The 72089-nt window shown below is 37.2% G+C and overlaps 2 protein-coding genes, 1 long non-coding RNA gene and 1 pseudogene across 4 annotated transcripts; 2 read left to right on the plus strand and 2 right to left on the minus strand.

The window, feature by feature from the left end:
- The first annotated feature begins 8493 nt into the window (after positions 1–8493).
- On the plus strand, positions 8494–15731 carry LOC113362135 (annotated as a pseudogene).
- Positions 15732–25615: 9884 nt separating this feature from the next.
- Positions 25616–28277, minus strand: LOC113358708. The gene is made up of 2 exons (XR_003364712.1): positions 26455–28277; positions 25616–26184 (listed from the first exon to the last, which is right to left on the minus strand). It is a non-coding gene; the product is annotated as an uncharacterized LOC113358708 (long non-coding RNA).
- Positions 28278–40858: 12581 nt separating this feature from the next.
- LOC113358709 (CCA tRNA nucleotidyltransferase, mitochondrial-like) lies at positions 40859–46364 on the plus strand. Its single transcript, XM_026602355.1, has 15 exons — positions 40859–41263; positions 41348–41478; positions 41588–41705; positions 41937–41989; positions 42191–42240; positions 42332–42430; positions 42945–43054; positions 43163–43290; positions 43452–43518; positions 44016–44099; positions 44419–44481; positions 44667–44811; positions 45069–45236; positions 45703–45800; positions 45870–46364. The coding sequence occupies exons 1-15, from the start codon at positions 40943–40945 to the stop codon at positions 45963–45965; spliced, it is 1731 nt and encodes a 576-aa protein (XP_026458140.1). The 5' UTR covers positions 40859–40942; the 3' UTR covers positions 45966–46364.
- Positions 46365–46784: 420 nt separating this feature from the next.
- On the minus strand, positions 46785–53138 carry LOC113358710 (pathogenesis-related homeodomain protein-like). Of its 2 annotated transcripts, none has more exons than XM_026602356.1 (11): positions 52889–53138; positions 51478–52058; positions 50993–51158; positions 50729–50852; positions 50404–50516; positions 49839–50249; positions 49167–49400; positions 48669–48758; positions 48084–48134; positions 47484–47708; positions 46785–47196 (listed from the first exon to the last, which is right to left on the minus strand). In XM_026602356.1, the coding sequence occupies exons 2-11, from the start codon at positions 51984–51986 to the stop codon at positions 46897–46899; spliced, it is 2223 nt and encodes a 740-aa protein (XP_026458141.1). In that variant the 5' UTR covers positions 51987–52058; positions 52889–53138; the 3' UTR covers positions 46785–46896. The 2 variants fall into 2 exon arrangements, with proteins under 2 accessions (XP_026458141.1, XP_026458142.1); XM_026602357.1 differs by having other exon boundaries at positions 52884–53138.
- Positions 53139–72089: the final 18951 nt, after the last annotated feature.

Genomic DNA, 72089 nt, shown 5'->3' on the forward strand with positions numbered 1-72089 from the left:
CTATCGAATCAAAGTACTCCCTTGCAGTACAATGTTTAGGATTTAGACTCGTTTCTCACCCACACGCCCGAAATTACCGAAATCAGCAGAAACCGTTTTCACCCTCAAACAATTGGCGACCACAGTGGGAGATTGATCTTTCGGCTACAATGTCAATTTTCGACCGTCGATCTCATGCTTCGACCAAGACATCAAGGCGGTAGAAGCAGGAGATCCGCTCAGGGATCGACGACTCAGTTACCAGATGACCCGATTATCAGTCTTGACACAACGAGGGATGACTGGGGACTGCCTAGAGGTTAAAAGCGAACTATCCAACCAGGGATTGACGACTCGATTATCAGATTAGACGACTGGGGACTTTCCACAATCACGGCGATGCCTCCCGTAAAACTCGGTCTTACACCCGGAAGATTCCCTTTTCATCAGGAGACCTGAAAAACCGAGTAAGTCTTACCTAGACAAAATACATAGTTTGCTACTTCAAGTTTTCACGGGAATGATAAAACCGATAGCCATGTTATGTTTCACCCCATGTCATCTGCCGGCACGCAACGCTCACGGTTCCATGGTTTTCCTGGGATGTTTGCGTCACTTGCAATCGTAACCAAGACAACATCATTCCCAAAACAATCCATTCCAAAAAAATTCATTCCAAAAGAATAATCCAAAACCCTCAAGGTAACATTTGTCTATCAACCCAAAAATCCAGGAAATCAAAACCATAAACTAGGCGTTTCATTTGCCTTTCAAAAAAAAAAACCTAAAAATAAGAAGTTTAGAAGACAGAAATACATTCAAGTAAAGTTTTTCAACAATGGCTTTCTCTTCTTAGCAAGAGAATCCTTCGTGCTTTGGAGAGCCGCCCTCTTCAACTTCAGCTTCCTGGTCAATTTTTCGACTTCCGCTTCCTGCTTCTTTACCATTTCCGCAAAAGGACCTTCGACCGTTTCAACCAACAACTTTTCAACCTCAGAGAAACCGTCAACGAACCAAGGAACATTGAAATCGAAGTTTACACACATGTCATGATGGAACCTCCAGCTCGAGATTACATCCTCAGAAACAGTATTACCGGTCACGTTGCACATGTCGTCAATCAAAGACAAAGCTTCCTCCACACGCTTAACCAACAAAAATCGACTAGTAACCTTCTTGGTCGTGGCGATATGTACGTAGCTTTCCTATATCTTGGTGTATAGTGCCGCATGTTTGGCTGGCACGCTAAATCCCCTGATCAACACATGATCCGGATAAGGAACCAGGTATGGAGGGTTGAAAGTGGCTCTCGCGTCTACATCAACAACCGGCAAGGGATTCCTAATGACAATTGCACCTGCGGCCACTGGAGTACTCTCCATTGTCTGAGTCACAACGACGTTGTCATCTCGATCAACATCTATTTCAAGGTCGCCCAGTACGGCTGCCACAATTGGAGACAAAGTTGTATCACCACCAGTCTCCGTCTCAGGGCCATCTTCAGAAACGATTTCCCCCTATGACATCACGGATTCGATATTTTTCAAAGAGAAAAAAAAAAACATGCGGGAGACTCACTGATTCTCTTTCAGACTGTCTAGAGGAAGATTCAGCACTGCTGTCGGAAGAACTACTCTCGCCATCACTGAACTCTGAGCTTTCATCCTTATCGGGTTTCCCGTCGCCACAGATAGGCTCAGCACCACCACCCTCCGTCTCGAGAAGCGATTTTTTCTGACTACTTGCAAGTTTGGTAAAGGCGTTCACGCTGCTGAGACCCTAGGCAAGATACAAAGACGGATACTCAGGAAAGAAACAAGGATATACACGATCCAACTAAAGTCAAGAGGAAAATCACACATACCCGCGTATTGGACGAACTGAAAGTCGGTAGGGATGTCGAAACTGACTGGGAACCATCTGCACGGCTTTTAGATCTCCGCTCCTTCACTTGGGGACTATCTGCATTCGGGCTAACGGATTTTCGCTTGAGCGAAGAAGGATCGCTCAGCAGTGGATGCTCCGCTAAAACCGCAGGAGAAGGCTTACCGCGACGGTTTTTTACCACATCATTCACGAATCCATGGAAAATGAGAAACTCATCCTGCCAAAATATGTTATATTTGGAGGTTGTTGATGGATTTCGTTCCGCAAGCAGGAAAGGGAGACTTTTACCCGACACAAGAACAGTAGCATCGAGAACAGTTGGCAACGAGACTTCTGGAACAACCGGCTGACGAACAAGTGGGACCCCTTGGTCAAAACCCATATGCCGAGCCTCCCTATCGATATTGTAAGAGACTTCTTTGCAAGATCCTCGAAAGAAAGACGGCACATAACGGCGTGCAGCTTCACATGAACACCATCTCTCCAACACTCATATCCTCTTTATTAGAAGACAAAGACATGCTCGGAGCAGGAGCAAAGGTACTGATCTGAGTTATGGACGCATGCACCGGATCCCATAGAGGAAAATTGACCGTGTGCGAGTTGTCAAGGAATCCAACCAGGTTCGAACCAATCTTTGGGCGCCTATTCGACCAGCGTAGTATCCTAGAGCCACCCCAAGACTCGGGAAGTACGTCCAACGGTTTTGGAGCATACCTTTCGAAGTGCTCCCATATCCATGCTTGGATAAAGGCGGCATGAATATACGAATCCATTTTCATGTAACCATTTGAAGCACACATGTCCGCGACTAGATGATCCAAGTGTGTGTACAGAGAACCAAGAAACAAGCCGAAAATAGGGAGAACGACACCTTTTGCCAATTTTATGGCAAATTTGATAAGTTCCTGTCTTATCTATTTCTTACCCGAGCCTTCATCGAAAATATCTCTGGATAACCAAAGAGCCAAGAACGCTGCGACATGAAGCGTACTATTCTTCTGATTCGGCTCCAACCCATCGGGAAACCACTGAGACACCCACCATCCATAGAATCACCTCGTCTCGTTTTCTTTCCGAACGAATCCTTTTGATTTCGCAACCAGAGCGGCACACATTTCTTCTTCATCTGCAGACAATTTGACATCGAGGTTCCCTATTATAGGAAGGTTCAGCAACACGGCCACACTCTCTAAGGTGATAGTCATTTCACCCCACCTGCATATGGCCGTGTGAGTGTTTGGACACCATATGGAAATAAAAGCAACCAAGCCTGGAATATCTTTCCTAATTTGAAGCACTGCGGAAGCCGCGAAAGCATCAATGATCTGCGCCTTGGTCAAACTGGCTTTTACACATTCCTGGCTCATAATGAATCTCATCCATTTCTCAAAAGGATGCAATGGACTCACAGAGATTTTAAATTCAATAGGAGAAGCATGATACTCTTTCCTCTGAAGACAAAACCTTATTACACCTCCTGGCCGAACCGACCAGGCCTCTCCTCCACTTTCCGGACCAGTCAGAAGAATCGACACATACTTGGGATGATTTCTCCTAATCGTGTCCGATGTTGTAAAGAACTCATCATCTATGTTTGGCTTGGAATCGCCAACATCTTTCGGTACGTCAGAACTTTTCTCAAATGACATCCTAATGAAAATTCTCTCACGCTACTTCCACCTTCGAAATAACTACAATGGAACAATACGAAGAGAAATTATTACGGAAAGTGCATGGAAATTATTTTATCAGACACAGGAGATCCATCCTGGACGCAAGCCAATTTGTTTCAAAGTCATAATGCGCATAGGCAAAGAAATGGGGACTGACAGACCCTGCATCACCTCCTCATGCCAAGACCGTAACCTGCAGCGGGAAATTTGCGCCCGGCGAGGAGGCGCGCCCCACCACGGGAACCATACACACTGTCATACCAGGAAAAAGGAGTAAACCCTAGAAGCTAGGTTTTCGCTGGAAGGGAATGACAATTACCAGCTCATGCATGCCTACTTTGCACTGTAATTGAGGCGACCAACATCACTACGGTATTCACGCCTAAATGTTACTACAAGTTCTTGCAAAGCATACCTACGGCTAAGATTCATACCAACGCAGAAGGACAACATTTCTACAAGTTCACGAAAAGGTACGCCTACAACTAGGGTTTGCACTAACACAAAAAAAACAAAACAAGAAAATCAAGTTAAAGAGGAAGTGTTGGAAGACATACCTGGGATTCGCTCGTCCGCTTTACTGTTACCACACGACCACAAAAAAATAATAAATAGGTGTGAAGTAAAAGGAGAGGCCGTCCCTCCTTTTATAGGCGTGATACTTGGGGGTTTGAATAAGGAAATGACTTCCTATTTGAGTCAAGTAAGGAAAAGAGGCAATCGGGCCCGAGAAGACCAATCACCATGCCAAGATCATCTGCGTCATTGCCTTGGCCCTACCACGCCAAGACGTCCACCATGCTTGCCTCACCAGGACCGCGCCATGCCTTGGCCCCACATGCCAAGCCGTCTGCGCATGCTTTGCCTCACCAAACTGCGCCATTGCCTTGGCCCCACCACACCAAGCCGTCCGCCATGCTTTCCTCGCTAGTACCACGCCATTCCTTGGCCCCACATGCCAAGCCGTTCGCGCATGCTTTCCCTCACCAAACTGCGCCATTGCCTTGGCCCCACCACGCCAAGGCGTCCGCCATGACTTACCGCACAAACACTGACAACTCGCCAAGCCAGCGTCATGATGTTCCATAACCCATCCAAGGTGATGCATAGCCAGACTAAGCCGACGATCTTCATCTCACTACTTCACGGTCTACACCACGAATAGAATCTATGCAAGGCCGCAAAACACGAGGATCATGGACTCTCCTTACCTCTCGAAAAAGGTTATCCGGACCTTCCTGACCATCTTTCCACGACTTCTCGTTTCGATTTGTCCTTGCCCGTCACCATCTTATGCTTACCTCGCAACAATGCTCATGTTCCGAGCTAAGCAGGGGACTTAATTTTGATGGTGGTTTTCAGCTTAGGGTTAAAATCGTAAAACCGTACAACTGACATGACGTCACTATGACCATTAGCACATTTATTGAATTGATCAGCATGCCTACGTAAGAATTACCAGGGTACCTTTTTTTTTATGTGTCATGTTCCACAACAGAACCCTTAACATTGACCGACATCATCTATGCCAAACCTTAATTCTCATGCTACCACGCCAAGGCATGCCAGCCGCACCATTGTGCCAATGGCAAACCATGCCAGCCACATCTCCGCGCAAAGGCATGCCAACCATGCCAGCCGCACCACTGTGCCAATGGCAAACCATGCCAGTCACACCACTGTGCCAATGGCAAACCATGCCAGCCACATCTCCGCGCCAAGGCATGCCAACCGTGCCAGCCGCATCACTGTGCCAATGGCAAACCATGCCAGCCACATCTCCGTGCCAAGGCATGCCAACCATGCCAGCCACATCTCCGCGCCACGGCATGCCAACCATGCCAGCCTCACCACTGTGCCAATGGGAAACCATGCCAGCCACATCTCCACGCCAAGGCATGCCAACCATCTCAGACGCACCACTGTGCCAATGGGAAACCATGCCAGCTACATCTCCACGCCAAGGCATGCCAACAATGCCAGCCGCGCCACTGTGCCAATGGCAAACCATGCCAGCCACATCTCCGCGCCAAGGCATGCCAACCATGATATCCGCACCATGCGCCAATGGCATGCCAAACCCTTGGCCCCACCATGCCAAGACAACCGCACCTTTCCTTGGCCCCAACCATGCTAGACGCACCATGCGCCAATGGAATGCCAAACCCTTGGCCCCACCATGCCTAGCCAACCGCGCCTTGCCTTGGCCCCAACCATGCTAGCCGCACCATGCGCCAATGGCATGCCAAACCCTTGGCCCCGTCATGCCAAGCCAACCGCACCTTGCATTGGCCCCACCATGCCAAGTCGTTCGTACCAAACCCTTGGCCCCACTATGCCAAGCCATCCACGCCATTGGCATTGGCCCCACCATGCCGTCCTTCCCCATGCGGCTACCAAAACGAAGGCGTGAGACGATCAACGACCACCCATCCATCCTGGATGCAAATCCTAGCCGTCTAAGGTCTCAAAACAATGCATGGTAACATTTGGCCCAAAACCCTAGTTTTGGCAACGCCAAACCGCGCCAAGGCATGCCATGCCACATGTGCCAATGGCATGCCAACCACCTTGCCGCGCAACACCGTGCCGTACTTCCCTATGCGTCTACCAAAACGAAGGCGTGCGACGATCAACGGACACCCTTCCATCCTAGATGCAAATCCTAGCCGTCCAAGGTCGCCAAACAACGCATGATAACCTTTGGCCAAAAACCCTAGTTTTGGCCACGCCAAACCGCGCCAAGGCATGCCATGCCACATGTTCCATTGGCATGCCAACCACCTTGTTGCACCATACCATGCCGGCCTTCCCTATGCGGCTACCAAAACGAAGGCGTGCGACAATCAACGACCACCCTTCCATCCTCGATGCAAATCCTATCCGTCCAAGGTCGCCAAACAACGCATGGTAACCTTTGGCCCCAAACCCTAGTTTTATCCAAGCCAAACCGCGCCAAGGCATGTCATGCCACATGTGCCAATGGCATGCCAACCACCTTGCCGCGCCATACCATGCGGTCCTTCCCCATGCGGCTACCAAAACGAAGGCGTGCGACGATCAACGACCACCCTTCCATCCTAGATGCAAATCCTAGCCGTCCAAGGTCGCCAAACAACGCATGGTAACCTTTGGTCCAAAACCCTAGTTTTTTCCATGCCAAACCGCGCCAAGGCGTGCCATGCCACATGTGCCAAATGGCATGCCAATTACCTTGCCGCGCCATACCATGCCGGCCTTCCCTATGCGTCTACCAAAACGAAGGCCTGCAATAATCAACGACCACTTTTTCATCTAAGATGCAGATCTTAGCCGTCCAAGGTTACCAGCTAACGCATGGAAACCTTTGTCCCTAGTTTGGTCGCGCCTAAACAAAGCCAAAACCCTAACTTTTGTCCGCGCCTAAACTGGGCCACATTAAAGCCATACTTTAATGCCACTGGCTACCTAACGAAAGATTGCAATAATCAACGGCTACCTTCCTCTTAAGATGCAATATCTCGACCGTTGAAGGTCACCACCGAGCCGGCAAGTCTCCCAAGCTCAACTTGCCAGAGAACAACAACATGCTACATGTTTTCCACGAAAACACTCGAGACATCAACAAATGTCACAAACTGGGGGATGCTCATTGGGTATTGGTTTGGCGGTTTACAGCGTGCGGCGTACACTACGCTCGTTATAAGAAAGTGTCATAAGGATGAGGCGGTTAGTAAATACAGGGAGTAATGATGAAACGCTTTCTTTTATGGAACATCAATTCCAAGCGTTACCGGTTACCACCTCCTCCCATTTACTCACCCGTTTTCCATTTCTTAATGAGACCAGAGTACGTTTCACTTCGACTATTCTGGCCAGGAGCATACAACAATCAGAAAACGTTTGCTAGCTTTCCCATCTGTTAGCTTCCCACTTTCTGATACAAGTCACAAAACAACTACTCTTCCAGAATCAACTATTCTGGTCTCAACACTCTCTTCGCTTCCCTCCCCAAAAACAACCCTTCTCCTCCTCTTTGTGACCGAAGCAAGTCTGGAACGACCATTTCTTGGTTTAGGCCGGATTTGTACAGATTGATCTCTCGAATCTAAAGTACTCCCTTGCAGTACATTGTTTAGGGTTTAGACTCGTTTCTCACCCACACGCCCGAAATTACCGAAATCAGCAGAAACCGTTTTCACCCTCAAACAGGGTTTTTGTGTTACTTTTGTTTTGATGAGTTTTTTGTGGATGGATAATGACACCTTTGGGATTATAACCCACGACCTGTAATTTAATTTTGACAATTGTCTACACAGATAAGCGAAATTCTTAACATGAACAAGTCAAATTAACACTCTCTTTTTGTGGGTTTGGATATAGAATTTTGAAGGTGGAATTTATGGGATTAGAGGATTTGGTGGAATTACGTTTCCTACGGTACGTTTGGTTGCCCAAATCCTTGGAATCATATTTCCTACGGGAACCAGTTTTCCAGCAAATCCTTCAGATAGAGTCCGACCCCTCCCTCTTAAGATTTGCTGGGAAACTTATCAAGAAATTTATTGACCTACTTTTTTTAACTCTAAATCTTATAGATATGCAATTTTAAGATTTGAGGGTAATGCCAAATAGTACAAAAATTTTAAAACAAGAAAACTCTATAAATCCTAGGAATTCTAACCGAACTACCAAACACATAAGAGATTTTTACGAATCCGAAAATTTTTAATCCCATGAAATTATAAATTCCTGGAAACGGTGAATTATGCAGCCAAACCCTTTAAACAAAGTAAACGGAATGAGTCGAATCGAATGACTAAAACAGAAGACAGCCCGTCGAATCGCTAATTCTCCAGGTGTCCGCGCGAAGAACCACGCCCGCAACACGCCGGTAATTACGAGGCGCGAGTCTCCCACCTCAACCAAAGGCCAAAACACATTTCCCACTCTCTAGAGCGGGAAACGAAATTAAAACCCTAATAAGATCTTCTCCCTGCGTTTTCCACTTTTCGTCCTCTTTACTTCTACTCCTCCTCCTATTTTTTTTTCACTTTTCAGTGAATCTTTATCCCCAAAATCTAAATCAAATGGAGATCTTGTCCATTCAAAACCCTCATTCTGTTTTGATGTCTTAGTTGATAGAAGTGAAAGTGAGAAAATCTTCAAATCATGGAATCAATAACTCTGAATGCTAAGAAGTTGAATTCTGAGAGTGATAACGATGATGATGATACTCCATTACAACAACGAATCGATACTCTTCTTCTGCCAAACGGATGCGGTAGAAAGAATAAAAGACACAAAATGTAAGTTTTCAGTTCCCTGTTTTTGGTACCTATTTGAAGTTCAATTCGACAGAAGTGTGAATAATTCTTTTGTTCTCGTAGATCACAGGGTCCGATTGATGTGGCCATTAATACTGTGGAAGCTCAATCTCATGCGCTGGTATAGTTACATTTTTTTTCTGAAGAAAATAGCTGAATTAGGTTTAAATATTGTCGTTGTTATGTTATTCAGATTGCAAGGTTAGAATCAAGTGTTTTGAGTTAGTGATGAGTGTAGTTACTGATTTTTTTCAAGTGTAACTTCATTGTTCTGTATCCATATTAATTTCCCCTCCCCCGCCAAACCTCTACTATTCCACTCTATTATGTGTTTCATTATCTTTTCTGAGAGGTTAGGAATTGTATGTAGGAGATGATCTTGGCACTAGCTAGTGTTCAAGTGAAGGTTGAACGTTCTGGTAACAGCTTGATGAGTTCGGGCAGTCATTGCACGGATGTGGCTCTAAATAAGGTCAAGACCGAAATCGACATTGACATTGGAACAGATGAGCTTGACCATATCCCATTAGCAGAACGCCGGAGGATGCTGTTATCAAGGTAGGATTACTTCAGTTTTTGTGAATTTTGTAGCTAAAATTTATTGGTTATGTTCAACCCTTTCTTGATACTTGATTTGAGATGGTCCTACCCTAATTAGAAACCGAGACCGCGTCATGTGGTTTATAAACAGTGTTATTATCTACATACCCACTTTTAGGATTAACAGGAAGTATTAGCTATAACCTTTTCCCATTGGATATCAGTTCACCTTTCCATTAAAGAGCTAAACCATATACAGTATCTTTTTTCAGGCAATCAATGGATACTGTGTCCCAGCAGCATGATACTGGCGATATGGAGGTAATACACATACACCAGATTCATTTTATTCTCTATTGGTACTAATCTAGGTTTGAAACATAAGAGTAAACTTGGGTGTTCTCATGAAGGAAGGGGTAATATCTTCTTAACTATTCCCCAAACTTAGGCAGTTGGGTGTCAGGTTAGGTAACATTTGTTCGGTTTAAGTTTTTAACTTAGAGCATCTTCAATGCTTGGGGTCAAGGTCATCCTATGTGAAGGTCTTATTAAGACCTTTTGATTGTGGGTCTTTCACTACATGACAAAAAATAATAAAGGTAAAATTTTCTACCTAAATTCCTTCTCCAATCCCCAAGGTCTTCAAAAGATGATGAGGACTTAAGATCCAGGGTCATGAAGAAAGTCTAAATAAGACTTTCTCCTTTACCCCCACTTGGTCCCCACATGCACATGTCATCTTCTTTTATGACCTCCACCCTAGTGTTGGAGATGAAAAGTTGGTAGAAAAAGTCTTAAATCCTATGTGTCATATCAATTTAAGACCTTGACCCCTAGCATTGGAGATGCTCTTAGGGCCAACTTCAATGTAACCTATGACTTGTAAGAGTATTACAAATTTTTGAACCTAGATATTCATATTATCTTTGGCAGTGTCTTGTCGTCTCGAGTGCATCACCATCTTCGGTGTGGAACTAGGTTATCTGCACTTGATTATGGAAAATTCTGACAGCATCATTACATCAGTAGATGAAGAAATAACTGGTAGGTCGGTTTCTTAGTTGGTGATGCTTGTTTAGTATCAAATTCCATAATTCATAGTTCAACGAAATCGACCTAAACTCACCAGGTAGAGCAGAGGACCAATCCTCTAGGTTGCTGGTTCGAATCCAGCAGGTCGAATTATCTGGTTGTGAATTATTGTTATTTTCTATTTAAGATATTCATGGGCTTATTCTAAGCTTTGTTCTTCTCCAGACACACAAGAAACTGGCTAATCGAGCTAAATATTTCGTACACATGTCTGATCAAAGTTATCTAATAAACTTTAGTTGTCTGTATTATTGCTTCTGTAACTTATTTCTACTTACAGCTTCACATTTAAAAGTCTGTTTTAAAAGAATGCTGGTGGAAATGTCTGAAACAACAACAAGGTGGGTATTATTTACAACTTTCTCAAGTTGTACACGTACTCATGTAACATGTTATGTGTACACCAGATACACTGCCAATGATGAAAATTGCATGCTCATCAATGTGACAGTGTCTTTATTATGATTCTTGGTAGAACTAGAAAGCTCTTGTTTAGTGTAACAAAAGTATAGTTGTCTTAGATAAAAGACTTTTCTCAAGTTATTTGGATGTGATTATCACAAATTGTCTTTTTTAAAGCGAGTGGGATAGTTTTGTGGGAGTCTGGAAGACAGTTGCTCAATTTGAAGTAAACAAATGTAGGTGTCTCAGTGACTGCTTTAGATCTCCACAGGATTTTAGTCCCTCGTTGCGTTTCAGATCTCTTTGCTTGCTTGATTCAGAACATGTTTGAGATCTTTCATTTTGTTTGTTTTGCCAAAATTTCATTTTTCTACTTGCTGCTAGGTTTTGTAAACAATTTCCAGTCTCGCATCACGGCACACTTAATTTACATACTGTAGAAACCTAGGGAGCAATTTCCAACTGCTTGTTTTCTATCCTACCGTAAATACTCATAGATCCAGCTTTGTCATTGTGGGTGAAAGACTTGAGCATGCATCAGAAGTTTTACCACAAAGATTTGGATGTCAAATAAGCAATGGAGGTAAGGATTTCTTAATCTGTAACTTGTACTACAAAGTAACAAGACAATTGGTAATTGCTGAATTAGAAATCCTGTTCTTGTGATTGCTTCAACTCAGCAAGATGGGTATTTAAGAATTCTTGCTAATCTTGTATTTAACCAATTTAGTGCATGAATTTCTTGAATTATCCACTTCTGAATTTCTATCAACCATAGTGTTGATGGTGGTATTAAATCTTAATTTTTTAATAATCCACGAACTTCTTATGTATTGATCTTGTGTTCTAGATGTATGCTATATTTTTAGGTGGATTCATAAAAGTTGAAAATGAAATGCTTTGATTTTACAGGAATGAAATTCCGAATTGTTATTGAGATCGTGATCCATTTTATGTTTGCTAAAATGTTTCAAGGAACTTTTACTTGAATCATGTTTGTCGTTTCCTTATATGCTCCTTTAGAGCCGTCAAACATCTGAGATAGCCTCAAGATAGAACTAGAAAGTTGTAGGAAAATATCTGAAGTTTTTCGAATGCTATTACTTGTCGAATTCGGACAAATGGGTTGAAGGATAGACATGCTTCAGTGTGAGCCGTGAAATCTGAGAATAACATTATCTATGAACAACTGCGCCAACATCCATTTTGGTTCCAATTTATGTGCGTATTGGTAAGGATTTAGCCTAAGTTTTCTTCACAAGAAGTGCTTCCCAAAGTGTCTTTTATAACCTTTTAAAAGGGCATGGCACTTAGACTCGTAGTTTGGAGGTTATATCTTGGAATGCACAGGCACTCAGACGTGAAATTTTTGAGGCAGGTCTCGTCTTGGTTTTATCGTGTGATTTTGGGCACTTTAGACTCTGATTTGGTTCTTGGTGTCTTTTAAAAGGTTATACAAGTTTGTATGACCTTTTTAGAATGGTAAGATGTGCTCGATCTGGTCGTTTACTTTAGAAGTTATTGCGTTGCGAACACAGCATGTTAAAGCTGAAATTCCTGAAAGGCAGGTCATGTCATGATTTTGTCGCGTGATTTTACACTGAATTAATTCTTAGTTTCTTCTAAGTTATAGAGGTTTGTTGTATGTGGCTGGTTTGGTCCTTTACGCATATTTTATCTTCGTTATTTTTGTTTGTAATTTTTGTAGACCTGAATCTAGTTTCTAATGTGATTCTGCATGCTTTATTCGGACTTCTAACGGGGTCTATAGAAATTGTTGAATAGGGATAGTTGGAAACGTGAATTCTTACCACAAACTTAAGAGTGACGAACTACAGTATGCTTTTTGGGCTTAAGAAATATCAAATTTGAGTCTTGAGACTTTTAGATACCCTAACCCAGAAGAAAAAAGAAGTAACAAGGATAAAGAGGCAGGAAGAGAGGCGGCAGACTTTATTTAATTTGGAGTGTCAGTGAATAATTATACCTAGGCTAAGGGTGACCAGGTAATTTAACTTGGATGAGATAAAATTCCTCTTTAACGATAAATGTGTATATATATATATATTAGTAATAATGTTTAAACATTACCCTCGAGTCCTGCCTTGAGTCAGCACTCCGTCTTGCCAAAAGCAAACCAATTGTGCCTCTTCAATGTTCTCTAAAACCATGCTGTTGGATGTGTTATTTACTGTTTTCTTTATTTATTTCATTAGAATGATTAGATAATCAGTTAGATTTTACTACAGGTGAAGGTCGAGATATTGGAGAATGGTCTAGCGAGTCCAAGCAGGAATGAGCCTGGTATCTCATTAGTTGACAAGATACTAGGGATCAAGAGTGAATTGGGAGTTTCTTGGATATCTAATGAAGATGAACTGGAGCATATGTCACTTAGAGAAAGGTTGAGGTTGCTAACTGCGAAGAAGGTTTCTGATTCAGAAAACTTCAGGCCTTCAGAAAGCTTGCAGAAATCTGGGCCTCCTGTGCAAAAGTGTAAACCTACAGCCTCGGAGAATGCTAAACCTGGAGTCAGCAATCGCCAGCGAAAGCGAAAAAAGACTGCAACGTAACTTTCCGATTGTGCTATTTTATTCTCATACTGTCCTTTTATTATCTTATAAATTACGTTCGACCAACTCTTTCATGAAATCAATTGCAGGGATTGTGCAGAAACAGCTCTGGAAGAGGATGCTCCTGGACTTCTAAAGGTGCCACATTTGTGTTCCATGATGTTTAATTGATGCACTAGTATTATGAGCCATAGCTAATTTACAGTTCATCTCACAGGTTCTTGTTGAGAAAGGGATAGTTTTAAATGATATTAAGTTATATGGTATGGAAAGTGAAGATGTGGACAGCTCATTGGATGAAAATAGCTTTGAGGATCTTCAGGGTGTAATTTCAAATGGTTTGCATGTGTTTTTACAAGGCATCATATTTGTCCCCTCTGCTCTTTCTATATGTTTTTACATATTCCTGCCTCTTTAGTGATAGTTTTATTTATTTGTAATAAAGAGAATTAGGATAAGGTTGCATGCTGTTTCCTATTCCCAAGGTCCCCAAACTAGTCCTTGATTTCTGCCATAATGTATTTGAATTTCTATTCATTTCCTTTTAATTTGGACCTTTTCAGCTTTTTGCTCAGCGTGAAACTCTATTTAAAGTCGCCCCGCTAAGAGGTGGAAAGAGATTAAAAGCTGCTAATTACTGCGTATCTTGTCTAATTTCATTAGTTGAGCAGGTAAGATACTCGTTTAAAGATCTTACTTCTCCAGTTAGGAAACATCAACATTTGACTGTTATCCAATCTTTCAGCTTTTAATTTTTAACTAATGTTTCTTTTGTTTCCTGAATATCAAATTTGCTTGTATGTTACAGTCGCGCCTTCTTCAGTCCGAGAAATGGCCTGTTGAATGGGGATGGTGTCGAGACCTTCAGTCATTTATATTTGTTTTTGAAAGACATAACAGGTGTAGTGCTTTGAACAACTGTCTGACTTACCTCATGTTTCTATCGTCATTTGCAGCATACCTTTAGTTTTTATTTTGATAAATTTAAAACATCTTCCTCTTTTCTTTTTTTTGCAAATGAGAATAATCGATGACAGTTTGCTGTTATACTATTTATAAAGAAGAGTCGGAGTACTAAGAAAACCTATTTCCAAATCCTGATGTACTAATTCCGACTGTACTTGATTTTGTTTACCAAAATGACTTTATAATGTTAACTAAAATGCAGAATTGTTCTGGAGCGTCCAGAATATGGCTATGCAACATACTTCTTTGATCTGGTAAACGTGAAAGATTTATCTGTTGAATGGCAGATAAAATGCCTGGTGACGACAATAAGCTTACTCACTGTAGCAGAGCCACCATCACCGAAAACAAATTATTGTTGGTAATATATCTTAGGCAATCTTTCTGCATGTTTGGCTGGATCACTTATGTACTAGTTTTTTCTTCGTGAGATGATTATTTGGACCAGTTTATAAATATACTTTTCATCTAGATGGACCAGTCAATGTGCTAGTCAAGCAGTCCAAGACTGATGTTGATGCTCCCGAATGCATGTGGCTGGCATCCTTTGACTGTTCTATTTTTGTCGTAGCTCTTTTGTTCATATGCTTCTTTTGCTCGGCAAATTGTCTAATCTTAAAATCTGGTATCTGTGTGTTTACAGTCTGAAGTTTACCATATATGTTCATATATCATGACCATGTTGGTTGGTATGTAGGTTGGCGAAGACTTATCAGAGGGAGAAGCACGGGTACTTGAGGAATATGGTTGGATACCAAATAGTGGGTTGGGATCAATGCTCAATTATTGCGACAGGGTTATTCATGACAAGAGGAATGAGAAGGATGGTTCAGAATGGAGAAAGAAGATTGGGAAGTTGCTCAGAGATGGTCTTAACGGAGGAACCATTGTATTCAGTAATCTTCCGAAAAAGCTCATGGGGGACAAGGGCACTACATCTAGCTCGCAGATCAAGCTGGAGCTTTGAAATGAGGTTGAGCTCCATCCTCTTAGGTAATTAAATGATAAGTCCCTTGTCAGTAGTGTAAATTTCAGTTTTTACTTGCCATGTCTTAGTGCCTGTGTTAGGGTGTCCATGGGTATCATGTTACGCAGAGAAGGTTGCTGTATATGCATATATAGGATATGTTCTCTAGTTGTTGGTGATGCGTTAAGAATATGTGGGTTTGATATGTATTAGGATATTTTCCGATACATTGGCAAGAGTTTGTAAGTATCAGGATACATTCCGGCATATTTAGTGATTATTAGCATGTACATACTCGGGTACATTGTTTGGGGGTGAGTACGAAAAGTGTTTTACTTTATGCGTTTCTCTTTTGTCCTGTTTATTTATTTATATTGTTGCAAGTATTTGGTCTCAATATACAAATGATCAGTTTTGTTTTATGCCCAACATAGTCAGCACTCAGGAGATCATAAGTAGATCCCTACTCAACTTTTGTAATTGTTGTTTGATGTCCAAAATCATTGTTTCTGCTTGTGCTTGATAATCTGAAATTGTATATTGGACTAAGCTACTTACATTTACATAATCATCTGAAGATCAATGTGATTAGTAGTATATTTTTTCCGAGTGATTTTACATTTGCGAGCTCACTACTCGCATAGGATTGGTAAAACTTCATCAATTGTATCCACTCCTAGCTCAAACCTATGGTTGAGATGTGAGCTTAAAATGCTTTTGCAAGTGTCATCTTTCTCTTAAATGATGCTCTCTATATCGTATTTGTAATTTGTGTCACTGAAGCTTATTTAGCCTCGTTTAATTGGGCCCCCCAAGAAACAATTAGGGCACTGTATTAGAAGACAAAAAAGGTTACCAAAACTTAATTCAAAGGCACCCCTTAACCAAATCATTTTTAAATGGCTAAAACACCCCTGGATGATTAGTGTTAATAGTTAATTGATTAGATTAATTTATTAGATTAGATTAAAATCAGGTTTTAGAGTTAGAATTGAAAAAAAAAATGGGTTTTTGTAAGTTGAGAAGAGGAAGAGTAGGTTTTAGAGGGAAAACTAAGGTTTGTAGAAATGAGTGATTCAAGTTGGGAAAATGAACAACCCGAAGCTTAAAATAACCAGGTAAACTTCATATACTCTTCTAATGGTCTATATGTTGCTCAAAGTGTTCGAATCACAGCTACCTGGTAACCACCCAGTGAAAGGGTTGTCAATATCGGGGGTCTAAACCCAAACGACTCCTAAAAGTCGTTATTGGGTTGGCCTTAGCATTGACGACTCAAACCTGTAACTTTTCCAGGTTATGAAAAGTCGTCAATGTTTATTTTATAACATAACGACCCTAAGGAAGAGTCGTTATAGGGTTCTCTATATATATAGACGACTTTCCAACCCAAAGACTCTGTATAAATATACCCTTTAGAGTCGTCATTTGGTTATGTATAAACCCAAACGACTCTAACCTATGCCATTAAATCTTAAAACCCAGAATTAGGGTCGTTATCTCCTACATCTTACACGATGACGATTTTTCATAAAAAAACAAAAACAAATGAAAAGTCGTTAGGGTATAAACCTATCGATATGACGACCCTAGAACTGTAACTGCAATTTTTCAGTTGGAATACCTAATTTCGGAAGTAACCCACCAAATTAAACGCAAACATGAATTAAATTTGGGGTTTTTAATTTTGAATCGACGATTACAACGATGAAATCGATTGAAGAAATTATTTTTCTTCAGGTGTCGTTAATGGCGAGAGACAGAGAGATGGGAGGGGAAGGGAGGGTTTTGGTTTTCTGAGTCGTTAGGCTTTTAGATGTAGGGTTATTAGGTTTAAGTTTTTATTATTAGGGAAAGTGTAAAATAGTACTCTCATCTATTTTTGGAATTCCCCCATGATTTTTGGTATGGGTATAAATTGGTAAGGGCCCCTAATTGTTTTTTGGGGCCCCCAATTAAACGAGGTTATTTAGAACTGAGAAATTGGATCAGTAGAGCACTTTGGTATCTGTTTTTATTTTGAAACCTGTTTTGAGGCATACTAAATAATGCCAAAATAGGGTCACTAAATAAAAACAACATCACCCCTTATCCATCCTTTTCGATAATGGCATAACTACCCTTACATAATTAGTGCTAATGATTATGATTAGATTTATTAATTAGAAACTTTAAGGATTGATTAAAAATTAAATTATTAGTGTTAAATTAGTAGAGAAATCAAATTTATGTGAGAGAGTTGAATTTTTGAGAGGAAGAAGAAGAAGTGAAAAAAAAACTTGGGTTTTGAGATTTTAATGATTATAAGTGACCAAAATGTGTGATTCAAATCAGAGGTAGACTTATATACGAGGTTTAATGTCCTTTTTATAAGTTGAATCTATCAAAAAATTGAATTTTTAAAACCCAGATCTACTGACCAGGTGAACAATTCGGCTGATAACTTGTCATCCGAATCTATAAGTTTCGAAAATATACATAGGTTCGGCTAACAACTTGTCAGCCGAACCTAGGTATATTTTCGAAACTCAGAGGTTCGGCGGACAAGTTATTAGCCGAACTTTACTCTGTAACTCACGAATTTAGGTCCGGCTGATTTGAACAAAATCGTTGTTAGCCGAACCCAGGTGTATCAAAAAACAGAGGTTCGGCTGACAAGTTATCAGTCGAACTTCACTCTGTAACTGAATATTTGTTCGATATGAATAAATAGTCCAAAACCGGGAGCCTGAGTATGCATACCCGTACGCGTACTGGTGGTTGCTGATGTCTGGGAAAGTATGCGTACCCGTACGCATACTGGTCGAAAGTTCACCTCTGTGAATTTCTCCTGGAGTTTGGAAGTGTAAGTATTATGCGCACCCGTCCGCGTACTGGCGTTACCCAAACTTGGACCGGCTACTTAAGTATGCGTACCCGTTTGCATACTTGAGTGGGTTACTTTCTAAAATCGGTTGTGTACATGAACTTAAACATTTATATTATAAGGAATGCAATATTTGCAAACCGTGGGTATAATGTTCATGAATTGATTCGAGTGAATCAAACCGATTTTGCTTCAATTGTGTTATTGTATACTTCTATGAGAATATAGCAATTTAGTGACTCTTATTTAGTTTCATTTGAGTCATTTGAACTAGTTATGGTTAAGATGAATATGGTTGATATGAGAGTTAATCATATGGCTAACTTCGATTAACTATTGTGAGTGGTGTACACGTTTAAGTATGGTTCATAAACCTAAATGAGGGTACATTTCATTTGTGTGTAACAAGCTAAGTTCGATTTAACGGTTGAAAGATATTAGCTTGGTTAAATCAGGTTTTTCATCTAACGACGAATAATGAATGCTTTGTTACCAGGGTAACTTAGATTGCAAACCCTGATTTGAAAACTATATAAAGGAGAACTCTAGCAACTGGGAAAACCTAATGCCCACACCTCATGTGTGTTACTAGTTGCATAAGCTAGAGTCGATTCTCCTTTAACTTTAGGTTTTCCTAAACTTGTAGTTTTACGACTTAAAATACTTAATTGAGATTGTGAATCCAGACCCAACTATTTCTCTTGTACTTGCGTGTTTTGATCTTGCTCGATTCTATCGTTTAAGTACTATCTTCTCTAAGATTTGCTCGAGATTAATTTCTCCGGTAGGCAAGATGAAACATGATCACAAACATCTTCGTCTCATCGTTTGTGATTCCACAATATCTAGTTTCTCCATCATACGATTTAGATTATTGTGAGGTGATTGATAATACTAGGCTGTTCTTCGAGAACATAAGTCCGGTTTATCAATTGGTTCCTGTTCACCTTGATTTATCAAAAGATGGAACAAAAAATCTTGGGTATTTCTGTGGGAGATAAATTTATTCAATTTATAGACTTTTTTGTATGAGACAGATTTGTTTATCAAGTCTTCGACTTTGGATCGTAGCAACTCTTAGTTGTGGGTGATATCAGCTAAGGAAATCAAGTGCGTAGTATCCTGCTGGGATCAGAGACGTAAGGAGCGCAACTGTACCTTGAATCAGTGTGAGATTGATTAGGGTTCAACGACAGTCCAGTACGAAGTTCATTGGTAGTAGGATAGTGTCTGTAGCGGCTTAATACAATATGGTGTTCAAACTGGACTAGGGGGTTTTTCTGTATTTGCGGTTTCCTCGTTAACAAAATTCTGGTGTCTATGTTTTTTCTTTTCCGCATTATATTTTGTTATATAATTGAAATATCACAGGTTGTGCATTGTATCGATCAATTAGGAAATCCAACCTTTGGTTGTTGATTGAGATTGATTGACCCTTGAACATTGGTCTTTGGTACCGTTCACGTTTACTTCTCTTATATTCAATCAGGCTCGCAGATTTCTATTTGCTGATTGCGATTGAATTAAGAGTTAGAGATATAAAACTCTTTGATATACTTTTCTCTAAATTGAGTCTGACTGTCTAGTTGATTCTCTAGAAAGTATATTGGAGTAAGTCCTATCAGATTGACAAACGAATTGTTGGGTGTGGTTGTTAGACCCCCGCATTTTCAATATAAAGTAAAAATAACAATAAACAGTAAAACCTAAATTAAAAAAAAAATGTTCAAGCCGGCCAAAATTATTATTATGGCGAGATATCATATAATCTATAAATTAATAACTTATTAAATTAGAAAAATAATAATTATTTTCTATAAAACGTAAACAATTTGAAAGGCAACAAGCCATAATTTATCATTCTCCATGAAGTCATCTTGTTGACATATGCACCCATGTGTTTGTTGATAACAGATTTATTATCAACTTTTACATCATACATTGATTTTGTAATTCATATTTTAAAATCATCTCAATCTACTTATTTTAATGTAACTTTTTAAATTATTAAAAGAATATAATTTAATAGGGTTATTTGGTTTTTGGTACTCAGGTTTTGACCAAGATCTGGGTTTGGTCTGACATTTGTCCAGCCTTTGCATTTAGTCTAAAGACCAACGTTGACCGTGTTATATAGTAATTATAAAAAAATATTAAATAAGTTGAACTCTATTATTGTTAGAGAAAGAGAAAGAGATATAAGCTTTTCATATAATTCCTTGAGTGAGATTCATTAAGTTGAACTCTCGGAATTGTATTCGAGTTTAGTCCATACAGGTTTCCTAAGAAAAAGTTTGTGGTGTATTTTGTTATTCCCGCATTTTCAATTGGTATCAGAACGGGGAAACATAGAAAACCTAATAAGTTTGTGTTTGTAGAGATCTAACTTGTATGCAATGAGTCAAAGCATGGTTTATATTACCAAGTAAGACTCATTGTACGTACTTCCTAGTATAAAAAACAACACGGGGAAGGAGATTTCCTTATTCAACAATACACCTCTTCTGCATGTACAACCGAGTAGTTTATCAAACCTTCTGAGAACAAAGGTGCACAACAGGTTTGTCAATTGTCACGATAAATCTATTTTCTAAACTGTCCGTGCAGTCAAGGACTCTAACCACGAAATGTGCTCTCAATCCTTTTATTATGACAGAGTTAACCTTCTTAAAAAAACTACTTCAATCAAAAGAGCGAAGAAATGTTTTTCTTGAAAAACGACTTAAGGAAAGTAATGAAGTAGAAAATCTCTTGAAGATAAAACTCAATGAATTAGGAGACGATCTAATACAAGTACTTTCAACAATTGAAAACTTGGAAAAAGAGTTTATCTAGACTAAAACCACCATGTGGTCAAGTAAGAAAAAACTCAGTATACTCTCCAGATAATTATCTAGAAGGCACAAATCCTCATGCTTCTCAACATGTCAGAAAAATGGTTTCAAGTACCTTTAAAAGCATAAGAAAAGTAAATCGGATACCATTAGACCTCAGAAGAAAACTTTTTAGTGTAAACAGGAAGGTCGTAAGAAATCTTGCAGAAATAATTCTAAAAGAAAATTATCTTGTGTGAAACCTTGTTTCCACACGAAAAATTTCTCAAAAGTAACTGAGAGAAATAGGATTTCTGTTTTACAAAAATCCTTGGGAAAAAGAAAGGTAGATTAAACTGGAAGAAAATTTTCCTAATAACCCATAAATTCACAGTTACAAATCTTTAAAAAGAAATTGATATGAAGACTTTCGATCTCAAAACGCAAATTAATCAATTGAGACGATGCATCAAAAGAACAAGGAAAAGTATATATACAGGTAAGAATTATACCTCTTTATACCTTTGTGTCTTATCTAAAAATCGCGTTAAAGATATAACAAACAAGATGGTATACCATAAAATGTTGTTGTTCATGATGTGCATTTTTCGGATGCTTATCATAACATAACTTGATTATAGCATGCAGTGCTTCTTCCTGTGACAGTTGAAATGAGGATGCACAACTTGCTCAAGAAAGTTGAAAAAAGTGTTGGTAAAACTCGTGATCGCTCACATGGATGCTTCTGAGATTTTAAGCGGCAATAAGGAAGATAACAAGAAGATGGAGGATGGCGGTTCCACATGTATTGTTGAGTTCTACGATAATCCTGTCACCATATCATGTTACTTTGCTCAAGAACATGGAGAGTCAATATCGGTTCAGATGTCAACCGATTTGGCTGGAAATATTATGAGAGACTTAGAGCTCAAACTCCTTAATTTAGAGTTGGGAAAGGCGTCTGGTGACCTTGGCTCGCTCAAAACTCAAGTCCCGGACTACATATGAGTTATAGTTTTCTTATTTTGTTTTCATTTAAGTATTAGGAAACTTTCTGTGAGAATTTATTCTTGCATTCAAGAAGGATAACTAGGATTTGGTATAACAAATATTGTGATTACAAGCTATTTCCAACGATTTTCATCTTGCATGTTTTTAGATTATTTATTTAAATTCTAGAATTCTTGGAAGATGAACTTGAAGTATTTAATCATTATTGGTTTAATGTATTACAAAGTCTTATGATATATATGTGTCATATACTTTATGTGAATTGAACTGATATCTCATATATGCTCAGAAGTTAAATTTATTATGTTTTACAAATTAAAAATAGAACAAACTTTGTGAGAATTTTTCGTAGTATTGATCTACTCATGATCACACTTTTGTGTAATTACTGCATTATCAACTCTGTAAGATTTTCTTATGTTGAGTCATACTGATTAAAATTATTTCTTTGTTCGTAACTGGTTGAGATTAATTTATGTCGATGTTCAGGATATAAATCCATGTGATTAGTTAATGTCCGACAATTCCTTCTTTTTCATTAAAGAAAGGTCACCCATGTTGTTCTCTTGGGAATGACATCAAATGGGAGAGAGTTCTTTAATGAACTTGTGCTTAATTGTTATATCTTTGTGGGAAGAGTGGATGTGGAATTTACATGGGATGCTTGTATCTTAAATCTCCTAGATGAGCACTAAGTATTTTTTACTATGTGATATCATCTAAATTAAAGTTGATATATAATCCTTTTAATTCTTAGAATATCTTTTGATTGAATTCATAACAATCCTATAGTTTTCATACCTTTGCCAATTTTATTGACAAAAAAAGAAAGAATTAGTTAGTAGTTTCGCAGTACATACATATGGTTTACGGATCATTATGTAAGGGGGAGTGAATCAACATTTATAGGTTTCAACTATTATGCAAAAGGAGTAAGTATTGATTAAGGGGGATAAATATATTACTGTAGTATTACTTCGAAGTTGTGATACAATTGAACTTTGGAGAAGATAATAATACTATGTTTCTGTATAACGACGATTGAATTTCTTTTCAAAGTTGTTATCGCTACGGATCTTCAACAACGATGCTGAGTTGAACACGTTTAGAATCATTGCAACTTGAAGTAACGAAGAATTCAAGGAGTTGAAATTGATAGTTTTGTCATTAATATTGACAAAGGGGGAGATTGTTAGAGAATTGCTCGGTCGAACTCACAAGTGTTGCTATCTCAAGCTTGTTGTCAAATTTAGTTTTCAAAACTATATCTTGATTTCTAGTCTACATTTAGTCAGTCTCAAATTAGGATAGAAGTGTGTAGTTGAGATTCAGATATCACTGCATTCTACCATTTGAAGGCAAAGATCAACAGGAGCTTTGGAGAACTTCTTCAACAAAAGGTAAGTGAAGACTAAACCACCTATATCTCAAGTTTTCACCTTTCGAGTCAAGTTTATCTTATATATCTTATTGAGACATTGTCGCATGACTAAATTAGACAGTACATGCATAATAGAAATTTCGAGTCAAGTTTATCTTATATATCTTCTCGAAAAATATGACTATATAGACTTAAGAACATTTGTTCATACTAGATGAATTTTGTTTAGAAATATTTATTATTTATAACCTAATTATGATTCTATATTTAATCATTTGAAAATAGCCTGGAATAACGAGTGTCATTGATGTTATTCGAGAATATTTCATATTGATTGTTAAAGAGATATATAACTACTGTTAATCTGGATACATGACAGTATGCATACCCGTTCACATACTTGGAGAAATGTTATAAGTCCAGAGCCGCAGTACATGTACCCAGTACACTTACCGGCGTAACTATAGTTCGGTAACAACTTTTTGGTACGCATACCCGGTATCCATACCATAAAAAGTCTGTTGATAGTGAACCAGGAATGGTACGCTTACCTAGTATGCAAACCGGACAAGATATGTTGGTTTCAAACCAAATTATGTACGCATACCAAGTTATGCATACCATAAAAGATCTTTGAGTTCCTGAACTCGTCTTTTTCTTAAGGGTATCCATACCCGGCCGGTACATATACTATGACAAGAACATTCACGAACAGGTGTAGTACATGTACCAGGTATACATACTTACCATGTCGAATATTTTAAGATGCATCAGAATTATTTCTATGAGATAGTCGGCATTTGATGAACAACTCTCTAATAACACTATATAGACTTTTTTTTTTATCATATATCTGATTCAAGAAAAGTCTTAAAGTTTTATATGAAAATGGTTAAGCTCATCACTAAATTGGCTAGTTTCGACTAACCTACATGAACATGTCATTATATATGGTTCGATTATGGTTTATCCTAACCAGAATGTATATTCTACTATGTTAATCGCAAACTCAAGTTTTTCATCAAACGATGATTATTGATTGCTTGGTTCCAAAGTTATCTTAGCTTAAACCTAAATCAACCTTGACCTTGAAAGTCTACAACAGGAGAACCTCAAACAACTGGGATTTTTGAATCCCTGACATTATTCATGTGTATCCTAGTTGTAAACTACAGTCGTCCTCTCCTTAAAACCCTTCTAGAGTTTAGCGACTAGAAAAACTTCAGCTGGGGATTCGTGAATCCAGGTCCAACTATCTTTATCTATCATGAGTATCTTGATCTTGTTTTGATTGTTGAGTTGCTCACTCAAAAAAGATAGATAGAAATCACAAAGCATCTTCGTATCAGACTTTGTGATTCTACAAGTTTCAACTTCTGCGGTGAATAATAATCTAGGCTACTCTTTGGGAGTCATAAGACCGAATTTTGAGGTTTACTAAACTTTATCTATTGCAATCAATTTTCTACCTCACCTTGATCATTGATAAGAACGGAAATCACATTTAGGCTTATCTGTGTGAGGCAGATTGGAATTTTGACAGTAGGCTAGTGTCTGTAGCGGTTTAATACAGTTTGGTGTTCAAATTTGGATTAGGTCCCGGGGGTTTTCTGCATTTACGGTTTCCTCGTTAATAAATTTTCTGGTGTCTGTGTTATTTCTTTTTCCGCAGTATATTGTTTATCTTTACAATTAAAATATAACAGGTTGTACGTTCATCAATCAAAGTAGATATATCCATCCTTGTTTGTTGGATACGACTTGATTGATTCTTGGATATTGATCTTTGGAATCGTCCAAGTACTTTCACACATAATCAGGTTCACGAATTTGTTCTGTAAACTTTCAAATTGTGAGAAAAAGATATATACGCTCTTCATATAATTCCTTGAGTGAGATTCATTAAGTTGAACTCTCGGAATTGTATTCGAGTTTAGTCCATACATGTTGCCTAAGAAAAAGTTGGTGGTGTATTTTGGTACCCCGCACTTTTCAGTTATAGCATTTTTTATTTTTATTTTTGTATAACATTCGTTTTCAAGTACCAGAACTAACTAGATAAAGAAGCTTCAAACAAGCAACTAACAACAAATAGAGGGATTTTGGAATATGTCCATATAGCTTGGACATTATGCTTTGCATCGTAGGAAGTGAGGTTGTGAGTTGATAAATTCGGTCTTGTTTTCACAAAATTTAGGTAACTGAGTTAAAAGAGTGAGACACCCTCTTGATATCTTGAACCATTCTGAAAATTCTCCAAGGAACTGATTTCAAGTCCCCTTTAAGAGCCTTAACCACTGTCTAACATTTACCTTCGATTATGTAATTCTGAAACTGCATTTGATGGGAAAAATTAGTAGCAAGGAGGAAGCATGTAGTTTCTGCCACTTGAGGTGCAGATTGGTGATGGACCGATGAGGCTATATCAACGAGCTGATTATTGTGGTCCTTAGCAACTACAGCACCTACAACTTTTCCAAGATTGAAAGGCGCGTCCACATTGATTTTGATAACACCTTCAGGAGGAACTGTCCACTCATGTGCAGCGTTAGCTAGTGATTGCAGGAGCATTCACGGTCCGGGAAATGAGAATAACGGGGAGTTCATCCAACAGATAGTAAGAATGGAATCAGTGATCGGCGTCCTTTAATATTGCCCAAAGCAAGCAAGCCCCTTGACAGACCATAGTGCCCAAAGCAAGCAAGCCCCTTGACAGACCATTATCCTGCAAGTTAATCCATTGAGAAGGCAATTTTAAACTGTGAAAGAATCAACACATGGAACTCTAAACGAAATATGGGACCCAAAGAGTATAGCTTTGGTGAACTGGCAATGTAAAAAGAGGTGATATACAAACTCTTTTGCTAGGCCACGAAATTGGCATTCAGTAGGAAGATTTTCAATGAACTTTCCCAGTTTATTTAGAGTGCCCACTCTGTTATGTAACAGCCTCCATAAAAACATTTTAATCTTAGGGGCAATCAAATTCACCTACCAAAATTTACGCCATGGAAATAAGCATCATTCAGCCAGGAGGATTCTCCATTGAGTTCAGACATCATTTTCTGAAAAGAAGGTGCAGTGAAAGTGCCATGTTCTATCAGACTCCACATGAGTTTGTCTTCTTAAGTAGCTGTGTAGAGTGGAATCGACAAAACTTTTTCCGCAGCAAATGGATCAAACAGTTCATGAATTAGGCTATGATTCCAATTAGACTCATCAACTGAAATGAGGTCTTTCACTGTCTTAACTGAAGTGCAACGGACCGTCGGCGTAGGAGGAATATGGCCTGGTAATGATTTATCCAAGGATCAGACCACACCTTAATTTTTCCCCATTCCCCACTATCCATAAACATCCATTCTTCAAGAATTTTCTACTCTCCAACGTTGCACACCATGTGGAAAAGCATTTTTATGGCTTACTTGCAGTCCAGAAAGAATTTTCTCTCAAGTATTTAGTTTGTAGTAATTGTCCCCAAAGAAAAGAACAATCAGGCAGGCATCTCCAAGCCAATTTCGCCACCAGCGCCATATTTAACCCGAAACCACCATGTTCTCCAATCAGAGAGTGAATAACACCAAATATACCAAAACTATGTAAAACCATACTCAAGAAGCCCCAATCGACTCTATCACATGCGTTGCTCATGTCTAGCTTGAGAGAGAAAGAGTCTAATATGGAGTTAGAATGAGACATAAAGTGATTTAGCTCTTTGGCAGACACAATATTGTTTGATTTCGGGGATCAAAGCCGACTGATTTTTTCTCAACGAGCTCATCTAAAAAAGAACTTAGTCTCTTGGTAATGATTTTAGTGATAATCTTGTATATGACGTTACGCAAAGATATTAGCATGTAATCCCCTGGAGCTGAAGGATGCTTAGTCTTTGGAACTAGAGCAATATAAGTATGATTTATACCAGGGAGTCTAGCACATCGGAAACAATCTTGAACGAGCCCAATTACCTCAGAACCAATAATGTGCCATCACTTCTTATAAAACAATGCAGGATAGCCGTCAGGACCCAAAGCTTTAAAATTGTTAAGAAATAAATTATTTTTTAAAATTAATATTAATTTATTTGACTCTGTTATGTTGCCGTTAACATAACTATCACCACCACTACCTCCGAAACAACCAGCACACCTCTGTCGCCGCCACCACTATCTTAACTTTCTTGATTATACTCGACAGAAGAAGAATGGTTGGGTTGTAATATTTTCAAACCCACAACCTCCGGTACAACCAGCAGGAAGCACCATCTCTACAAACCCAAATTAAAAATGAAGAAGAGGACGATATCATTCTATTTTGTTTGACCACCTAAATCAACATCCTCTTCATTGCCAACTTCTGCATCTCACTTGACAGAAATCCTTGATCATCATACAAATCAATGGCCAAAATAAATACTACCTTGTCGTTGATTACTTTAGAAAATGCACTTTGACCAATTCATAAAAACCTCATCAACCATAAATTCCTTAGTCTGATTCCTTACAAATTCTTAATCATCATACAAATCGTTGTCTTTGTTTATTATTTCACCGACGGTCTCTATCACATCATTCATTCAAACCCAGTTAACACTACCATTTTGTCTCGCAACCAAAATCCCAAATTAAACAATAAAAATTAGGGTTTTTGTTTACTTACCTTCCTCAAGCAATTTGACAACTCAAAACCAGCTTTAGCTACAGAATATTGTAAAACGAAAAGTAATAATACTTGTATCAACTCAAATCAACCATTGGCAATCAATTTTAGGATTCAGTTTGTAGATCCTATTCGCAACATAGAACCCTGGAAAAAGAGACCTTATCTGTTTGTTTAGTTTGAAGTAAAAACTTTAAGTGTTTTGATCTCAACCGTTCGCTAAAATAAGTATTTTGATGGTTCCACGTGTCTAACAGAAGTAGATGGGTGGGTTAGTAAATAAAACAAACTCTGTTATTATGTTGGTCATTTACTCATTTAACTAGATTCTATAACTGTCAAGCCGGTCAACTACGGTCCTGTGACCCAAACTCTAATTAAATTTTCTCCGTGACCTAAACACAACTCTGATCATTTTTATGTGACTTAAACTCAAAATATCCCATTAAATATTTGCCCAAAATATATTCTTGTTGTTAACCTACGATGGACCGTACATTTAAAAGAGTTCCCATTTAGGAATAGAAAATTGTTAATCGATGCTATTAAGTGACGTAGTTCAAGTTTGCACAATTTTTAAGGTAAATAAGGGAAAAGAGTATATTTAAGCATTTCTTACAATTATACCCTTTTGGATAATAACTAGTGAAATTTTGAAATGATTTATCTCTCAAACTACATCACGGATGTTCGTAAACTTCATACCATTGAAAAACATTTTAAAACACCTATGTAACGAATATAAACATGCCATTCAAATTATGCATATTTCTTATATTTCTTATAATCAATTAAAAGGATAATTTTAGAAATATATCATTGTTTAGTGATATAGGTCACTTAATAGTGGGACAAAATCTAAAAGTAAATAGGTCACTTAATAGTGGGACGGAGGGAGTCTTACATTTTGAGATGAGAAGAATACAGATAGCTCAATGTTGTCTTACCAAAAAAGAGCTATCCCGCCACTTCTACCAATACAAGAAACAAAGTGAAAGTGACGAAAATTATGAGAATTACAAAACTTGATACTGTTAGTGTTTCCGTCCGGACCCACCTAATTGGTCAAAAGTTCGCTGACCATGTCAAGATTCTTACACCTGTCTATATATCGACGGCTCAAGAATAGCATCAAGAGATTATTACACGTGGTAGTGTGTTAATTTACTATTCTATCCTTCACGGAATGAAACCACAACAAGGCTTTTACTTTCTCATTCATTTCGTTCTCTCCGTGTCTCTCTTTTCCAGCGGAGAAACTTAGGTTAAAGAAAACTAGGGTTCTACAGAGGGATTTGGTTTAGTTTGTGAATCTAAGTGAATGGTTTTGTAAAGTTCAAGATGAAGAAGAAAAAGAACGGGAAGAACAACCAGTTGTATGTTTTACTAAAACCCTAACTTCGTTTTTTTCAATTTCTGAAGAAACCCATCTCTTTTTTCATCTTTTTTTGTCTTCTTTTCATTTTGTTACTTAAATCGATGTTGTTGCATGTTAGGGTTTTGAATCTAAGCATGAGTTGATGTTTGGTTTGTTTTCTGATTTAGTTAGGGTTAAATTTTCTCTGAAATTTTTCTGTAATTTTTAATTAGGGCTTGATTGTTTCAGTAAAGTTCATAGTGAATCGAAGCATGAGTTCAATTTCTGAAGTTCATTTGTTTACTTATGATGCAGTGATGAAACATATTATCCATACAGAGACATCAGCGTGTTGGTTATGGACAGTAATATGACTTTGTTCTTCCCTCACATGGATAGAGAAAAAATTGACCTCAAGGAATTTGAGCAGATGTTGCGTGTTAAGTTGCGCCTAACTGAAAATGAAATTCCTAGTTTATATTGGATGATAGAACCATGTTTGCCTGAGATTATGGATAGTAATGAGGACTTGTTTAAGTTCTGGGAGCATGCAGTACCTGATGATAAAGGATTTATATGTTTACATTTGAAGATATTAAATTCTGAATTCGGTAATGACAATGACTTCATTGAGGCTGCAATGGAACAACCAGTGACAGTAATTGATGAGACTCCAAAGAAGTCCCATAAGAGGATTGCTAAAAAGCCAGTTTCAAAGGAAAAGTCTGTAAGGAGATCACCAGAAAAGACTGTAAGGAGATCACCAAGGTTGCAAGCTCAGTCAAAGTTTGAAAACTCAAATGGAGGAGTATCTAGGAAATTGTTTGTGGATCTGTTAAATGAAATGGAATCTCAGGGTTATTCTTGCGTTAGTCAAGCCAGTGTTGTGAGTTCTAGCAGTGTACCAATTCAAGTGACTGAAAACTTTAACCATGATTACTGGGTTGATGCAGTCAAGAATACTGATGCAGTGAACCAGATTGATGCAGTGAACAACAATGATGCAGGGGTCAGCAGTGATGATGATGAAGAGAATGTGGTGTTAGAGAACACTACTGTGAATGAATGTCACCCCATTGAAGACCCAAATGCTCCACCAATATATGACAGTGATGAAGAGGATGATATTGATTATGAAGATATTGTCAAGACATATAAAGTTGGAGATGAAAGTAGTGATTCAAGCAGCGGTGAAGAAGATGATGAAGAAGGTATTGAAGTATTAACCCTTTGATGTTTATAACTTATTGTCTATTTCCCTTTTCTTTAAATGTACTAACACTTTGATGTTGTTTGTTAATTGCAGTTTCTAATGATGGTGGGAGTAATGATAATAATGATTGTCTTGAAGCAATAGATGATAAAGATGTGAAAGCGAAGTTTGATTACAAGAACTGGAAAGAAGACTTCAATATGCACAGTGATGAAGAAGAAGAACCCTTATTCCCTGTATAAGAAGAGGTGTCTCCTGTTGATCCTACAAAGATTGAGGTAAAGTATGCTTTTAATAACAAGAAGGCATTTAAGAAACATCTTAGGGGTCACTGTGTAAAAAATAATTATCATTACACTGTTTACAAGAGTGACAAAACTATATTAAGAGTCAGATGTAGGTTTAAGGAAGAGTATGGATGTCAATGGTTTGTAAATGCTAGCATAAAAAGGCATGAGCCTACTTTCATTGTTAGGAAGGTTAATATAGAACATACTTGTGTTGGAAATCTAAAGAGTTTTAACAGATCTGCCAATCCTGAGTTTGTAAAAGAAGTGGTACATGAGAAGTTAAAGGAGACAGACGGGGCCTTAATTCCAAAGACTAGACATATAGCAAGAGACTTTTTTGTTACTCATAACATAGATATACCATATATTTGTGCATGGAAAGCAACAAATCTTCTTTTAGAAGATTTGTTTGGTAATTATGATGACAGCTACAAGGATGTACCCATATTTTGTGCAATGGTGGCTCATACTAATCCAGGGTCAGTTGCTAAATACAATTATCGAAAAAAAGGTAACATTATGTTCAGTACATCTTATTTATGCTCTTCCCTTTATTTATTTGTAAGTTATGCTCAGTTAGTTACATAGTTTGGTTACTTAAAGTGCAGATAAGGCATTCATGAGCATGACTATTTCATTTGCTGCACCAACGAGAGGATTTCAGAAAGCAGGAAGACCAGTCATAGGGTTAGATGCATGCCATCTAACTGGAAAGCGTGGTGGTGTCTTAATGGCTGCAACAACACTTGATGGTCAGAATAATCTTGTGCCTTTAGGCATTAAGGTCTGTCAGAGTGAAACTAAGGAGAACTGGACTGGGTTCCTCAAGGATTTGGCTCCAGCAATCAATGCACATCATGCTGGCAGAATTACCTTTATTTCCGATAGGCAGAAAGGCTTGTTGGAAGTTGTTCCTAAGGTTTTCCCTGGTACAAGAGTTAGATATTGTTTCAGGTAATTAAGTTTAGTCCCTTGTTTTTTTACAGTAGTTTACATTGTGTATGTGTTTTTCTATTGGTTCAAGAACTTGAAGAAGTACTAACTCTTTATTTGCATATGCAGGCACTTATACAAGAACTTCAAGAAATACTACTAGGCACCAACCTTGCACAGCTCATTGTGGAATGCCATGCAAATCTTACAAAGTAAAGCATATTCAGGGTTGTACCTCTTTTGTTAAAATCCCCTATGTTTCTTGATTGTTAGTTTGTAGGTTATATATAAAATTGTGATTGTTTTGCAATGTAGGAGCACTTTGACAGTATATGCAAATAAAATGTTGATGCTGGTGAATATCTTAGGAAAGAAGATCCAAGTACTTGGTCTAGGGCCTATTTTGATCCCCTTAGCTGTTGTGAGCATATGAATAACAATTTCTCTGAATATTTTAATTCCATGGCTTCTAATATGAGAGATAAACCTATAATCCAACTAGGCATGATATATGGTCAGTTAGTCATGGGTTTGTTATTTAAGAGAAGGGAAGAATCTGCTAAGTGGAATGAAAATGGTTTGGTCCCTGCTGCTGTTAAATTGATAAATAAGATGCTTGACTTGGTTGGAAAGTTTGATACAGAAGGAAGTGTGGTTGGACAAGTTTATTTGGTAACTAATGTGATCACCAAGAAAATATTCACAGTGAATATCATAGAAAAACAATGCACTTGTTTGCAATGGTAGCTAAGGGGATTCCCTTGTCAACATGATGTATGTGCATTGAAACTGCTGAGGCCAAACTGGAAAGAGTAAGTGGTATGTATTATTCAATTACTTTTTTTGTATTATTCATTTACTTTTGTTTTTGTAAGTGGTTTGTATTATTTCTTGTTCCTTGTACACTGACACACCTTTGTTTTACTGATTGAACAGTTATTGTGCTCCTTACTATTCTGTGGAGTATTATAGGACCACATATGCAAATGTTGTCACACCCTTAGAAGACATAACTGAATGGGTATGGGAAGATAAGGTAGATTAATAAACTTTATTGAATGTGGTGCATTTACTTTTCAAGATATTAGTTATTTATTTTTCTCTTTTCCCTATTTAAGAATCAAACCCTTTAGGGTTTCATTACTTTAACTTTATCATTTGTTTTCTCTTCTTCTGGCAGGCAACCATGAACGTCAACGTAAACCCTCCTCCTTATCATAGAAAAACTGGAAGACCAGCAAAGAAGAGGAAGAGAAGTTATGATGAACCTGAAATTGTGGTGAAGAAAAGGAAGTGTGGAAAATGTGGATCTATTGCTGTCCACAACAAGAGAACCTGTGCTGGTGGTGATGTTGGTAAAAACCAAACTGGATTCAAGCCAAGCACTGAGTATGGTGTTGCAAACTGCACCTTCACACAGAGAGATCAGCCTGAAAGTAGCACTGCAAGGGGTAAAGCCAAGGTGAACAGATCCAGAGGTACATCATTTTTTGTTGGTGAGTCATCTGCAGGACCTAGCACTCAAGGAAGACCAGTAGCAGGACCTAACACTCATGGATCTACACAAGATAATCAAAATTTCAGTCAGAATTTTGCTGGTATTGGATCTGTCAGTCAACATCTTTCTGTCACAAAGGGAAAGCAAACCAAGGCTAAGAAGACTAGGAAGTAGAAGTGTGTGTGCTTTATTGTTTGTTTTAGATATGTTGTGGACAAGTATCTATTTGATGGTTAGTTATAGACACTGATTCTGGTCTGGACATGTATATGTACCAGAAATCAGTTTTATTTTGATGGGATAATCTTGCTTTATGAATGAAAATGATATTAGTTAGAACTAATTTTCAGATTACATGTTAATTGTCTTTTCAAGTTAAATTTTACATATTCTCAGATGTATTTCTGATTTGCATTGTTCTTTGTAGCATTCTTGTTTATGCAGTGGGCATTCATTGTAGCAATGTCTCTCTTCTTCAAAAGCGCAGCAACAGTTCTCTTTAAGTAGCTTGATGATCTTGGATTTGAGTGGATCAATGGCAGAAAAGTAAGGAGAAATAGGAATAGGATTCAGGTTAACTCGTTTTCTTCACTGCACCGAGTCGCGAGTTAACTCTCTGCTCATTCACTGGCTAACTCGTTCCAGTTACTGATTCAGGGGATTCAATGTCATTTTACACTGCTGATTGAATGCCACATATGCACTAACGGATACTAACGCCAGTTAACTGTTTTCTTAAAAAAAACGTGACGGGAAAAGTCAAGAGTGTGGCATTTAATAAACTTTGAAAAAAACGGTGGCATTTTCTTAAACATGAAATAGGAAGTGTGGCACTTTATTAAAATCCCCTTCTTTTATTTAGTTTTGTTTCTGAAATAAATAGAATCGAAGGATTGCAAGCTTTGAGGAATGAACTCAGGGTAGGAACTGTCTTGTCATTCCCTATACCACGACAGTTCCACGATATCACTAACATGATCCTTGCAAATTTTTAAGGATTGTCGATCTCCACATCCTTTTCAGTTGTTTTGGAGAAGTTAAGATAAACTTTAGCTGGGGGATCACAATCCATAGGTGTTGCTGCTTTTTGACACCATAAACTTGAGTTAATTCACTCTTGTTGGACGGCTGTGAAGTTCTGGCAGCTATTTTCAGCCTCGGTGTACTGGTTTCGAGAATTCTCTCAGTTGGTTTTGTGGATGTGTTATATGGTTGGATATGAACATTTTTTTGATGATGCGGCATATTGGTAACTTGATCCTGACTCTTACGGGATGCATTAACTATTAATTCCTTACCAAAAACCTTATTACAACTATCAATTCCACGATCAATGGTGACTGAATTAAACCCTGTTCTGTTGGATTTAATAAGTTTGGGAAGAACTCTATTTTTCTGAAAAAAACAAATAATAAGTTAATATGATTTTAATTAAATAAAATTGAGTCTTTAGAAAAAGAAAAAAGTTATTAAGATACTCACTGGTTCGTTGATGGACAATCCAGGATGATACCTCTTTATCATCCACATAATTTCTGTATACTTTCTCACATCTTTATTGATAAAGGAAAGGGAAACCTATTTTGAAGACTCTTATTTGTTCCCCTTGAATTTTTATTACCGACTAACACCATAAATCATTAAAACACACTGTATTATAAAATTAAAAGTGGTTAGATTGAAATCTCTATCATTTTCAACTGATATCCAAGATCAAATAAGAGAAACATCTTTTTCTCTAGCATTAGACTTATCGGTGAAGCGAGCACTAGCCATGTCAGTAAAACTAGCACTAACAATTTTGGTGTAGAGATGGTATAAGTTGAATCGTATGAGATTGAATATTTATAGAGGTTTGGGTACTAGCCGTTGGATGATAAACCACTGGGAAACGACCATAGTATCGAGCGATAGCCTTTATATCACTGGCGGTCGACTGACCATTGAGCGATGGAGTCTTTATCGCTCGCTAGATTCTATATTGTACCTGTCTAATTGGTAGATACACCACTAAGAGCAATTCCAGTGGGGTGGGTAAATGAGCTAATTTTCTCATTCCCATCCCATAGTAGAATAAGAAAATTGGCAAAATGGATGAGCAGACTCTTAAATTTTGAGAGTTTTCCGTCCCAACTTGAGACGTTCGGCCTAGGAAAAGCCGAGGCTCGGTTCTTGTTGAGACGGTCATCGTCTCAAGTTTGGCCGACCGGACTTCTCTGATTCGATAAAGGATAGGTTCATTCAAGGACCCTAATCTCATCTTCTATAAATTCAACTACATTCACTTCCAAAATCACACCTCCTCCACCTTTTACACCCTCAACTTTCGAGGAATGGCTCAACCATATATTAATCCAACATAGTTTACCGTAGATGAAAATTTATTGGTGAAATGAATAACATGAATACGGGTGTTGTCTGTAAGGGCTTGCTTGAAAAAATAAGGGGAATCGATGGTGTTACTTTGAGAATTATGAATTCAACGTGTCTTCAATAGTTGACTGGTGTGGTTAAAGTCATAAGCGACAACAAAGGCGAAGTCCCATACTATAGAGGTGATCAAGTAAGAAGAGGAAGCTTTCAAATTGTATGGGATTTCTGATGTAGAGAAGTTTTGTTGATAATGCTTTGCATTCTTCAACATTTACATCAGATTTTACTGGCTTGGCTCTAAAAATCACGCTGGTTGGTTAAAATAATTTTGAATTGTTATTCCCCTTCAGAATAGTGTGAGTGTTTGGTGTTGTTGTTGCTGATGTGGTGCTACAGGCGTCTTCAAAGACTATGTTCCCAGAAGTGTCTCTTGAGTTATCTTTTGAATCCTTGATTGTTGTGGGGGATGGTCCACGGTGAGCAGTCCCTTGTCACACTTCTCTTTGGTTTTTGAAGTCATGTTTTCTGGAATAAGCTTGATATGCCTCTTTTCCTCGTCAAGGGTTGCAGGCACATACCAGGTTTGATGACGTAGTTGGGAGAGATGAATATGTCCTTACGGTGTGCCTTTGAAGAGTGGAGGATCTCTCCATTGTTATGACTATTTGGTTGACCGTCTGTTTAGTGTTGGAGGTGTTCTTGACAGTAAGGGGATCTCGTGTAAGCCCTCAGTCCCCAAGTATGGTTCATGTGATTTTTGGGATGCCGTTATTAAAGATGATGCTCTAAGTGGTGTCGTCCATAGGATGACAATGCAATGAAAAGTGTACCAATTAAGTTAAGTATTTGAATGTTGGAGTTGACTTTGACTTCATGTTTGACATAATCCGACCCTATAGAGGAAGGTTTCTATGTTATTTCCAATCCTGCAAGAGAAGATATTTCTTCCTTGTAGAGAAATTTCCGATGTAGTATTCCATGATCGGGAGTATGCCTTAGAGGAAGTTGAGACGGTTGATCTTTGTGTTGGATGACATTATTGACCGTGTCACCGACTTGAAAGAATTGGGTTTTGGTATCTCAGGTTGATGACACATCTTCAGGATGATTGGATTATCGGTTTTAATATTCTCAGTAGAGACGACCCCTATCCATTTGATAAGCTTTTGAAAAGGATCATTTTTTTCATTCACATTGTCCTGTCACGATGGAGTTGACATCCAGGTCAAGTCCCCAAGCCTGATGGGACGTGTGACAACTGGTTGTAAAGGGAGTTTTTGAACATGACTTACTTGTAGGTGAAATCCACCGATGTATGATGTCACGTCTTCCCCAGACGATTTGTTCACATCCAGATCCGCTACTTGGTGATACTCAGGAGGTAAGCAACCTTTGAGGTCTGTTGGATCTTTAATATCTACATGTGAGTCCCTTAGTGACAACCTCAGTGGGTATGCGTCAAGACTTGTCTTGTTGTTGTGAACTGATGGACGTCCCATAACCATATCACAACCTGGATCCTCTTTGACAATGTGAAACTTGACATGTATCTGGACATCATCCATTTTTACTCTAAGAGTGATGCAGTCGTAAGATCTAGTGGATTTTCCTTCGGAATCTTTAATCATGGCTGCTGAGCGCGTAGCCTCACGTCTGGAAACTCTTGCAGCTCTCAGAGTCTTGACGGTGATGATTTGACATTCGTGCCGACATCAGTTAATGTTTTCTCATACTCAGCATCCTTGAGACGGGAGAGACGTCCAGGTTTCCCACTGTTCTTGTTGACAATATCTTCCAGAGCAGGCTTGGGATGGACCGTAGTTTTTCAGTAAATAAAAAGCGCTTACCATATACAACATAATTAACGGCTATGAAGATATCCATGCGCTGAGCCTTGGATAAGTACACATGTGTGCCATCATAGAGGGAAAATCCTAACAGGGAGAGAGTCTTTGTGAATACCTTCATTCCCCAAGTGTAATTCTCCCTAATCAATCTTTTCCTTGAAGACAGGTTTCAGACCGTTATGTTCACTGGTGGGATGGTTTACGAACCTATGAAAGCGGCAATATTTTGGATCTGACATCTCCTGAATAATTGTTGGGCGTCATACAAGAGGCAATTTGACAGCTCCATCTTGTATCCAAACATCTAACAAATCAATGACCTCCTCCATGGGAAATGGGAAGTCTATGAATATTGGATTCAGTCTTCTCTGTTATTTTGGTTGTTGACGTGGGCCTTAGGTGGACCCTGCTATGGAGCTTGCCCTTGGGTTGATGCTGATGTCGAGGATGAGGCAGATATAGAGCGTTTAATCTGTAAGGCTGGTTAAGTTATATCCTTCCTCTTGGCTCTTTTGTCAGTGACAACACTTATGGATGGTTTGACGAAGTATTGCTTGTTGACTAGTTGTTTATTCCCACAAGTGTCTTCACGGTTTTATTTGTTGACGTGCCTTGTTCTCTTCAACAAGGTTGGAGAAGTTTTCATGGATCGATAAATAACCTCATGAAGTTCAGAGAAAGTCTGAACGTACAAATTTTCCACAAAGGTTTTGTAGGCTAGCATTTTGTTCTCATTGTAAGGATGTTGATTGCAATATGATAAATCTGATGCATCTTCATTTCATCTTGAGAAGTTGTTCCAAGTATTCACCAACAACAAAGCTAGGTTGATTGCTCCTTTTCAGTTCTCGTTCAGCACAGTATGTATTTTTTCGTCACCGTTGGATACATAAAACCTGGAAGAGGAATCAACACCATCGGTGTCAACCCATACGTCAATAGTATTCCCCCTATGGAAAATTATTTTTGACTCCTTTGATAACTGATCTGTGAGAATTCTCAAATGAGGAAGCATCTCATTTTGGATATCTTGATACTACAACTTGATTTGTGATGACATCATTTTAGAATTTTCACGATATCAGCTATAGTGGTTAGGATTTGAGTATCCATAGCTTTCAAAGGAGTTTAACGGGTGGACGAGTTCCAAAATAACATGAGGGACTTCATCGATATCGTAATGCATGGAATTGAGATTCTGTGTTTCTGAATCGCTCATATAATCAATTATCTTGAGAAAACTGAGGGATTGGTTTGTAACCGAGAGGTTGATCACCCACTGTGGTCGCCAAATATTTTTTACCTAAAATTTGGGTCTACAGTAAATAATGTACCGTCGAGGTACTTTTTTTAGGTTTAGGGATCAAAATCGTACAAGACAAGCCTAAACCAAAAAAATGGACGTTCTGTCTTGCTTTGGTTACCAGGAGAGAAGATGGGTTGATCTTAGGGGAGGGAATCAAAGAAAGTTGAGGAATCACAATGGTGATAAATTGTGTGTAAGGTTGTTGAACTATGAAAAAAACAGAGCTTCTGAATGATAAGCTTGTTCTCCCTTATAAATAGACGAAGGAATCTATTAATAATTTTTAAAGATATACACGACTTTCCTCGTAAGTAGTGGAGGTAGTGATGGGATGGACAGATACAAATTATGGAGGTAATGGTAAGGTCATGCCCGCTATACTAGGAAGTTTCTGAAAATCTCTTGACCATTACTCCAACATCTCTTCAACCACTTTAAACCTCCATCACTACTTGTTATTTTCTCATTATGGGGTGTTATCACGTCACATGTTGCTATAAACCACCAAACTAATACCCCATGAAGAATCCCCTCATGTAACATATTTTGATTTCTCGTTGAAATTAGTGGAGTCATGGACTACATCTTGTCTTGACTAAGTTATAGACATGATGCGCTTTGACCGTGTGTTCATCTCTCAACAATCTAACCAAGCCTTCTTGTAGTGAATATTGTGTTTTCGTGCGACTTAGTAAGCATGAGTATGACCACAACATGTATTGGCATAGCTGAGACTTGTCTTGGCATGGTAACGACATGCATGTACTACTAGCACTATAAGGTGTTGCAAATGTCCAAGTGTGATAGCAAGGTGCCACAACCACGGGCATGGCCAAGTATTGGTGTTTCCAACAACCGCTATGAACAAGCGTTCACGCTAGCAACAATGGTCATGGCCAATAGTGGCGTTGGCAGCAGCCATGGCCAAGTGTTGGCACTGACAGCAATGTCCATGGCCAAGTGTTGGCACTGGCAGCAATGTCCATGGCCAAGCATTGAGGATGGAAGCAACGACAAACATGGTGGCCCTAGCAGCAACATCCATGGCTAAAGGTTGGTCACCTCCATGTTTAGCGTGGGAATGAGCTTGCCCCACGAGATTTTTTGATGCCCCGACTTGCCTAGAGCCTCCCAATGTTTCCCAAGACTTGGCGTTGGCAATGTATTGATACCATGTTTGGCTAATGATGGTAAGTGGACATTATTTTCATTGCAAAAACGGTAAAACGATGTTGTCCAAATAATAATCTGAGTAGGGAGTGCATTTATAATATGTTCAAGGAATCCAGCTGAGGAAGTTTGTGATTAGAGACGATGTTAAATTTTACTCAATGGGAGTCTAAATATTAATGAACGAGACGAGGTTAAGCAATTCGGCTGTAAAATTATTACAACTTAAAACAAGTTCGATATTGCTCTATACTGGTGGTCATCCATCTACAAGTTCTGGTATCCGTTCAGGAACAAGAATATACTCTGGATGTGTGTTATCTGTAGTCAGAGAACATTTGGAAAGGAATTGTAACTAGCACCAGCGGCATTCTGATGAAAATATTGCACTATACTAATGGCCAATACATTTGGGAGTCGTCAAATCATTCTAAGTTCAATATAGAAGTGAGTACAGTAAGTACTGAAATATATATAAATATGAGAGCTCAACTAGGTGAAGCCCTAGCACAAAAATGCTTATAGACATGACTCGGATACATGTTCAGAGACGAATTTACAAGTTTTAGCCTTGTCAAACAAGCCACCTTCAATACCCATCCACTTGGCCTATCAAATTAGATCGAAGCCAGTTATATCTGTCACTTTACCATGCCCATGATGGGTGCAAAAGTGGCAACCTACCACTAATACCTAGTGCATGGGAACCGGCCTTAGGACATGGGGTTTTCGGGTGGGAGGCGCTATAGATGAAAACAAACAGAAGTTTCTATGTTATACCGCCACCGGTTTCCAGTTTGCTGGCTGATTCAAAATAAGAAGTTCTGAGAAAACAACATGAAAGCGTTACTGAACGCTACCAACACCACAAGTCGACTAACGCCGCTCTTGAGACTCCATCCTTTTCCCGCTCTACAATTTCCACTCTCCCACTTCAAACTCAACTCATTAAAATTCCACAAAATCTCTAATCGCAGAACAATGGCATCATCACCATCCTCATCTTCATCTTCATCTTTATCTTCTTGTGTTAAAGTGAAAGATAAAATTGATTTGACAGAAAAAGAGAATCAAATATTCTCAAGATTATTACAAGTTCTTCACCATTTTAATCTTCCTACAGAACTCCGCGTTGCCGGTGGTTGGGTTCGAGATAAGGTAAAAAAACCTGTAATTATATCTCAATTTTTTTCAGTAATTAGGGTTTTGAGTTATAATTTGTGACATGATTTTGCTGTTCAGCTTTTAGGGAAAGATTGTCATGATATTGATATTGCAATAGACAATATGATGGGGAAAGAGTTTTGTGAAAAGATTAATGAATACTTATCGTTTGCTGGGGAAGAAACGCACGAAATTGGCGTTATTGATAGGTTTGATTGTTACTCGCAAACTCTTTTTGTTAACAGTCGGGATAATAACTCGTTTGTTAGTCTGGTGTAGTTTCTGATGGGTGTTTTATTTTGATGTGTGAATTTGAAGCAATCCTGATCAGTCAAAACACTTAGAAACAGCTACGATGCGAATGCTTGGGGAATCTATTGATTTCGTAAACTTGAGATGTGAAAAGTATAGTGAGGGCAGCCGGATTCCTACAGTGGTATTTTTCATCTTGATTTATTTTACAATTAGTTGTCTAAGGTGTTAACTGTTAACCTAGTTTCTATGTTTTCGAGAACTTCTAGAGTTGTGCTTGAGTTGTTTGTAATAGTCAATGTTTAGAGTAGTCAGTAATGCTGTGAATCTCCGATAATGGTAAATTGCATGACCTAAATATTGATATCGTTGTTTAAGTAAGTTATGATTCACAAGTGTATCGGATGTTTATCAGGAATTTGGTTCTGCTGCACAGGATGCGGATCGAAGGGATTTAACTATCAACAGGTATTTCCTTAACTAGCTATACTGATTCTTCTGTTTGAATATGACATTTGCAGTTTGTTGCCGCACACATGAAACACCCGCTTGGTGTAGTTTGGTTATTGTAGTTTAGTTTCTTGGCTTAGAATGTGGATGGTGGATGCAATGATTCCCACTGCTTGGATAATTTATTGTCAAAATTGACATTTTTCGTATTTTTGACAGTTTGTTTTACAATATTAACAAGAAGTCAGTGGAAGATTTCACTGGACGAGGTTAGTTGGTCAACTTGCACTATATGTGCTCTTGCATTGTTCCTTTCTGAATTTTTGCCTGCATGTTCGTGAAACATTATTCTTTAATCAGGTTTAGCAGATTTAAAAGCAGGAAAGATTGTAACTCCATTACCTCCAAAGGAGACATTCTTGGATGATCCTCTACGAGTACTTCGTGCTATTCGATTTGGTACTAGCTGTACTCCTTCTTGATTTAGTGTATCTTCACTATTTGTTTGATTCACTCTTACTTGATTATTACCAATATTGGAGCATAAATTCTAGGTTGTCTTATTGACAATGTTTGGTCACTCTCACTCAACAAGAAAATTTGTAGTAGTTTTCAGTCTCCTTTACTGTTGATTCTGTTATCATCAACTATCCTTCAATGAAAAGTTGATCTGTTTCCGGTCTAGGGGTGCAAATTAAAATGCAAAATGAACTTTCATTGTTATATGGTACCACCTTATATAGCTAAAAGGGAAAAAACAAATTCCGAACCCTGCTATCATCATAAAACAATTGCGTTAGTGTCGCATGTCAAAAGGAGTAAAAAGAAATATTTGCCATTCGTGACTATGTTTACCTGGAAATATTTCTAACTTTCTGGCATACAAAATTCTGTTTTTTAATATGTGCAAATTCTCTAAATTTTCAATTTTGCTTCTATTGGTGTTTGATATTCTTAATCTTGTGGCTTTCAGGAGCAAGGTTCAGATTTTTACTTGATGAAGAGTTAAAGGAAGCTGCTGCAAGTAATGAGGTCAGAGTTGCTATTGGAGATAAAATTAGCAGGGAACGCATTGGGAAAGAAGTACGTTCATTCTTTGGCATATGTTTTTGATGATCTCTTTTTTCTTTAAACAAATATTCTGTGCTTCCAGAAAATGTTTTAATTGTTTTCTATCAAACCTTTGTGCAGATTGATCTCATGATTAAAGACAAACAACCAGTTCAGGCAGTGACCTATATCTGTAATTTACAGCTTTTTTGGGTTGTTTTCACTCTTCCTGCTAAATCCGAGCCTGCTGTATCGGAGGGGTGTGACAGGTTGTAAAATTATTAGATATTCCTCGTGTGAAAAAGAGTTAAAAGCCAGATGGACTGTGTTCGTTAAGAGCCTTTGTGATGAACTTATCGCTTTTGGCCTATTGGTTACTGGCCTTTTTGTTGATATTGTGCATTAACTTACCTTACCACTCTCATCTCAGGCTTTGTGTTGCTTCAGTGGATGCTGCATGGAATCTCTTAGAGCTACTTGGGCGCACGACCTTTGATGTAAGTTTTGAACAATTGACCTCTCCCTTTTTTCTTTTTTTTTTTCTCATCATCAGATGCAAATAAATGAGTCCTGGAAAACGAAATTGAGTAACACCCACAGGTAGCTTTAACTTTGATGCATGTGGAAAACTTGTGTTAGGGTAAATCAGTGTTGATTCAGTCATCAAAACGTACAAGTATACAACCTGTGACAATAAAGTATGATAAAACTTGGAAGCCTGAAATATCTCTAAGTTCTGATGTTTGCCTGAGAGTTTCTGTGGTTATTATCTGAGAGCCGGAATGCTGATGTACTTTCTAAATAGAAAATGTAGTTTTCAAGGCACCTGAGTTTCATATAAACCCTACTTTATTAAGTTCTGTGATATTTTTCCTCTATCCATTTATTAGCATGTGTTGTTACTTACCTGGCCACTTTTGGTGATCTGAAAGCATCTATGGTATATATACTTAACTAGTTAAATTTGAATATCTGTTGTTTCATTTGATTAAAGGATGTTCAAAGACGGCTTTACTTGTATTCGGCATTGTTTCTTCCACTACGAGAGGTTGTTTATAGAGACAAAAAAGACAAAAAGGTAAGTGCTTGTATAATTATTATCAAATTTTTACTTACCTTTTATTTCTCACTGCCAGTTTAATTGTACTGAATAGCCTACATTTGCTTTGCTCAGTAGTCTTAGCATGGATTGAGGTATTCAGTTTATAATATAGTATCCAAGTTCCAAAGGTTTTGACTCAATATCGTAAGAAAGGTTCAGTAACAAGAATTTATAGTATTAGTCACTTCATTTTGCTCCAATGCAAAGTAGTTTGGAACCTGAGATAGTGTTATTTTCTTTAAGGTTTCTCTTGAATTCTTTGTGTTACCGAGCATAATGTTCCTGTTCTACTCAGGTTCCTGTTACAAATTACATCTTTCGGAATTCTCTGAAGTTGACAAATAGCGATGCAGAAACGGTTAGAGCAGTTCACTTATTCTACTATATTATGTCTTTCACTTGGATTGGTAGTTTGTATATCCTCATCGTTGTTTGAATTTGTTGGTTTACCAGCATTCTATAGTGCTTCTTGCCTATGCTTTACCCTAGATATTTCAATTGTGGTTACCTGATGCTAACAGACATAAAAAAAAATTCTGCTAGGTCATGAGCATACACAGTGCATCAGAAAGATTCTTATTGTTGATACCCTCCTTAAGGACCTTAACTGAAAGCGAGACTGTAGAAGCTGGTAAAGGAGGAGAAAACTTTGATGTGCTACTGACGTCAAGAACGCGAATACTGGCAGGTGAAGAAATTATTTATTCTTATGATTTTCAACCTGAGCTAATTCCTGGGCATTTGTTTCCATAACGTTTTTGGATTTATAGTTTCTTGGACCCACAAAATATCCTCATAAATGCATGGCAGTTGAAATAAAACTAGAGTCCTCGAGTTGTCTCATTTGAAACATTCAATCCTTATTGTAGATGGATATCTATCAGATATTTCTACATTTCTTTAAACTTGATGCTGTTGGTTGACATCCTGTATTTATATACTTAGGACTGCTTTTAAGGGAAATCAAGAGTCTCTGGCGTGTTGCGTCATTGATCTCCACATTATTGTACCCCATCGATTTTGATCATGCTGAGGTTTCTCCAGACAAGCAGATTGAGTTAGAAAGGCGCAGAAATTTGTTTACAGCAGTTGAAACTGCCATCATGAAATTAGGTATGTTCATGGACTCACTATAACTGTTCATTAATACGTATAACTAAATTGCAAAACAACAGGGTGGAAATCTACGCTGCGTAGGTCACATCATCTGGTCACAGTGTTCGCGATGCTAGCCAGCTTTGCGCATGCACCTCCTGGTGTTTAAATAGCATCTTCTTATCTCTTGGAAACAAAATGATGAACAAATATTTATATATTTTGATGCAAAAAATGATAAACAAGTTGGTGGCCTAGAAGTACCAGTAGGTTTGGCAATCCTTTTATATACGAATAAATGCTAATACGACCAGATAATTATTTTTCGTCCTTTACACTTCGGTTGTTGGGAATTGTGATCGTCATCTGTCTAGGTTTTCCCCTAAATCTAGTTGGATACTACATCGAAGTTTTTTGTATTGGTTTTTCCACTTTGGTTTACCTTTTTGGCGATCACCAATGATTCTATATGTCATATTTCCAGGTCTGGAAAACGTGTGGGAAATGAAACCATTGGTCAATGGGAAGGATATCATGACCGTTCTGCAGCTTAAGACTGGAGGACCCCAAGTCAAGGAATGGGTAAGAAATCATCCCTACCTTAGCAACTCTTTCTTAACTTCACTTGCTGATTACTACTATAATTTGCAGCAACAAAAATCGCTTGAATGGCAGCTTGCCGACCCCTGTCGTACTTCTGAGCAATGCATTGATTGGATGCGAGAAAGTCTTACAAAACTCTCATAGCGGGAGTGACAGATCAACTTGTTTGCGTTACATTTCTTACCTTGGGTGAAGCCTCAGGTTCAAAGATATGCACAAGTTTTGTATAGCTTACTACGGTAGATGGAAGATCTTGTAAAATCTTTTAGTTCTGTTATACGGTAGATGACCTAGCAGGTTCAAAGATATGCACATTTTAGTTCTGTTATACGGTAGATGGAAGATCTTGTAAAATCTTTTAACTTCCCAGATTACACAGTAAAATAATTGTTTTGAGATGTATAATGGTTTTTACATTAGTACATTGATATGAACAATGTAGAAGAGGTATTTGAGCTTAAGCTAATTGTAGTAGGACTGTATTTTGTATGATACTATGATTTCTTAGGTAGATTTTCCATGGAACATTCTTCGCATAATAAATTACAGGATTTACATTATACTCAGAGTATTTCATGAAGTTTCATTGTATTCCGTAGGTAAGTTTCATTGTTCTTCCACAACAACAGCCATTCACCTTACTTTTTACAATCCAATCAAATGGACAGAGATGAAGAGCAAGTAAGACGATGAACAATAATCTCCGAGGCATTAGTACTATTAGTAGTAGTACCTAAATACGAACTAGGTTTCATAGCTTCAGGCGTGTCTGAGGCTGAGCGTCTCACACGCTGAAAAACGGAAGAATTCAAGAAAAGGTTGTCAGAAGCTATGTTGCATTAGGCGCTAGGCCCTCTCACAATTTTGCGCCTAGGGCGTTTTCTTGTCTAGGCACCCCTTGCACGACTCGTGCGCCTAGGTCACCTCTCACAACATTGGTCAGAAGTTTACAGAAAAAGGCAAAAAAAAAGGTAATAACATAAAGCATATTTCTTCTTCTTTCTTTTATAACTTGTAGATAGAAACTGTTTACAGGACTACTCTTTTTTAAGACTAATCAAATGTTACATGACAATCACCTTTTAACCCTAACCTCAGCAACCGGAACATACACAACAAGCTGTTCAGCATGATTGGTTTCTTTGGTTGCGGTACTTTTTCCTTCTTGTATTCCTATTAAAACTTTCTTCATCTCCTCTAGCTTAGCTTGTAGACTGCATAATCTCTCCATCTCAGCAGAATAAAGTAGCTCAATTTTAGTTGAATTTAGTTGTTCATACTTGGGTATGATATTGTCTTCTACAACTTGTTCTCTTTTAAGATTAATTGTTGATTTCTTTTTGAACCTCGGTGGACTATTCAACAATGTATTCACCTGTTCCATATGGTAAAGAAAATTGAAATGGTTAGTTTACGGGGGATCATCCAAAAGCCTATAAACAATATCAAGAGGTACAGTGGCGCATGTGAATTTCTGTCCATCAAGGCAAGTATGGCCTTGCTGACCAATGTTTGATGTGAGTGAACTAAGCCCTGCTATGTGATTGTTGGGATGTGACAAGGTGGGGTTGTTCATCCACATTAAACATGTTTTAAGAAAATCGAGCATTGGTCAGATAATGTCAATGCAGTTGAGTGCACAACATTGAGAAATCGGCATACCTCGTTTATACTGGTTGGCCGTGCTCCAGCAGTTCTACTGCGTCGTCGTTTCTTTGCTGGCGAGATGGTCAAAGATTCCATATTCTTCCTTCTACGACCATTTCCAGAGAACTTTGTTAGTTTGGCTTCTTCATTATCTGAGGAGAGCAGAGAAGCCTTAGCTTTTGAGGCTGCTAGATCAGTAGTGCGGTTGCTTCCAGCTGCAGCATTGGATTCATTGGCTTCCTGTGATAAAATACTAGTTCATGTAAGCCATAGTAAGTGAAATCCAATCTACCTTGAATCTGAAGAAATGCACAAAAAATTACCCAATTACAGTATGAACAAACAAGGCACAAAATGCTCCAATATGAAGTAGAAATGGCCATTCCCTTACCATGCTTAACTACGACATTTTAATACTAAATGTACAATAGTTCCTGATCAATGACGACATTTTAACACTAAAAATGTTTAGGAGTTCCTCTATTTTATTCTATGAAGGAACTGATTTTTTTTAAAAAAAAAAACAACAGAAAACCAAAATTATGGAAACTAAAGATATGAAGGGTTTTGCACCACAGTTTGTGAATCTGGTATGCTTGAGAAGTAGGAGTTTACCTTTCTGATCTTAAGTGCCATGTATCTGGTATTCTTAAACCACTTGCTGATCTGAAAATAAGAGATAAGTCAAAAAAAGAAAAAAAAAGTTGGACCTCAGTTATGCAGAAATGTAACAAGTAAATAACGTTAAGCAAAGACGAACAAACTCAAAATCTTCAGCGTGCTCATAGGACAGCATTCTGTTAAGTGTGGAAGTGGAGGGAGGTATGAGCCCATTTAAAGCATCGTTCATCAAACCCCCATCTTGAGCGGTGACCTAGGCAGTGTGCAGGGGCTAAGCCTACCATCTAGTTGACCTACTTACGTTGCATCACTCATGCTGGGTTGTATTGACCCACAACACAAATGGGGTTGCTGTTCTGTTTGATGGCCTTAATGAATGACCAAACCCTAGCAAAGGGTTCGTATGACCTTCTGGGATCTCATAACTTGGATAAGCCTTGCTTAAACATAATCTGACACAATTACATGCAACGTACTTGCAATACGAACATGTGTAGGTTTAACACTCAATTTAGAGCATAACTCTCACATCTAGTAATCAGTGTGTAAGTACTGTACCCCATTGACGCTCTAGCTTACCTTCTCAGATGCAATTCCCAACTGTTTAGAGAGGTTCTCCTTGACATCTTTCGGGGGAAGTTCAGTTTCAGCAAAGACTTTGCGAAGTACCTGAAGAAAAAGAAGTTACAATTCCTTGATATTAGAACAACCTACTATTTTCGCTTACAAATAAATGTAATCTAGAAACCAACGTATCATATATAACCAGTAACGTTCATATTGCCACTAACATAAAAATGTATTTATTCGATCTTCAACACCCACCGCCCTGTGTAGATTGTACACGAGTAGGGTCAACTTGTATGCAGTAGCCACTAGATTAAGTGATACTTTCCCATGTCACCCTAGCAGTGCACATCTATTTTGTTCAATTTGAAACCTCACCCAACTCACTTACCCATGGACAGCAACAGCTGACAATTATCGAGATTCTAATCCCTCAATGATCGTGCAAATTACAAATATGCCCATTGTTATGAGATAGATATATCCATGGAGAGAGAGAAAACCATTTACCTCAACTGCATCTGGGGGAATTCTAAACAATGTTCTTTTCTCGTCTGGAACTCTGCGGAGTTTCTTTTTAGGTTTTGTAGGATTCCCATCCGAATGTTTATCCTCATCTCCAAATAAAGAGACCAGCGTACCAGCTATGTCACTGCCATTCAATCTCCGCCGCTGTCTGCAAGGACCCCAGTCTTCATCTTCGCTAACTTGTTCATTCTCGACCAAATCTTTTCCAAACATCTCCTGGTAACAAAAGAAACTTGTCAGCAAAACCTAACAAAGCCCTTACCAAGATATCCCGGTCAGCTTTTGGAGATGATTATGAAACCAATCAAGCACCATTGGGAGTTCGCCTATGGTGAGCGAGAACCAGCACACAACTATATCCATAATAGTGTCACATGGCCATCCTTCCAGTCATTGTCCAAAATACTAATATACAGGAGTATATGATGGTGCAGACCTACAGGTGACACACAGAATCCTGACTACCACATGGTATGCCACAAAGGGCTTTTACACCACGAGTAGAGAGAACTAGGTTCATCTATAAAGAAAGGAAACACTGGCAGATCGACCCTTATACAAGTGCAACTATGACTGTATGTAATCAGGAATATCCAATCACAATTACTATCACGTAAGTTGTTTAGGTTTTATTACTTATTTAACGATACTTACATCATGCAGTTTCCTATAATCGACATCCCTTCTTTGCCTGCGACGACTTCTAATTTCAAGATCAGTACTGCCATCAGAATTTTTGTTGTCTATCATCTTGGAAAGATTTATCTTATCAGAGTTCTTTCCTCTATGTTTACTCTGATAAAATCCTCCTTCTGGGCTACCATCATTTTCTAATAAACTTCTAGACTGTAAATTGGCTTCTTCATCAGATGTCCATAAAAAACTACTGGAACTACTAGCTTCATCAGCCTTGTCATCTTTAGTGCCCATTCCGTTAATGCTGCAGCTCATTTCATTTCTTTCTGGGTCATAATCATCATCATCTGATTCATCCGATGGCCACTCATCTTCAGGGTTGAGTGATGCATTTTCATCAGGTTCTACAGCTGCTTCCTCGAAAACATCCTATCACATATAAAATAAGAGCACAGTCAAAACCTAGTTGACACAATGCTTAAAGATAGAAAAATGCATCAACAGATTTTAACTGCATAAAGAGACTGTGAGTGGTAACTTGAGCACAAAAAGAAATAAAGGATTCTTATTAATTTTCACTAACTTGCCAATTACTGCTTGTAGAAAAGTGGGTCCCAAGGTGCGCATTGACAGCTTCTATAATTTCCATCTTGCACTCACAGAATTTGCAAAACCATCCTTGATCATCCGGAGGAACTGAATCAGCATAAGTTCCACCAAAAGTAAGTTCTATTGAAAATGATAAACACACAATTACGAGAAACCCCACATTACCAGTCCAAGAAGAACATTTCAGAATAACTGATTCAGTTTCTAACATACAAAGTTGACCTCTAGGTCAAAGATTGAAGATTGCAGATACAGAATCATAAAATATCTGCAGGCAAAGATTGAGAAGCATGGCTCACTATTTTGTGTAGCTAATGGAGGATCTAAGCATTTCTGGTGGAAAGCGCAATCACATGTTCCATCACAGAGTATGATGTCATTATCTGGAAAAGCCTCTCGTAACTTGCACTTCGCGCAGATAATCTTGAAAGAGAAAATTCAGAGCTGTTAGTATATATACTACTAGGCCGTTAAGATAGAGCACATCTCACAACATTAAATTGTTAAGTTGTAAATATAACAGTTTAAGTATTTTGAGAATTAAAGGAAAAAGGTAGGCATACATGTTCATGAAAAACAGATCCATCTGGAGCCAATGCTGATTGTTCAATGCATCCCTTGGAACCAAGCAGATGGAGCTGGTGAATTGCGTCACGAATCCCAAGCTTACACTTCAATATCTGCTTCTTGGCTCTTTGAAGTTCCCTTTCTGGCTTAATCTTTTCACGGCTGCGGATAAAGTTTTCGAAACGTAAAGATAAATCTTACATAAAGGAACGCAAGCAATATTCAACTAAAAATCCTAAATCAGAAAATGCTATGTGTTATCTTTGGAGGTGCTTCAAACGAATAAACCGAGGTTGCAAGCTATGACGTATCGGCATGTTAAGAATCATAGTCATTTCTTAATGGAGCATCCTTAAAGCTAATATTTATCACCCACTCAGTCAAGTTGAAAGTATTTTTGTTTCTACAAACTAACTAACATCTCCGATTGTTTCACTTTTACCGAATTTATTTATATGATGAAAGTCATAACAGCCCCTACCTCTGGCCATTCCAGCCCTCCCCAGAGTATGCATCAATCAGATTCTGCTCCAGCTTCATTTTAATGATCAAGTACTTTGTTCTTCTTTGCAAACGAACTGTTTCATCCTGCTCTCTATTCTCCTTCATCCTATTTCTCTTTCTTCTTCTAGCATTTTTTTGATTTCCAAGATTCCCATCGGTATCTCTTCTACTAGTAGAAGATTTTCTACGTCTGAATATTGACGAAAGCGGCTTATCAGAAGAATCGGTATCAGAAAATTTCTGCATGACTTTTCGGCGAATTTGAGGCTTCTTTCTGGAGCCATTATTTGAAATCTCGCTACCCCTTCTTTTTTTCTTCGACAAGATTGAACAAATTGTCCTTGCTTGAGACCTTTTGTTTGGATTATATACCTTGTCGTAGTATCTTGTTCCACCATCATCGGCTGAGATAGCCATTTTGGAGGCGACATCTCTCCGGGTCTTGCCAGAAACCTGGCGACGTACCTTTCTTCTAGTACTCTCCATGCTTTGTTTTGTTTATAAGACTGAAAACCTTTCCGCTTCCATCCTTGTCAACTTTACAAAAGATACTGTACCCTGAATGATAAATCAATTTGGTTAGTATTACAAAGTAGCAGATAATGACATAGCCTGATAAAATATTGTAATTTCTCATGCAAAAATAGAATAAAATGAATTAGATCGTGAGCCTCTAACCACAGACACTAGACACGAAAAAGAAAACTTTGTAATCTAACTTTCGAATTGAAGAACCAATTACTCTGATACTAACTGCAGTGCACTTGATCAAGAATACAATCAAAAAGATTCTCCAATAATGCACATTGAAGAACACATGAAATTCAATACTGAACTATATCAGATAACATATAATGCACAACATCTTAAGAATCGAAACGTGAAACACGGGGATTCCTCAGCATCCAAAAATGGATTACCAAATGGAAAGTAATTCAATGCTAACAAACAAACCCTAGCTACTTACTTACACTACAACAAAGCCAATAATTACAGGTGACCAACAAAATCAACTACAATCAATTACTTATACGGATCAACTGATTAGGGCTAGAAGTCAAATCCTAAAATGGCATAATTAAGGCTCTAACATTATAAATCATCCATTATCAACAATTGATCTTGTCAAAATCATAAAGCCCAATTTAAGTTATGAAATTCTAAAAGAGTACCCAAATGAATATTACAGATCAAGTTTCTCAGAATATGACCAGAACCCACTACTCTAAATCACAGATTTGATTCAATTACAAGTACAACATATATTCAAGAAACAAAAATGTTTCTTAGGAATTCAAACTTTTGGCAATGAACACATAAAGTAGGAACTATTATTTCATAGAGATGAATTTCGAAAAACACCATAATGGGCTTAATAGTCACCTCACCTGAGAGAGTGAGTGCAAGTAAGTGAAAGGTCGGAACTTCGAAAGAAATTCACATTCTCTTTATCAATCTTCTCTCACTGAAGATAGGAAGATTCTGGTCTCTTTACTGGAAATGGAAGAAAATTAGTTCGTTGTCGCCGCCTGGTTCCGGTGATTGATAGATGTATTTTCTTCAGCGCATCCGACTGTCTGAATTCTTTGTTTATTTCTCTCGTCAGTAGTCGTTTTTGGTTTTTCTATTTCTTCCTCTTCCGAAAAAATGCACTAATTCATAGGAAGTAGAATTAGTGGGAAACTGATTGGGGTAATACAAAAATTAATCAGGGGCTATCAGAAGTAGAATCCAAAACCCCTTAACCATATAGTATTTACTATAATGAGTAAACTGTCCTTGTTTGATTAATACTAATCAATACACTGTTTACATAATTAGTATAGTTCGATTAATTAGTTGAGTTATAAATTATAGAATCTAGTTTTTGAATTGAGTTGGAAGATGTTTCCGAGGAAATAAATGGGTTTTGAGAATTTTGTAACGAAATAAATTATGCTAGTCAAATATTTCTCAAAATAAACTTACACAAGGTTTGTTGGTTTAATTCTTCGAATTAACAAAAGAAACTAACAATTTTAGATTTTCTTCGGAAATAAAAAGCCGTCATGCCCGGCTAAGAAATAGCATGCCGGCGGTGACTAGTTTGGCGGATTGGTATTAAAATAAAATGCTGACTTTTTATAGTGACATAAGATGTCATCGTGCTTTATTTTATTATAAGCATGCTGGTTAACACGTTTAAACAGTCATCATGCTAAGAAAAATTAGTATAGTTCTATTAATTAGTTGAGTTATAAATTATAGAATCTAGTTTTTGGTTGGATTGAACTTATGAATTGGATTGGAAGATGTTTCCGAGGAAAAAATGGATTTTGAGAATTTTGTAACGAAAATAAATTACGCTGGTCAAATACCTCCCAAAATGAACTTACACAAGATTTGTTGGTTTAATTCTTAGAATTAACAAAAGGAACCAACACTTTTAGATTTTTTTTTTCAGAAATAGAAAGCCGTCATGCTCGGCTAAGAAATAGCATGCCGGCGATGACTAATTTGGTAGGTTGGTATTAAAATAAAATGCCGATTTTTTATAGTGACATAAGGTGTCATCGTGCTTTATTTTATTATAACCATGTCGGCTAACAGGTTTAAACAGTCGTCATGCTAAGGAAAATTATACCATGGAGACTATTTGACATTCTTTTTCATTACAATGACGACGAATTGTAGTCATCATGCTCCTAATGTTTATATCGTGCCGAGTAATATGATGTTTTTTTTTCCTGGAGAAGCTCAAATTTAAGTACTTTTGGTTTTCAAAGTAAAAGTTTCACACAATGACGATTATTTGGAGAGTCTTCCTTGTCGTAATGTTGTTACCATGTCGGACTAATAGGATGTTTTCATCGAGAAAAATCTCAAATTTAAGTACTATGGTGGTCACATTTATAGTTTTATGCAATGTCATCATCCGAATGTTATTATCATGACGACAAAAATGATTTCATCCTGGGAGGTGTCAAATTTAAGTCTCTTGGTCATCACAGTAATAGTTTGATATCATGACGACTACATGTTAGCCGTCATGGTCGTAATGTTGTTACCGTGACAACATTGTGAATGTGACTTTCGGGAATAAAAATTCATCATGATACTCATCATACGACCATGACCACCAAGGATAAGCATAAAAAGTCGTCACATTAGTTGAATAGATACCATGACGACCAAATAAAAACTGAGTTTTATCATTTAAGAACGATGGAGATAGAAATAAAGGGAATAATTGATGGTTGGAGTTGATAAAGAGGGAGAAGGATATAGAAAGGTTTACATGGAGGTAGTCAAATGAGATTTCAAATGACTTCCGGAGAGCTTTCAAATCTATTGTTACAGGGGTAGTCAAATGAGATTTCTATAGACTTTCATAGACTTTTTATTTGAGTGACTCCCATAGATTCTCTGCAAAATTTGGATATTTCTAGTGATTCTCAGAGATTATTTTAGAGAGTCTTTTATGACTTGTAGAGACAAAAATCGAGATTCATGAAGAGTCTCTGCAATTTATGAAGACAAAAAATGTATAATATATAACCAAAATTTTAAAACATCGATCTACCGATTATTTTTATTTTATTATGCATATTATAATGTTAATAAAAGTACCATGAATACCTAGTACAATATTTTTCGTTGTCAGAATAAATCTCATTGTTGTCCAATGCCTAAGTTTTCAGTCATCCCATTTTTTTTATTTGTTGTGCTATCTCATCATTGGTTAGCATCTTTTCGTTGTTTTATTAGAGGAGATGTCCTTTGAAGTGGAAAAGAGAAAGCTCGGTCGGTATACACGAAGGAAAAGAATAAGAGATTGTATTACTGTGCAAATGGCTCGTCCCTTAGTCATCTCCTCAAAAAAAAAGAGAAATAAATTGGTCCTACCCCTCAAAACAAATGTTTCCTAGATTTCCAAGTCTCTCAAAATATCACCTCTTGAGGAGAGATTTCTACAATACCTATTTTCCTAAAAAAGTCTCTCCAAATCTCTGAAAACAACAAATCAGTGACTACAAATTCTCCTTCTAATAACAAAGGTATTGAAATGACTCTTATGAAATCCTAATCCAATAACATGGAGTTCCAGAGAATTTAAATGACTTAAAAAAAGTCTATAACTAATAACAAGAGATATTGGGAGACTCTCCAAAATCTCCATAGACTAACAGTAGATTTGGAAACTCTCTGGAAGTCATTTGAAATCTCAATTGAGTACCTCCCTGTTAGTCCATAGCAATTTATGGAGAGTCTCCTTGTGTCTCTTGTTATTAGTTAGAGACTTTTTTTAAGTCATATAAATTCTCTGAAACTTCATGTTATTTAAACAATTTTTGGTGAGAAAAGAGAGTAACAACGTTTCAAAGCGTTTTTGAACTTGAGAATAAGAATATAGCCCTAGATCCTGAGAATAAGAGTATAGACCTAGATCTTTTGTAACCCTTCACTTTAATAAAGAACAATTTGTTCTTCTCCCCTGGACGTAGGTATCAACATCGAACCACGTAATCTTTTTTCCGTGATTTATATGTTTATGTTGTGTTTGCTTTATTTTAATTCTTGCATGGTTAATCTGGTATCAATCAATGATGTGAGATATGGTGATGTAAAAATGGCTATGTAAGTGTAACTGGATAAGGAGTGCTGTCCAGGAAGGTAGTAGGCATGGTAACGTATCTTATCATCTCCCAAGTGAAAACTTGTGTTTTTCTTGTATTACTGTTATTCCTAAAACCTCAACACATCCTTCTTTAATAAGCCATTTTAAAAAAAGAAATAATTATTGTGTTTAGTGATTGTATTTGAAAAGAAGAGGGTACCCAAATATACCTCAATCTAAAACTTTTCCACCTATAAATCCTTTTTCCGAAGGTGATTGTCTATAGACTGAGTCGAGACAATACAACTAATCGGTTCACACTTTGTGTGATCGTCTAGGGATACGAGATCGAGAAAATACGAAAACAAGATAACTTGTGTGATTGACTATGGATACAAGATCGAGACAATACAACAACGAAGTATGATTACTTGATAATAGGTTCGGACTTAACCAAACACAATAGGATTGCTATCAAGTAATTAGGAATTAACGTTTGTGTATTTTACTTCTAATTATAATAAAAACAATTATAATTGCGGAAATATAAAAGTAAAAGACACATCAAGATTTTGTTAACGAGGAAACCACAAATGCAGAAAAACCCTGAGACCTTGTCCAGAATTGAATACTCTCAGGATTAAGCCGCTATACAAAATCTAAACCAACTTCGTATAGTTGAGACCAAGCAACTAAACCTATAGTTCACCTAGTTCCGTTTGTATCCATGCGCCTCCAACTTGCAATAAGTCACGCACTTGGAACAATTCCTTTGGTTCGTATTCCAAACAGTAAAACAACTCTTTTCAAACAAGTGATATGAGTTTGACAAAAGGCTCTTCCATTTATCCCAATAAACTCCTTTTTCAGATTCTTAGATCTATCTAAAAATACAACTACTAAAGTAGTTGGGTCTAGATTTTGCAATCAATACTCTTAGTCACAAAGAGAATATATTGATGTCGGTCTACTCAACTAATCAATCAAGATTATCACAAAGATAAACCTATTATAGTTGGATCCCCAGCCGATCATGTTTTGTGCACACCAAAGATTATGAACTCAAATAAGAATCTTTTTTGTCTTTAAATCTTCTTAGATCTTCAATAAACACCTGCGAACAATCAACTTGAGTCTCTTGTGATCAATCACACACAGAACGGAGTCTGCTAACAATGGATTATCACAAGACGTCTTTAGATCTAAAAACAGTCTAAAGATCCCCGTCGAAACTTCGATCTAGTTTGAGTGAATCTTATATCAGAAGAGAAGATTCTCAAGCATAAACAAACAAGGTGCAATCAAAGTTCAACAATCGTTAGTCAATCAAATCAATCGAAAACTAATAATAAACTGCAATTATCTAGTTTCCCACCAACGGTACTCGTAGAGCTTCCCAATAGAAAAGAAGTCTTTAAAACGAGCGGTCGTAAGAGATTTCGCCTAATTAGGGTACTTTCCTTTCCGAATAGATGGCTCCACCAGTAAAAACACAATTAGGTAGTTTTGATGGCTCTGAGGATTAGTTTTCTTGAAATACAAACTTCAACAATTATAGACCAAGGAAGTTTGGACACCAAAGAATTTCCAAAACCGAAAATATTCTCAATATATGCAATATATTTCCAACTTCGCTTTTCATAATTCCTGGAAATGCTCTGTCCAAATATTGACCGAAATCTCAGTAGAAAATCTCCCATTAGTAAATGCACATTACCAATTTTTATTTTCTAAAGATATGCATTTTAATTGCTAGATATTAAAAGCATATAAAACTAAAAACATTAATTAAAAGATTCTCAATTTGTTTCAATCCGGGATTCTCCTTTAGTTATTAAGGAATATCTTTGAACAATAAAAGATAAGAGTGAAAATGCGGGGGTACAACAACCACACCCAATATTTCAATTAGCAATCTGTATGGACTAACTCCAATATACTTTTAAGAGAATCAGCTAGACTCAATCTTAATAAAGTATATCAAAGAGTTATATTATCTCGATCTCTCGATTTAATCCTTGCTCAAGCAAATAGAGATCTGCGAGTCCGATTAAATATAAGAGAGATAACTTGGATGGTACCAAAGACCAGTATCCAAGTGTAAATCAATGTAAATCAACAACCAGAGGTCGGCTATTCTAATTGATTGAACTAACGGACAACCTGTGATATTTCAATTATTATAACAAATATAATGCAGAAAAGAAACAACACAGACACCAAAATTTTGTTAACGAGGAAACCGCAAATGCAGAAAAACCCCGGGACCTAGTCCAAATTGAACACACACTGTACTAAGCCACTACAGACACTAGCCTTCTACAAACTAACTTCGGTATGGACTGTAGTTGAACCCCAATCAATATCACACTGATCCAAGGTACAGTTGCGCTCCTTACGTCTCTGATCCCAGCAGGATACTACGCACTTGATTCCCTTAGCTGATCTCACCCACAAATAAGAGTTGCTACGACCCAAAGTTGAAAACTTTAATAAACAAATATGTATCACACAGAAAAGTCTACGGTAATAAATAAATCTGTCTCCCACAGAAATACCTACGAGTTTTGTTCCGTCTTTTGATAAATCAAGGTGAACATGAACCAATTGATAACCCGGACTTATATTCCCGAAGAACAGCCTAGAATTATGATTCACCTCACAATAATCTTAATCGACGCGGCGAAAGAAGATATTTTGGAATCACAAACGATGAGACGAAGATGTTTGTGACTACTTTTATATCTTGCATATCGGAGATATCAATATCAAGCCAATCTTTGCAATTGTACTCGTACAATATAAATAGCAAGATCAGATCACACAACTACGAGAAAGTAGTATCGGTCTGGTTTCACAATCCCAATGAAGTCTTTAAGTCGTTAACCTGGTTTTAGAGAAGAAACCAAAGGTTAAAGGAGAATCGACTCTAGCTTACACAACTAGTATCACACGTAAGGTGTGGGGATTAGGTTTCCCAGTTGCTAGAGTTATCCCTTATATAGTCTTTCAAATCAGGGTTTGCAATCAATGTTAGCTTGGTAACAAAGCCTTCAATATTCACCGTTAGATGAAAACCTGATTAGATTCAAGCTAATATATTTCAACCGTTAGATCGAAAACTTAGCTTGTTACACACAAATGAAATGCATGTTTCTAGGTTTGTGTAATCATACCCAAACATGTACATTCGTTGGTTCAACAATAGTTAACCAAATGGTTAGCCATACGAGCACTTTCATATCAACCATATTCTTCTTCACCATAACTAGTTCAAGCGACTCAAATGAACTAGTTAGAGAGTTGTTCAATTGCAAGGAAATCTTATGTAACTACACACAATCGAAGAAAAACGATTTGATTCACTCGAATCGGTTCATGAACTTTATAGCCACGGTTTGCAATTAGCATTCCTTAGTTTATATAAACATGAGTTCACAAACAACCATCTTTAGATATAACCTACTCAAGTTCGCGGACTGGGTTCGCGGACTTAAGTTCCCGGAAGGAGTTCTCAAAGTCCAGCAGATTTTCTCGGGTCGAGAACTTCCGCAAGTTCGCGGACTTAGTTCACGGATCTTGTTCCGGTTCTCTTGATCAACAAAGTTCGCAAATTTCGGTTCAAGGAATAAGGACTTATACATATATGTGTTTCCACAACAATGCTTATATCCATCATTGGTTATATAATCTAAACTCTCATTTCAATCATTGAAACATTCTTAGAGGACGTTATATAGTTGTTATTGACAAACCATTTTTCGTCAAAGCAATTTTCAAAGTGATTGAAACATAACATGACTTTCGTCACTAGGTAAAGATGAACTTGGACACAACAAAAGCTTACCAACACATAATTTTGAGAAATAGATAGGCGAGTTAAACTCGGCTCGAAATAGAAAATGTGTATAATCAAAGTCTATATAGTAAAACGAGTTTTGTCTCAAGATAGGAGATAGAGTAGATAGACTTTTGAGTGATAGATAAGTTCAAGTCTCCACATACCTTTTTGTCGATGAAGTTCCACCAGTTCCTTGAGTAGTTCTTCATCTTGTATGATGATCCGCCATGGAGTTCTTGAGCTCAACTACACTTTCTATCCTAGTCCGAGACTTAGCTATAGTAGACTAGAAATCAAGACTTACAATTTTGATCACTAACATTGACAAACATGCTTGAGATAACAATGCATGCGAGTTCGGCCGAGCAATGCTCTAACAATCTCCCCCTTTGTCAATTTTAGTGACAAAACTATCAATACATATGGAATACAAAAAAGATAAAGAAACTTATGTAGCTTCTATTCCACATGTCTAATCTTCAACATTACTCGAAATCTTCGTCACTTCCAAGTACTCCAATGATCCCAAAGGTTGTAAGTTCAGCATCATCGTTATTGAAAATCCGTAGATATAACAATGAGAAAACAAAATTCTCAATCATTGTTATACAGTGTCATAGTATCATTACACAACATCAAAGTTCAATTATATCACAACTTTGACAACAATACTATGGTGATATTTATCACTCCCCCTTAGTCAATATTCCATCTCACATGGAAACCACTCCCCCTTACATAATGATCCAAAAACCATATGTATTTGTAGTGTGAACCACATATTAATTCTCCCCCTTTTTCAATAAAATTGGTAAAGGTACCAGAACGTGATCCTAATGAAATTTCCAAAAGAGATATTTCATGACCAAAAGAAAGCATATATCATCTTGTTTAGATGAAATCATAAAGCCGAAGCTAAATGAAATCATCAAGGAGTTTAAAGATACAAGATAACCTTTATAATATTCCACAGCCGCACTCTCCACAAAGATTTGGAAATTAAGCACAAGTTCGATTAAGAACTCTTCCCCATAAAATGTCATTCCCGAAAGAACAACAAGAGAGACCTTAATTTCAAAAGAAAAGAAGGATTTCTTTGGACATAACAAATCACATACGAATATGAATTTGAATCCAAAAATACTCAATTAAATTAACCAAAAGAGAACCTATGATTAATTTAATCGAAAATGCTCAACATAAGTGAACTTATGGAGACTCTAAAATACTCAATTAGATTAATCACAAGAGAACCCATAATTAATCTAATCGGAATACACAACCAAATTAACCACAAAAAGTAATCAATTTAATTGGTCATGCTCGACATAAGAGAATCTATGGAGCAATAACTAAGTTAATCATAAAATAATCAACTCAGTCAATAGTGCTCAACATAAGATTACGGAGCCTCACATTAATACATAAAATATGGATCAAGGAAGATCAATACTGCGGAATACACAAGGATTTATTCTATTTTCCATCACCATTTGCAAAATGACATACAATAGACATAATCCTTGCAAACAAAAGATTTTAACCTATCTTCCATCAATAATGACATAATAGGATTAATTTTGTATTTTGTCAAAAGTCCATTCATTCTTTTATCAATACATGCATATCGACTTACGAAAGACTTTACCTTTGACAAGGTATGGGACAATCACAGTTCACGGATGCAATCACACATATCCCATAACAAATTGGAATATATAAAATCATAAAGATTAATATTGCAAAAATCAATCTTTGTCTTTAGAAGGTAGAAACAATCTTTTTCGCACGGATTTACACCAAAAGTGGTTACCAAAAGCGTATTAAAATATTTTCTTAATAAAGAAGAACATACAAAGTCATTAAAGACCATGCGTCATAGTTCACATAAGATGATTGTGAACATTCAAGAATCCCGTAGAAATGCGTACTACTGCCCATTCTTGAATTTCCTTATTTTTAATTTACCAACACCATTCTTGTAAAATATACAAATGAGCTTAGAAGAGAATTACTCCAAGAATCCAAGTGCTCAAGTCCAGTAGAAAAAGTGCGATGAAACGGAGCAAAACACTCGAAAAACAAGATACGGGACAAAGACCAACCCCAACTCATTCACATTTAGGATTTCTCATCACCATTTTGAAGATAATTCAAAGAGGAAGAGAATACAAAAATAATGAGGTCATTCCGAGTTCGGACAAAGACGTTACGGCCAAAACAAATTTACCGAATATCGACGTCAAGTATGCATACGTGTTTGCAAACGAATTTTCGTATCGTGGAGCAGTATGCAAGCGGGTATGCGCACCTAAACCCCTGGATTTTGATTTTAAATGATGTTATGCATACCTGGTATGTGTACCATGTAGTCCAAACATCCCGAACTATTATTTTCAGACCTAAACATTCAAGAACCTTAAACACAAATCAAGTTAGGTAGAAAAGAACAATAAAAAAGGTATGTGAATCATTATAAGTTCTCTAAGGAAATAAAATCACAAATCTTGCTCGAGTTTATAGACATACCTTTTTAGATGAATCCAATTGAATTCTACAGCCTTACCAAACATAATCTATGCGCCCCAATTTTGTGCTTTCCTCACCGTATACATAACAAGGCATTCCTTGGTGAGGATGCACTTAAAACACACTCAAGTTGTGTTGAGGTGAACAATGTCTTGCTCACCAAAAGTGAATTTTGGATTATCATGAAAGAAATCACTTTTAGAACCTTTCACATCCAAATCCATCTTTCCAAAGAACTCTTTAAGTTCCAACATCATGGATACTGCCTTCTCCATAGTCATGGAATTTTATGGGAGATCATTCCTTTTCACACTCAAAGTGTCATTGACTTTCTTTGGAACCCACTTATGAGTGCATTTAGAAACAACCGGAACCTTCTTCCCGTTACTCTTTTCAAGATTTCTCGAAAGAGGATTGGATTTACTATTCTTTTGCAAGTTAGTCTTTCTCCAACTGGGAACATCGGATCTTGTCTTCGTCTTTACGAAGTTATACTTTTGATAACCATTACGATTGTGAAAAGGATTCGTATGACGTTTATATGCAAAAATAGATTTATCACAACACTGATTCCTTTTCCTAAAGGTTGGACAGTTACAACCTGTAGCATTAAGGGGATTATCCTTAACATATGATCTTGGTTTTACAACTTCTTGTGATGCCAAAACAAGAACATCATGAAGTTTCTCATTCCTTATACGGAACGACATCTCCTTTCTAGGTGACCTTTATTTCCACAATAGTGACAAACATAAGGAATGTTCTTACCTCGATCCGTATGTGATGACTTTAGAGGTTGATATACTTTGCTCTTTCGAACCTTAATTGCCAGTGAAGGTATTTTGCTTTTGCCATCAGTGGAAACCTTTTGTTGAGAAGAATCACTAGCCTTGACAAATTTTACCTCTTTGCTAATACTTGGAGAATTTATTCCCTTATAGCCCAATCCTCGTGTATCACGATGATTTTTACTTGCTCCTAGCATAGTGGTTAATTTGCTTGAACTAGTATTGAACTTTTTCAAGTCATCTTCCAACATCTTGATTTTATCAAGAGCAGCAGCTAAATCATCCTCAAGGCATTTTTCTCGAGCGAGACAAGCACTTTCTCTGTCATCAAAACTAATTTATTGAGAGTTAAACCTTGCTTCAGATTATGCAAGTTTCTCTTCCAACAAAAAGTACTTTTGATAAAGATTATCACATTCAAGTGAATTCATACGTGGGTTTTCCTCAGAATCTTTAAGGATCGATTCGTTAGAACGATTCGAAAAATAAACACCTGCGTAACATCTTCTCAATTTCTTGTTTTCTCGACAAAGAGGATTCAGAAGAGGTGAGACATGAGAAGTTGTAATCTTCTTCATATTCCACGAATCCAAAAACTTAGCATACTCTGAGACTTCCTCATCAACATCTCTATCAATATCTGAATCACCTTCATCAGAAAGTTCACCCAACTGTTCTTCTAGGAGAGTTTCCCAATCAACAGTTTTTACATCAAGAGAATGTTTAGAAATTGACTTAGATGTGATATTTCTCTCAGGTGAATCCAAGCTTTTAGAATCATCTGGTAATTTTTGAACTGGTACGTTATTAGAGATAAACTCGTCCATAATCAGATCGCTACAAACACAGACTTGTAAGGTCTTTAACGTGTTTGATTGCTCTGATACCAATTGAAAAAGCGGGGATACAACAACAACACCCAATATTTCTATTAGCAATCTATATGGACTAACTCCAATATACTTTTAAGAGAATCAACTAGACTCAATCTTAATAAAGTATATCAAAGAGTTATATTATCTCGATCTCTCGATTTAATCCTTGCTCAAGCAAATAGAAATATGCGAGTCCGATTAAATATAAGAGAGATAACTTGGATGGTACCAGAGACCAATATCCAAGTGTCAATCAATGTAAATCAACAACCAGAGGTCGGATATTCTAATTGATTGAACTAACGCATAAACTGTGATATTTCAATTATATAACAAATATAATGCGGAAAAGAAATAACACAGACACCAGAATTTTATTAACAAGGAAACCGCAAATGCAAAAAAAACCCGGGACCTAGTCCAGATTGAACACACATTGTACTAAGCCACTACAGACACTAGCCTTCTACAAACTAACTTCGGTATGGACTGTAGTTGAACCCCAATCAATATCACACTGATCCAAGGTACAGTTGCGCTCCTTACGTCTCTGATCCCAACAGGATACTACACACTTGATTCCCTTAGATGATCTCACCCACAACTAAGAGTTACTACGACCCAAAGTCGAAGACTTTAATAAACAAATTTGCATCACACAGAAAAGTCTACGGTAATAGATAAATCTGTCTCCCACAGAAATACCTACGAGTTTTGTTCCGTCTTTTGATAAATCAAGGTGAACATGAACCAATTGATAACCCAGACTTATATTCCCGAAGAACAGCCTAAAATTTTCAATCACCTCACAATAATCTTAATCGACGCGGCGAAAGAAGATATTGTAGAATCACAAAAGATGAGACGAAGATGTTTGTGACTACTTTTATATCTTGCCTATCGGAAATATCGATATCAATCCAATCTTTGCGATTGTACTCGTACGATAGAAATAGCAAGATCAGATCACACAACTACGAGAAAGTAGTATCGGTCTGGTTTCACAATCCCAATGAAGTCTTTAAGTCGTTAACTTGGTTTTAGAGAAGAAACCAAAGGTTAAAGGAGAACCGTCTCTATCTTACACAACTGGTATCACACGAAAGGTATGGGGATTAGGTTTCCCAGTTGTTAGAGTTCTCCCTTATATAGTCTTTCAAATCAGGGTTTGCAATCAATGTTAGCTTGGTAACAAAGCATTCAATATTCACCGTTAGATGAAAACCTGATTAGATTCAACCTAATATCTTTCAAACGTTAGATCAAAAACTTAGCTTGTTACACACAAATGAAATGCGCATTTCTAGGTTTGTGTAACTGTACCCAAACATGTACATTCGTTGGTTCAACAATAGTTAACCAAATGGTTAGCCATATGAGCACTTCCATCTTAGCCATATTCTTCTTCACCATAACTAGTTCAAGCGACTCAAATGAACTAGTTAGAGAGTTGTTCAATTGCAAGGAAATCTTATGTAACTACACAAGACACAATCGAAGCAAAAACGATTTGATTCACTCGAGTCGGTTCATGAACTTTATATCCACGGTTTGCAATTAGCATTCCTTAGTTTATATAAACATGAGTTCACAAACAATTGTCTTTAGATATAACCTACTCAAGTTTGCGGACTGGGTTCGCGGACTTAGGTTCCCGGAAGGAGTTCTCAAACTCCAGCAGATTTTCTCGGTTCGAGAACTTCCGCCAGTTCGCTGACTGGGTTCGCGGACTGAGTTCGCGGACTTAGTTCACGACTCTTGTTCTGGTTCTCTTGATCAACAAAGTTCGCAAACTTCAGTTCAAGGAATAAGGATTTATACATATATATGTTTCCACAACAATGCTTATATCCATCATTGGTTATATAAACTAAACTCTCATTTCAATCATTGAAACATTCTTAGAGGACGTTATATAGTTGTTATTCACAAAACATTTTTCGTCAAAGCAATTTTCAAAGTGATTGAAACATAACATGACTTTCTTCACTAGGTAAAGATGAACTTGGCCAAAGCGAAAGCTTACCAACACATATTTCGAGAAATAAATAGGCGAGTTAAACTCGTCTCGAAATAGCAAATGTGTATAATCAAAGTCTATATAGTAAAACGAGTTTTGTCTCAAGATAGGAGATAGAGTAGATAGACTTTTGAGTGATAGATAAGTTCAAGTCTCCACATACATTTTTGTCGATGAAGTTCCACCAGTTCCTTGAGTAGTTCTTCGTCTTGTATGATGATCCGTCATGGAGTTCTTGATCTCAACTACACTTTATATCCTAGTCCGAGACTTAGCTATAGTAGACTAGAAATCAAGACTTATAGTTTTGATCACTAACATTGACAAACATGCTTGAGATAGCAACGCATGCGAGTTCGGCCGAGCAATGCTCTAACAATCTCCCCCTTTGTCAATTTTAGTGACAAAACTATCAGTATATATGGAATACAAAAAAAGATAAAGAAATTTATGTAGCTCCTATTTCACATGTCTAATCTTCAACATTACTCGAAATCTTTGTCACTTCCAAGTACTCCAATGATCCCAAAGGTTGTAAGTTCAGCATCATCGTTGTTGAAAATCCGTATCTATAACAATGAGAAAACAAAATTCTCGATCATTGTTATACAGTGTCATAGTATCATGTACACAACATCAAAGTTCAATTGTATCACAACTTTGACAACAATACTATGGTGATATGTATTACTCCCCCTTAGTCAATACTCCATCTCACATGGAAACCACTCCCCCTTACATAATGATCCAAAAACCATATGTATTTGTAGTGTGAACTACATATTAATTCTCCCCCTTTTTGTCAATAAAATTGGTAAAGGTACCAGAACGTGATCCTAATGAAATTTCCAAAAGAGATATTTCATGACCAAAAGAAAGCATATATCATCTTGATTAGATGCAATCATAAAGCCGAAGCTAAATGCAATCATCAAGGAGTTTAAAGATACAAGATAACCTTTATAATATTCCACAGCCGCACTCTCCACAAAGATTTGGAAATTAAGCACAAGTTCGATTAAGAACTCTTCCCCATAAAATGTCATTCCCGAAAGAACAACAAAAGAGACCTTAATTTGAAAAGAAAAGAAGGATTTCTTTGGACATAACAAATCACATACGAATATGAATTTGAATCCAAAAATACTCAATTAAATTAACCAAAAGAGAACCTATGATTAATTTAATCGGAAATGCTCAACATAAGTGAACTTATGGAGACTCTAAAATAATCAATTAGATTAATCACAAGAGAACCCATAATTAATCTAATCGGGATAAACAACCAAATTAACCACAAAAGTAATCAATTTAATTGGTCATGCTCGACATAAGAGAATCTATGGAGAAATAACTAAGTTAATCATAAAATAATAAACTCAGTCAATAGTGCTCAACATAAGATAACTTATGGAGCCTCACAGTAATACATAATATATAGATCAGAGAGATCAATACTATGGAATACACAAGGATTCATTTTATTTTCCATAACTATTTGCACAATGACATACAATAGACATAATCCTTGCAAACAAAAGATTTTAACCTATCTTCCATCAATAATGACATAATAGGCTTAACTTTTGTATTTTGTCAAAAGTCCGTTCATTCTTTTATCAATACATGCATATCGACTTACGAAAGACTTTACTTTTGACAAGGTATGGGACAATCACAGTTCACGAACGCAAACACACATATCCCATAACTTAGACATTTCACTTTTAAACAAGACAAATACTAGGTTAGTAAACTAGCATTTCTTGTTAAGGCATGCGATTAGACGTGAATATCTGAAACCTCCACTTTGATAAGTGTAACTAAGATCAGAAATAACTTAGTTTCTCTTATCCGGAATCGAATTTGACTAAACAATTCATCCCAAAAACCTTTTTGTTAAGCCATAAACAATTCATACAACAAAATAAATCAACTTGCATAATTATTTACCTCAACCGGAAGCAATTGAAACAAACATAGACATTAAAGTACCGCAATTGCATCGTAATTTTGTAAGCCTAAACAATTGATACCAAACCATAAAGCAAGATAACAATAGTTTTTCTTAACCGGAAACAATGGAATCACACACACATCCATACACAAATAATGGTATAAACATCAATTGTACCGAAATTTTGTTAAGCAATAAATATATGCAATAAAATCAGGCTTTTCTTAAACAGGAAAACGATTAACTAACAAATTTGTTACCTCAAGTTCCGCATCCTCTTCTCCCTTGCTTTGCATCTTTCTGGGAATGAATATCACTGTAATGTCATCCTCTTGCAAAACAAAAGAACAACAACAAACACCAACCTTTACCTGAGAAAGGTTGAAAACCGGTTTTAACTAATGCGATGCAAAAGTTGAAACCCCGAAACACAGATGCTTTTATTCTAAACCAAATGATTCAACATATTGTGACTTTTTCACATATTAGTTTCAATCAGAACCCCTTATGATCCTTTGATAAAGCCTACCAACATGGGCTAGAACTTAATTCTGCTAAACCAAAAAGTCACCCAAACCATAAGGGTTTACACCATATGAGATCAAATATCAAGGTTATAAAAACCGAAATCAAACATCCCATAAACATACATAGCAATAATATAAAGCATTCAAGCACATGCTATCTAATCGAAAACTATCACAAGAAAAATTATAAACTAATAATTTTATTCATAAATAATAGATAGTTTTATTCATAATAGACCTAATAAAATTATTGAAAGAAAACAAAAAATGATGTTTATTCTCCTGGATTAAGAATTACAACACGCATCTTAATCTCTAGTGGTGCTCTTATTGTTTACTGAGATCTCATCAGTACTCAAACTTTTGAAGTATGTCTCAAGAGACTTGTTTGCAACCACTTCCTGTTTTTCAAGTTCTTCAATTAGAACCCTGAGTTCTCACTTCTTGTTTGATCAATTCTTCCTTTGAGCCAATCTTGATGTTGAACTGTCATAATGAGATTGGTTCCCAGTTCTTCAAAACCTTGGATGTAGTGAATCATACTATCAGAATGAATCCACTTGGTTTCGGTAGGATCTTGAAGGTTGTAAGCTAACAGACATGACTCATCTTGAGGTCCATTCGAACTATCTGAATCATAATCAAACATGATTTTTGATATGTTTTTCTTTTTCCTTTCTGTATTGATTCCTTGACAATCATTAACCTTTTGAGCTTCCTCCTTATTATCCTTTGAGATGCTGCGAGTTATTGGAGGCATGGTCGGTTATTTAAATAGTAATTGATCAGGGTTTCAGGATACAAGCAAGAGATAATTTCTCTTTAAGAAGAGACAACTCTTGGACCGAAAATATCAGGAGATTCCGAAAATATTAAAAGAATATATTCAGTTTCCTTTGTCTGAACTTCTCATGCTGGAAGGTTTATTAAAATTCGAAAATTCTAAATAAAACCTATTTTTGGAAGATCATGTTAAACATGAACAATTTTTAGACAGACATGGATTCGCAGCCATCCATAAAATGTCACAAATTTTTCTGATAAACAAACACACAACGAAATATATACTCTCGTTTTATTGTGCTTTTCCCATCCATAATTAAGAGCAGAGGATGAGAGTGCACAATTTTGATACAACTAAGTTGTATATTAGTAAGCTTTTTCTAGCTTACAACGGGTATCAGAAACATAGTTCAAGTTTCTCTTTGGGAATTTCTTCCCTGAATATTTCTCCCAGGATAATGATCTTTTCTTACTCTAGAGATATGATCATGTGGAGAAGATGTACTGATGTGAGAATTTTCAGAGATAGATAAATCTCTCTTAATTCTATCAATGATATTTTCATAATATTTTCTCATTCTAACGATTTCCTTATGATACACATCAGTATGATTATCAGGAACAATTATCGGAAATTCATGATTGTTTCCATTGGCAGAGATTCTCTCTTTTCCTTTCTTCCGAAGTCGTTCTTCATCGAAACAACAATTGTTTTGATATGGATGAGGAGGAACCTTTTTCCAGAAGCGATTGTCAACTCTTTCTTATAATTCTTTTGAGTTGACTTTATCGAATTGTGGTAAATTCTGTCTTTCTACTGAGGAATGATATTTCAGTTTTTTAAGACAAGAAACTTCTTTCAATATTTTTACCACCGTATTTTGAAGAAGTATAAGTTTCCTGTCAAGTGACTGAAAGTTGTATTCCTTAAGATCACTTTCACGGAATCGGTTCAAAGTTTCCTTTGGACAGGATTTCGTTTGATCATCAGTCGATGTAGAAGCTGGTTTCTCATCATCTTCTGACTTGATGTAGTTAGGAAAACTACTATCATCATGATCTGTTTCGTATGTGATCAAACAATTTTTTTTATCGCAATCTCTCAAAGTCGAGCAAAGAACTTTGGTTTCTTCATCAGAAGAAATTACAACAAAATCATTAGTCAGAGTCATATGATGTGTCTCTTTATCTTCATTAAGAGACTTAAGAGTTTCTAATTTGACAGTGAGATCCATATTCTCTTTGGCTAGAATATTCAGTTGAATGTCTTCATCTCTGATCTGATTCTTAAGAAGATTTGACTCTGTCTTTAATATTAGTACTTTTGAAGACAAAGATTTTATAGGCTTTAGGGGCTTTACCAACTCTTTATCAGCATCTTCTTTTCCATCATAGAACGACTCAGATGTACACTTTCTCTTCGTAACTCCTGGATCATGGGTCAACGAATTGGTAACAACTTCAACTTTTGAGTATTAATACTCTTGCATAACGTTAACTGAATCAGACATGGATTCAATTCTTATAGGTTGGATTGCACCAAACACAGATTGTTAGATCTTTTCGTGCTTGCCTGCTCTGATACCAATTGAAAATACGAGGGTACCCAAATATACCTTAATCTAAAAATTTTCCACCTATAAGTCCTTTCTCCGAAAATGATTGTGTATGGACTGAGTCGAGACAATACAACTAATCGGTTCACACTTCGTGTGATCGTCTATGGATACGAGATCGAGACCATACGAAAACAAGATAACTTGTGTGATTGACTATGGATACAAGATCGAGACAATACAACAAAGAAGTATGATTACTTGATAATAAGCTCGGACTTAACCAAACACAATAGGATTGCTATCAAGTAATTAGGAATTAACGTTTGTGTATTTTACTTATAATTGTAATAAAAATAATTATAATTGTCGAAATAGAAAAGTAAGAGACACAACAATATTTTGTTAACGAGGAAACCGCAAATGCAGAAAAACCACGGGACCTTGTCCAGAATTGAATACTCTCAGGATTAAGTCGTTATACAAAATCTAAACCAACTTCTTATAGTTGAGACCAAGCAACTAAACCTATAGTTCACCTAGTTCCGTCTGTATCCCTACGCCTCCAACTTGCAATAAGTCACGCACTTGGAACAATTCCTTTGGTTCGTATTCCAAACAGTAAAGGAACAACAAATATGTTCGGTAACAACTCTTTTCAAACAAGTGATATGAGTTTGACAAAAGGCTCTTTCGTTTATCCCAATAAACTCCTTTGTCAGGTTCTTAGATCTATCTAAAAATACAACTACTAAAGTAGTTGGGTCTAGATTTTTCAATCAATACTCTTAGTCACAAAGACAATATATTGATGCCGATCTACTCAACTAATCAATCAAGATTATCACAAAGATAAACCGATTATAGTTGGATCCCCAACCGATCAAGTTTTGTGCACACCAAATATTATAAACTCAAATAAGAAATCTTCTTGTCTTCAAATCTTCTTAGATCTTCAATAAACACCTGCACACAATCAACTTGAATCTCTTGTGATCAATAACACACAGAACGGAGTCTGTTAACAATGGATTATCACAAGACGTCTTTAGATATACAATTCTAAAGATCCCCGTCAAAACTTAGATCTAGTTTGAGTGAATCTTATATTAGAAG

Source organism: Papaver somniferum, chromosome 3 (genome assembly GCF_003573695.1).
Source record: "Papaver somniferum cultivar HN1 chromosome 3, ASM357369v1, whole genome shotgun sequence".
In the NCBI taxonomy this organism is placed as follows: Eukaryota; Viridiplantae; Streptophyta; class Magnoliopsida; order Ranunculales; family Papaveraceae; genus Papaver; species Papaver somniferum.

What these genes read in the sequence shown, in the direction of transcription:
- LOC113358709 (XM_026602355.1), top strand. Translation starts at nt 40,943, where the DNA reads ATGAAAGCGTTACTGAACGCTACCAACACCACAAGTCGACTAACGCCG. An exon ending in CAAATAGCGATGCAGAAACG is followed by an intron (nt 44,482 to 44,666) that starts GTTAGAGCAGTT and finishes AAATTCTGCTAG; the next exon opens with GTCATGAGCATACACAGTGC. An exon ending in GACCCCAAGTCAAGGAATGG is followed by an intron (nt 45,801 to 45,869) that starts GTAAGAAATCAT and finishes TATAATTTGCAG; the next exon opens with CAACAAAAATCGCTTGAATG.
- LOC113358710 (XM_026602356.1), bottom strand. Translation starts at nt 51,986, where the DNA reads ATGGAGAGTACTAGAAGAAAGGTACGTCGCCAGGTTTCTGGCAAGACC. An exon ending in CTACAAGCAGTAATTGGCAA is followed by an intron (nt 50,250 to 50,403) that starts GTTAGTGAAAAT and finishes TATATGTGATAG; the next exon opens with GATGTTTTCGAGGAAGCAGC. An exon ending in TGGGAATTGCATCTGAGAAG is followed by an intron (nt 48,135 to 48,668) that starts GTAAGCTAGAGC and finishes TCTTATTTTCAG; the next exon opens with ATCAGCAAGTGGTTTAAGAA.